We start from the raw sequence: 72,089 nt of genomic DNA, 5'->3' as shown, positions 1-72,089 counted from the left end.
TAGTTGCTTTGTTTTTGGTTTGCTTTAAGTTCAGTTTTTACTTTCTTTTCATTCAGCAGCAAGGATACTAGGCCATTGTCATTAGTTCACTGTTTGATGCATTTACTTTCTCTTAAGAATTGATTTCAGTTTAGTTGTTTTGAAGCTTTCTTCTTGAGCACTTTCAAGTTTGAGAAAATCACTGTAGAAACCACCATCACCATCCATACTCCATACTTCACTTTCATTTTCACCATCACACATTAGGGAAAGATAAATCCAAAAACAAACTAAAAAACTCAAAAACAACAAAAGATTAAGGAAATGGTTATCTAGTACATATAGTACACTTCACTTCGTCAGTTTACGAACCCCGGATTGACATTTTAAATAGCAATTTAGATCACACTAAATTGACCAAACATTTTGGCGCCGTTGCCAGGGAAGTGAAATTAGATAGCCAATTTCTAAAAAAAAAAAAACAAGAAAATTTCAAGGAAGGAAAATTGATAACCTCTCAAAGTATGCTCTCCTCTTGCACTTAGTGTGATCTGGAGGATCAGAAAAGAGAAAGTTATTGGTTTAATAGTTTCTTGAGTATGCTCTCTTCTTGCACCTAGAGTGACCTGGAAGATCAGAAAGAGAATTATTAGCCCGACTTGAAGAAAAATAAAAAATAAAATGACATGCATAGAGCAAGAGATTCTAGGGGAAGGTTTTTAGCTAGAGCCAAGAGTTCAATTTTTACAACTCCATCTACTTCAAGGAATAGACAAGAGACACCTCCGTCATCTCCAACTTACACTCGTACCCCTAGGATTCCTGGAATTCAAGAGGCAGTAGTTGACTCTCCCACACCTTCCATCGAATCTGAATTAGAAAGAGATCCTCCTTCCTTCTACAAAGAGACAAATTGTACTTGAAGAAGTAGAATCATCTGAAGAAGAAGAGGGAGAAATTCCTTCTCGTTTACCCTTAATAGAGGAACCAGAGGACTCTGAAGTCTCCAGGGAAACTACCATGACAGAGGAAGGAGCAAGTGGATTTGGTAGAGGTAGAGGAGGAGGAGGTAGAGGTAACATTGGGGGAAATAGGGATGGAGATAACTCATTCAGATTTCCTATAGTCGATGAGGACTCCCGAGCCACAATGAAAAACATCTCACCATCTGTCCTCCCAAACTTCCATGGGTTAAGAAATGAGGACCCTGAAACATTTCTATTTGAGTTTGAGGTCGTGTGTCGAACTTATGATTATCTGGAAGACTCTCAAAAACTCAAACTATTTCCTTCAACATTGAAAGGAGCAGCCTTGAAATGCTTCATGGGATTACTCACTCAATCCATTAGGACTTGGAATGATATGAAACAAACATTTTTGGATAGGTAACTGGATTATTGTATGCCCACCAATCACAAGGATGAGGTATTCAAAATGGTGCGAAGAGAAGATGAAAACCTGGAGGATTTACTTGAAAGATTCCAATACAATCTGAAAAGAGCAAAGATGAGTAACTTAGATGAGGAGACCTTGAAAGCCCTTCTATTAAAAGCCATTAGAGATGAATGGATAGATATTTTGAACATGATGGGGAAAGGAGACATATATCAACTTCCACTTCATGATATAGCAGAACTGTGTGTCCATCTCTCAAGGGGGAAATCTAAAACTCAAAAAGGGCCTAGAGATCCTTCTCTCATCAGAGCAAACAAATCTGCAACTGGATCAGTAAGTAGGGCTGAAATTGGCAACATGCTTGATGAATTCAAGACTGATATCTTAGGGAGTCTTAGTGAGCAACTAGACACTCTTCAGATTCACAATAAGCAGAAAGCAGAAGCTGAGGCTTTGGCCGTCTTTTGCCCAAAGTGTAGAAAGAAACATGCTCTAAGGCAATGTCCCTTGGATGCAAAAGTTGTAGAAACATGTGTAATTTGTTCAGAGAATCATGAGACCAAGGATTGTCCTTCAATTCCTGGGCTCAAAGCTATCTTTCAAGAAGATCCAAATACAATCGAGTCTCTCTGTTTTGTTGCAAAGAGACCTTGGCAGGGGCAACAAAATCAAGGGTTTAACAACTCTATGAACTTTCAACCCCCACCAAATTGGAGTCCTTGGCAACAACCTTGGTCCCAACCTCAAAATCCTTTTCAATCATGGGTACAAGGTACGCAAAACCCTTATGGGAGATTTGCTCAATTTTATCAATATCCTCCATCTTTTCAAAACCAACAAGCTCCACAACTTCCAAATCAAAATCCACAACTATCATTGCCATTTCCACAACAACAACAACCTTCTCAACAGAATCCAAATTCTCAACTCTTGCTTCCATTCCAACAAAAGTTAAATCAACTTCCTTCTCAACCATTGCCAAACCCCAATAACAAAAACCCTCAAAATGCTTACATGATAGAAGGTCAACAATTTCCTGCCTATATGATTGTTCCTCTCAATGATGTACAACTTAGATCTGGTAGAGTTTTAGATAAACCTTCTATAGATGTCCAAAGTCAAAGCATTTCTAAGGAAGAATCTCTTGAAGCCAATAAAGGTTCTGAAGCATCTCTTCAAAACCCAAATACTCAGAAAGAAAAAGAAAAAGAGTTAACCCCCATAACTCCTATAGTTGAGCAACCTGCATCTTCATCCACACCTCCTTTTGCTGAAAGATTACAAATTGACAAAGGGGTGGAAAAACAAATCTTGTTGCCTGACTATGATTTTCTAGATGAATTGAATAATGTCTATATCAAGATTCCCTTGTTACAAGCCAGTAAAGAGATTCCTATTCTAGCGAAAACAATAAAGGAGTTGAGTCTTAAAAGACCAGGAAGGAAACCAAGAGATACAAGAAGAATCCACCTGGTAGGAAAAATTGCAGATATCATGATGGGAAAAATTACTATGCAGAAGTATGTAGATCCCAGTAGTCCAATTGTCAAAACACATATCAATGGGGTAGAGATTCCTACTACTTTGATTGATTTAGGGGCTGCTATCAACATCATGAGTAGACAGACTATGGAACAGCTAAAACTTCCTAATCTTCTTTTTACACCTACTTTATTGCAACTTGCAGATCGATCAATTATTAAACCAGATGGTGTATTAGAAGATATTTCAGTCTCCTTAGACTCTTGGGAATATCCAGTGGATTTCATGATTTTAACTCCCAAGAGTAATTTAGGAGGACATCCTCTCATCTTAGGAAGACCTTGGCTAGCCACAACTGATGCTTTTATCAGTTGTAGGTCTGGGGATATGTATATTTCTGATGGTAATTCGACAAAGAAGTTCAATCTGTATCCTCCAGCAAAAGCAATTACAGAAATAGGAGATAATGAGTGGGTTGATGATGAAGATACTATACAACCTGTCTTTACCATTTCTGAGATCAGTGAAGATAGTCAAATTCTGAACACATTAGAAAACTTTGAAACATCTTCAGAATATGACCCCACACAATTTCAGTTGGATTCTGACATTGAATGTCTATCATCTAGAAAATGTCTATTTTCTCTATGGAAGAGTTTGGTAGTTCCGCCATTGAGATTTTTCCAGGAAAAACATTGAATATCAACAAAAACTTGGAAAAATCACAGCAGGAAGAGCTAACCAAAATCTTGCAAAAACATTCTACTGCATTTGCATGGGAGTATACTGATATGAAAGGTATTGACCCTAAGACTTGCATTCATCACATCTACGTTGAAGAAAATAGTAGACCAATCAGACAACCTCAAAGAAGGATGAATCCAAACCTTAGGGAGATAGTGAAAGAAGAGCTCCAAAAGTTACTTAATGTAAACTTCATTTGTCCAATTTTAGATAGCCGGTGGGTCTCTCCTTTGGTTATAGTACCTCAAAAGAATGGTAAATGGAGGGTTTTCATTGATTACAGAGAATTGAACAAAGAAACTTTGAAGGATCACTTTCCTTTACCATTTATTGATCAGGTATTAGATACTTTAGCAGGCAAAAAGTATTTCTCATTTTTGGATGGTTTTAGTGGTTACAATCAGATTCAGGTAGCACCTGAAGATCAGGACAAGACCACATTTACTTGTCCATGGGGAACTTTTGCTTACCGAGTACTTCCTTTTGGATTATGTAATGCACCCGCAACATTTCAAAGGGCAGTACTAGGAATCTTTTCTGATCTAATTCATGATTGTGTAGAGGTTTATATGGATGATTTTACAGTTTATGGTAATTCATTTGAAGAGGCATTAGAGAATTTGGAAAAAGTCCTTATAAGATGTAAAGAAACAAACCTTTCATTAAGTCATGAGAAATGCTTTATGATGTTTACTGAAGGGATTGTTTTAGGACGTCATATTTCAGGGGATGGGATTAAAGTTGATAGATCAAAAGTTGAAGTCATCTCCAAGTTGCCTATTCCAAATTGTCAAAAAGATGTTAGAAGTTTTCTTGGATTTACTGGATATTATAGAAGATTTATTGAAAACTTCACCAAAATAGAATCTCCACTCTTCAAATTACTTACAAAAGACTGTGAATTCAAATGGGATCCTGATTGTCAATCTGCATTTGAAACTTTGAAAACAAGAATATCTGAAGCACCCATTTTGAGAGGGCCAAATTGGAAACTTCCTTTCCATATTTCTACAGATTCTTCAGATACAGCTCTAGGAGCTCTGTTGGGTCAAAAGGATTTAGTTCCTTATGCCATTTACTACACCAGTAAAAATTTGACTCCCACTGAGTTAAATTATATTGTGACTGAGAAAGAGTTCTTAGCTGTTGTTCATGCAATCAACAAGTTTAGACATTATATAACAGGCTATGAAACTTTTGTCCATACTGATCATTCTGCAATTAGATATCTCATGAACAAACCTGTTACTAATGGCAGAGTTACAAGATGCCTTTTACTTTTACAAGAATTCAATATTACTGTGTTAGATAGACCAGGGAAACAAAATACAGTAGCTGATTTCTTGTCTAGAATCCAAAATACTAACGAAGATTCTCCTATAGAGGATAAGTTTCCAGATGAATATTTGTTTGCAGTAACTACTAAGACTCCTTGGTATGCAGATATTGCTAACTATTTGGTTACAGGGAAGCTACCTCCACACTTATTTCCTAATGAGAAAAGGAAAATTATTCAGGAGAGTTCAAATTATTCATGGATTTCTAATGAATTGTTTAAGACAGGGCTAGATTGTGTGATCAGAAGATGTGTTCGAGAAGATGAAATACCTGACATCCTCAAGGCATGTCATGATGAACCATGTGGTGGACACTTTTTTGACAAGAGGACGGCCTATAAAATCCTTTCTTTAGGATATTATTGGCCTTCTCTCTTCAAAGATGCAAAGCAATATGTCAGAAGGTGCGACAGCTGCCAGAGAATTGGGAGACCGACTCTTTCAAATGAAATGCCATTACAGCCACAGGTACTCATCGAACCCTTTGAAAAATGGGCTTTAGATTTCATTGGACCCATTAATCCACCATCTAGACAAAAGAAATATATATTCGTTTGCACTGATTATGTCACTAAATGGGTAGAAGCCAAGGCATTGCCTTCTGCCACTGAAAATTTAGTTGCTCAATTTCTTTTTGAGGATATTTTTACTCGTTTTGGTGTCCCAAGAGAAATTGTGACAGTTCAGGGAAGTCAATTCACATCTAACTTGATGGAGAAGCTGATGGAAGAATACAAAATCAAGCACAGAAAATCTACTCCTTACCATCCTCAAGCAAATGGTCAAGTGGAATCTACAAACAAAGTTTTTGAGAGCATCATCACCAAAACTGTTCATCTCCACAGAAGAGATTGGGCAGAAAGGCTCCCTGAAGCCTTATGGGCCTACAGAACTACATGGAGGAACACAACAGGACATTCTCCTTATGAACTTGTTTATGGGAAAGAAGTCCTGCTCCCCATTGAGTTTCAAGTCAAGACTTTCAAGATGGAAGTTCAGTTGGGGAGGAATCTATCAGAAGCCCAAAAGCACAGAATGGAGCAGCTGAATGAGCTAGATGAGATCAGACAAGATGCAATTTTAAGGACTGATCTAGTTCAACATCAAAGAGCTAAGTGGCATGACAGATATATTAAAGAGAGAAAGTTTCAAGAGGGAGATTGGGCTTTACTGTTTGATTCCAAGTTTAAAGACTTCAAAGGGAAGTTTCAGACTCATTGGGTTGGGCCATATAAGATTGATAAAGTCTTTAACAATGGAGCAGTAAGAATCAAGACCATTGATGAATTTCAGACTCCTCTTATTGTGAATGGCCACCGATTGAAAATTTATCATAAGCCACTTTCAAAAGAGGAGTTTGTCAAAATGTTCCAAGAGAATTCTGCAATAAGGCTGGTGGAGAAGAATCTTTCTCTCCCACCAGCCTAATCTTGTTTCTTTCAATTTTTGAAAAAGAAAAAAGAAAAAAAAAATGTGTATAAGCCTGAAAACCAATCCCAGATTGGCGGTCTTATGCAGAAAATATAGAGTGAAAATCAGGAACACCTGACACTCTATATTTTCCAAAAACAAAAAATCTCCTCTCGTCCTCTTTCCATCTTCACTTCATCTCACTTGTCATTTCACTTCACCTCCATCTCATTTTCATCTCCATTTCACCTCATTCCACTTCATTTTCACTTCATTCCACTCATTCCATTTCATTTCATCAATAAAAAACCCTTCCAGGACTATTTTCATTCAGTTAGTTCTTTTCTAACTATCTTTGTGCAGACAAGGGGGTGTTGTCTCAGTTTCCGCAGCTGGGAACTGTTTCCGCAGCCATAAGCAGTTTCTGCAGCCAGAAACGATTTCCGCAGCCAGCATCACTCTGTTTTCAAAAATACAATCAACTGTTAGTGCCATAGTCATGAAATGCAGGTGTAATTGAGCTAAAGACATGGGGCATCTCCAAGATATCAAAGAAGAGCAACTGGTTAGAAGCCTTGAGCAAAAATTGACAAAGTTTCCAAAGGTATGATCAAAAATCTTTATCAAATAACAATTCAAGTCATAATTACGTATAGTTATTAAACCATAACAGGCTCTCCTATGTGCAATGATTTGATATATTAGCCCACTATCACTCTGTTGTGCCCTACAACAACCCCCCATTTCATATCATTTATATTTACAAAATTATCATATAAAATGGGTCCCTTTAGAAGTTAATTGGTATCAATATTGCATTATTTGAAAAAGGTCTGAAAACCAAATGAAGACATTATATAAAACCTTTTGAAAAACCCATTTTGATCAAATAAAACAATCTTTTATCATTGCGATAAAGCGATCGCAAGATCGCATATCGCAATGACATAGAAAACACAAATAAGTGACATATGGGTTCCCGCCGATGCGATATCGCTATCGGCTATCGGTGATACTCTATACACAGTCTTAAAGCACCCCAAGCTTTTCACCCCGATGCGATGGGATATCGCAATCGGCAATCGGCAATATCCTATGCACAATAATAAGGCGCCCAGGTCATACCCCCGATGCGATGCGATATCGCAATCGGCAATCGGCGATACACTATCTATGCACATTGTTATGCCCATTCACCCCGATGCGATGCGATTTCGCTATCGGCGATTGGGGTTTCAAAATTATCAACATAAGGATTTAAGTGTTCCCGACGCCCAATTATGATATAGCACGGATTTCAAAAAAGTCGTAAAATGGAGGGATATTATGATCAAATCATATTTAAAGCTTAATCTGCTAAGCAATGATGCACCTGCGCCCAACCGCCAAAACATCCATAGCACGCATAAATGGGTCATTCGGCCGAATAATGCTATAATGGGCATTTAAGGGGTGGCAGGTTTTAAATGGCCATTTAATGTAATTTTAAGATCTTCCCATGGATTGTATCCGCAGCCATTTTTAGAGTTAATCTCTCAGCACGCTTTGATCAATATATCTTTCCCATATTGGGTTTAAATTGGCATATCTCTGTGTTATGTTTATTTTCGCCTCTGTGCAGAATTCATCCAAAGGAGAAAGCTCAAGCAAAATGGGGAAGAAATCCAAGAAGACCACAGGCGCTTCCGCTACACCAGCTGCAGGACAAGCTGTCGTGGAAAAAAAGAAGGGATTGATATCTGATACTACATGTTCGGGTCTCGTCAGAGTTACTTGGCAAGGTACCTACAACCTGATTGAAGCCGAAGAACTAGCAGTGACAACAGTAGAAGCTACTGTGGATTTAACTCGGAAATCTAAGGGTTCTCTTAAGGACTTAGCTTACTCCTTCCTTTACCGGATAGCAGCTAGGGAGCAAATTCTCCCATACACAGACGTAGTGCGGTGGGTGATTGAAGAAATCCCAATCCTGGATAGAACCTTCAGCACCAGAGATGGAAGAATTTTCGGGTCATTCAGGGCGGATGATCTAAGGCAAATGTATCATTTGCCCGAGCCAGAGAAGATATATAATAAGGCGTTCCTGGAGAAATTCGCAAACGAAAATGAAGTTGAATCCGAACCCATCCGGGATTGGAGACAAAATCCGGCCAAGCACAAACATGAGTCATCTGGTAAGTACTCAGTTGATTCCCTGGCCTCTCCTTATTGCTATGCTGGAATAATGATGTGTAGATTGTGGGGATTGCATGACTCTACTAATTTTACCATAGAAATGGTTCCCCTAATGGAAGCAGCATGCAACAGCGTAATTATGGATTGGGCCACTATCCTCTCAGACAAATTAGCAACAGCTGTGCTTGAGTTTAGAAGCAAGACCCCTATTTCTGAAAGGGTAATTCCCCCATTCTACTACAGTGCCTATATTCTAGATACCCTGTGTTTTAACTCTGAATTCCCCGTACTCGGCTGGAGGTGGACTGCACAAGACCCCACGCCTATTCATATATATCATCAGAAATTGTGGAAATCTTCTTATAAACATCATCTATACCAAGTCTGTAATGGCTTTATGTTGCCTATTTATTATTCCATTTTCGATAAACCTGCTCCCAAGATTTCTTATCAGGCCGGAATTGATTTAACCGCAATAGGTAGATGGTTTGGAGAGGAGAGATTTACCTACATAAGAGTTTTCGGTAGCCAAGCCAAACCTCATGTCCTCCCTTTATACATACCGGATAAACTGCTGGCAAGGGAAATTTCTTACCAAATCATTGCCGAGAGTGTTACACAAACACTCAAGAAAAATAAGAAGCAAGGCTGGCCCTCTTTTCCTTTGAGATGCGGTGTATATACCTTGCATGACCTCAAACATGCAGAAAAGGAAGCTACAAAGATTCAATCCTTAACTCTGGCGACTCTCCTAAATAGGCAGTTTGATCCAAACAAAGTTGCCTATACTGCACTAGAACAGGCCAAATTGACAAGATTTGACCATAAAGAAGATATGTTTGACGACCTGTTCTCTTCAGCTGAGACAATAAATCAGGTTAAAGCATTCGCTAAAGTGAAATATAATGATGAAGGGTTGACTGAATTTAATAAACTTAGAGAACAGAGGTTGCAAACTCTGCCTCTAGATTTACTAGCGACAACCCCAGCGACATCATCAAGCGAGCCTGATCGGCAACAGTCAAAGGAACCTCCGGTTATAACAAAAGATCATAAGAAGGAACAGGAGGAAAAGCAGAGGAGAGAACAAGAAGAAAGGCAGAGAAAAGAAAAAGAAGAAAAGCAGAAGAGAGCACAAGAGGAAAAACAGAGAAGAGAAAAAGAGGAAAAGCAAAAGAAAGAGCATGAGGAAAGGCAAAAGAAAGAACAAGAGGAACAACAGAAGAGAGAGCAGGAAAAAGTGCGGAAGGAGTCCCAAGCCGAAAAGCAAAAACAAACCACCATTGATGTCAATATAGATACTCGTATTGACCCTAAATTGCTCCAGGAATGGAAGCAATTTGATTCCATCATCAGTGGGTTGGAATGTTCAAAGGATACAGACACTTCCAAGACAACGGATACACAGGATATCACTTCACCACAGGTTCTAAGCGGAAGCAGTGGCCCACCTATTTCTAAAGAGGTAGAGGTAATACCAAAGGACCCCTCCGACCAAATCATTTTGCAGGTAGAAGATATTCCTCCTTTGGATGTCTTCTACAGCCCAAGGCATAAAGCAGTGGTTAAATGACAAAGGAAAAGAAGAAGGACTGATCAACCTTCCCTTTTCCCCGAACAAACTGTTACAGGCAATGTGGTTTGGAAGGAGGAATTTGACCCCTCCGATGACCTGACAAAAATGTCGCAGTATGCGGGAGCCTATTCGGCAGTGACAATTGATAAGGCATCGGAGGTAAGTCTTCTACTGAAAACCAAGGATCAAGAGATTTTCTCATTACAGGCAGAGTTAGCTGAAACAAAGCAGAAGGCAGAGCAAGCAGAGCAGCAATTGTTGACACAACAGCAAGTGAACAATCAACTAACTCAACAATTGCAGGCAGAAAAGCAAAGGATCGACCAAAGCGCGATCCAGAAACAGAAGGAATTATCAGAGGCATTGGCACAATTAAAGGCAGCAAATGAGCAAATGATGAAAACAAAAGATGAGCAAATTGCTCAATTTTCATCACAGCTCGAAAAAATAAAGGGCGTTCCACAAGTGGCTGAATTTAGAGCAGAAGCATTACAAATAAACACTGCATTAATATCCCAAATTAAGCTTCTGTGTCAACAAATCGCCCAGGCAGAGCCACTGTGTGAATTAACGGCATCCATAAATAAGCAGGTAGAGAAGGCCAGAACTAAATTGGATCAAGCCGAAGAAACCATAGCTGCATTTCTTGACTGGCAAGATTCTGATCAAGGACAAGCGGCGAATTTGCCCAGGATCCTAGAAACACATAAAGATATACTCTTTACGGAATGGCAGTCCCAGTTAATGAGAGCAGAGAGGGCAGCTTCAAGATGTAAATCAACTTCCAGCAATCTAATTGAACTGGTTAATAACACTCTCTATTTATCAAACATGATCTCCCAATCCACACCAGGAAAGTTGACAACAACGAACACATTGGAGCAATCATGTTATCCTGATTTAGAGGAAAAGGGGAGATTAATCGTTGGGATTAACAGTTTAACCTGGGACACATATTGGTTCTTCCTGGTAAAGCCGCATACATAAAGAGCCGCCCTTAAGTGCCTAACAGATGCAATCGGGTATATTATTCCCGATATTCAGGATGCCACCTATGCCGCCCAGCTCAGCTCGCGCCTCAACAAACCACCTGAAGTAGAGCCAATGCTTGCGATAAGTCAGCTCAGATTTAAAGGCAAGCAGCCTACTTGATGAATCATGCCGCCGATTGCCAGATCGCTGAGGAAAATAGGAGCAAAATTTATTGATACCAATTAAGTAGGATTTCTGTTTTATAGATAGGTAGATTAGTTAAGTATTTATAGACCCTTTCATTGTTTTGGAAAGGGTCGTAAATTTTTGTACCAGACTTAAAGACTGAAGTTTGCACTATTGTGCTTCAGTCAATATTCTTTTACGAAACTGGACCAGTTGTTCTTAATTCAACAAGGAAGTTTTTATGCAATTGTGCACTATTGTCTTTGTTGAGAATGTTTCTGCGTTGAAGGAAGAATTACAAGTAGCGATTGATATTGGGAGTGTCAAGCAGCTCATATGGTATTTCTATCTATGTCTGAATTCATTCCTTTCATATGAATTGTTATGTGATTATTCTTGCTATTATTGATTATATGCATGCGCTGTAACAGCAGATCTATATTCATTCCACTATTGGATGTTTTATGATGTGCCTTTCTTTTTAATCATGTATATGTCAATGATATAAATGATAAGTGTGGTAATATCGCTTTAATCGCTTTGCTTAACTATTTAAGCATAGTAATCATGAATGAAATAATGTCCATGTCTGTTAAATGGAGTCATCTATATGCCTGTTTATAGACACGGATCATCAAGAGCTGCACTTTAAAGCTCAATAAGTTCTCGGGATAGATCATAGTTTATGTGTTCTTGTTAATAGTTTTAGTTATTCGCTCACCGCTAGTTTAGTTTATAAATCATCCATTCATCCCGTTTATCCACTTTTGGGAAACTGGTCCCATTATCCCCAGTCGGAGCCACTATTCCAAACGGAAAAGGAGCTATACTAAGGTCCGGACCGGGTGGTTATCCCCAATGTTGTTGCAGCGATTTTCGAGGCTTCAACATTTTTGGCGCTAGAAGGAGGGCCTGACTGTGAATGGAAAACAAACCCAAATCTGCAAGCCATTCTAAGAGTAATTCTCCCTCTGACTCCCCTCGAACTTCTCATTTGCATGCTGGTTCTCCAGTATCCAAACAAGAAGAAGAGGAATCAACTACCATTGCTCAAACCCATCATACTCCAGAACAATTAAGTCTTGAATCACCTGAAGTCCAGTCTCTTATCCACAAACTTCAGAGCTTCTCGATTTCACCACAGAAATCTGAGGTATCACAAAGCAGTGCAACTTCGCAGTTCAATTTACCTCACCCTCTCACCAGACTTCAGAGCGAAAAGCTCGGTATTGAACCCACTGAGTTCCCTTTACCCAAAAGGAAAAAGGCGAAGAAAAATACTGAAGGATCTGACAGTGGAGAGCTTTCATCCACATCCTCCATTTCAACTTATCATCTGCAAAGTCAATCATCCACTCCCCCATTACATATTGTTGTTCACCAGGGATTAGAAGCTTTAGCATCCCAACCTGCTCATTCCTCAACATTATTTCCTTCCCAGACATCTGGAGTTCCAGCGGTAGTATCAACCACTACTGCTATTATAATGGCAGATCCATGGACCAGACCTGGTGCAGTCAATATGCCTGCACCATTGCATCCATTACCAGATGCTCCTGAAAAATGGCTACCCAATTTTAATCCAGATGATGGGACCCAGGCTGAGGAACACATTAATAATTTCATGTTAGCAGTCAACTTGAAAGGAGTAACAGAACAAGATGTTGTTGTTAGACTTTTCCCCTACACCTTGCAAGGATCAGCAGGATCCTGGTATTTCTCTTTACCCTCTGGTTCCATTACCAGTTGGAACACTTGCCAAGAGCAGTTTCTTACCAAATATGGATATGATAGGTCTTTGGCTACCCTAATAAACGATCTCTCCAATCTGAGAATAGAGCATAGGGAACCAATTAAGGAATTTAATGCCCGCTTCAATAAACTCCTGAATAAAACCCCTACAGCCTCCAAACCAAGTGAACAAATTCGAAGCGAATGGTATATCACTGCCCTACCTGCCAATATAGCCATTTTTGTAGACAGGGCTGGGAAACCTACCTTAGCTGAAAACATGAGAGAAGCACTTGCTGTGGAAAAACACATCAATGCTCTAGAGAAGAAAGCTGCTCTGGAAGACAGAAAAGCCAAAAAAGTCTCTTTTAAAGATGACTCAAGAAAGAGGACCCCAAAAGACCCATATGACATGGAAGGCTTGCAAAAAGTCCTAAAAACTTTATCAAATGAAATGGTTGAGATAAAGAAACAGGTAGCCGAAACCTCAACCAAAAGACCCTTTAGGACTTATAAGAGAAATGAATCAATGCCACCAAATGTCATATCTAATGCAGATTCGGAGCAAGAAGAAGAAGAGGAAGAGGAAACAATCTTACCAACTGATGATGAAGAAGAAGTAGTGGAATGTCATGGAATGTGGGATTTTATACTCCCCAACTCTGATACCGATAATGAAGAGGAAGCGTTCCCGGTCACTACTAGGAGTAAAAGTACTTCCGAACCTGTTCAGGTAACATCAAAGAAAAGGAGTGCTGGTGCCGCTACAACCAAAGAAAAAACACCTGCAAAGAAATCACCTGCAGCAGTTCCCCAAAACCAGCCTTCAACTTCTAAAACTCCTTCAACACCTAAAACATTAGTGGTATCCGATTCAATGGAGTATAACATTGTTGATGACATGAAGAAAACTAAAGCAAACATTACTATGTTTGAACTTAGTAAATTAAAGCATCAGCAGAAATTACTTCTTAAAGAATTGAATGTTGTTCCTTCTACACCTCTTCCCAGTGCAAAAGCTGCTAATGATTCAGGCCAACCTCCTCCAGGTATGGTTGAAGCTACCGATTCAGTTCTGATTGGAGATAGATCAAATTCTCATACTCCACCCTTCCTTCTAACCTATGAGATCTATAACAGAAACCTGCACAACTGTTTAATTGACTCAGGGGTATCGTCTAACATAATGCCAGCTTCAGTTTGTTCTAAACTGAACATTGAACCCCAGAAGTCTACTATTCATATTGTACAGTTGGACAGGACCAAAGTACAGGTTGTGGGAGAGATTAATTCCGTAACTATTAGGTTGTCTGCAGATCCCAGAGTAGTACAAAGGATTGACATCCTAATAGCCGATATACCTGAATTTTACGGTTTAATTTTGAGTAGGGATTGGTCCGAAAAATTGCATGGGTATATTTCCACTGATTGGTCACATATGTGGCTTCCCTATAAGGGTAAGCAAAATCAAATAAGGATCGATCGAGAGAAACATATGACCCATACAGTTACTGAATTTGAGCAAGAAAACCAACCCGTAGCGTTCAACAACAACATTTTGGGGAATTATTCATCAGAGTCATTCTTTGGCAACTTTGTTGCCCAATCTTCCCCTTTCTCATTCAATCATTTTACATCTCAGATTGAGAATTTTTCACAAACAGAGAGGTCTAGATGTTTCAATGATACTGAGAAAACTGTAAATACAATTGTTAATACTTCTTTATTTTGGTCATTATATTTCGATGGGTCCAAGTCTAGCGAGGGCTCAGGAGCAGGATGTATTTTGGTTAGCCCACAAGGAGAAAAGACAATGCTGTCCAGTAGACTAGAATTTGAATGCACTAACAATACAACTGAATATGAAGCCTTAGTCCAGGGACTATATAAAGCAATTGGCCTTAAAGTGCAATATCTAAAAGTATTCGGCGATTCTGAAATTATTGTTAAACAGGTGAGGAATGCAATCCATTGTCTTTCAAATCACCTCAAGCATTATCAATCGCTAGTACAAGAACTTAACTCGCACTTCTCCGCATTCAACATTTCCTCCATCCCTAGGTCTCAAAACTCGGCAGCCGATCTCCTAGCCAATGTAGCTTCCAAGCTCCTACCCTCTGAAGACTACAGCCCAGATAGATTTTCCGTAGAATTGCTTTTTAGGCCTTCAATTCCTGACAATGTCACTAATTGGAGAGTATTCAACCATGATGAGGATATTTTACAATTTCTAACTTCTGAAAAGTCCTATGATAATCAAATTATTGAGGAAAATGACCATGATCTACAAATGAAAGAAACACCTCAGGAAAATTCAATTCCTAAGCCTGTGGTAAAGCTGGAGGATCTTTATGATATTAAAGACAGGTTTAAACCTGTGACTAATGCAAAGCTCCAAAGCTCTACCCTAAGGTTTGAATTGATAAATCTAGGTACTGAGCAAGCTCCTCAAAATATTAATTTAGGATTAGGACTTTCCTTTGAAGAGAAAGAGGCATTCATTAAACTGTTAAGGAAAAATAAACAGGTTTTTTCTTGGAAATATGATGATTTGAAGACATATGATACATCTATTATCCAGCATACCATTCCGGTACTTCCCGATCAGAAACCGATTCAGCAGAAGTTAAGAAAAATACATCCAAACTTAGAGAGCCAGATAAAATCAGAACTTAACAAACTCTTGAAAGCCAAGATTATTTTTCCTGTCCGACACTCAATCTGGGTCTCTAATATGGTGCCAGTCAGAAAGAAAATGGCGACATTCGAATTTGTATTGATTTCAGAAATTTGAACAAAGCGAGCTTGAAAGACAATTTCCCATTACCTACTATGGAGCAAATACTTCAATCAGTAGCAGGCTCTGAATTGATGTCCTTTCTAGATGGTTTCTCAGGATATAACCAAGTCCTGGTTCATCCTGATGACCAGCTTAAAACTACATTCAAAACAAAATGGGGAACATATGCATATCAGAAAATGCCTTTCGGACTTACAAATGCAGGAGAGACATTCCAAAGAGCTATGGATATAGCTTTTAGAGGGTTGATTAATAGAACAGTAGTCGTCTATCTAGAAGATATTACTGTATTCTCTAAGGACAGGTATAATCATTTGCATGATCTAAATCAAATTTTTCAACGTTGCAAAAGATATGGTATTTCCCTTAACCCTAAAAAGTCTTTCTTTGCTCTTGACCAAGGAAAGCTCTTAGGCTTTATTGTGTCTAAAGATGGCATTTATATTGATCCTGATCGGATCAAAGAAATCTCTGAAATCCCTTTCCCGCACAATAAAAAATCCATGCAGTCATTTTTAGGCCAGATCAATTTTGTTAAAAGATTTGTTCCAGATTTTTCTCAAATTATTTTTCCACTTCAAACAATGATTAAGAAAAATTCAGTGTTTAAGTGGGGATCAGCAGAAAAAGAAGCTTTTGATCTAATCAAGCAATCAATAATCAATGCCCCGGCCTTAAATACTCCAAATTTTTCTAATCATTTTACATTGTATACCATCGCATCCAATTTCTCTTATGCCGTAGTACTCACGCAACTAAATGATCACAATCTGGAAGCACCCATTTCATTTTTTAGCTCAAATCTTCAGGGTGCTGAATTGAATTACTCCGATGTAGAAAAACAAGCCTTTGCTGTATTTAAAGCAGTCAAGCATTATAGACCCTTCCTTTTGAAAACCCACACAAAAGTTATAGTTCCTTTCCCTGCAGTTAGGCAACTATTAATCCAAAAAGAACTGGGTGAAAAAAGGGCAAATTGTGTCAGAGCGCTTCAAGAATACGACTTAGAAATTAAGCCAGCAAAGATTGTTAGGGGCCAAGGTTTTTGCAGGATATTGGCAGGAGCATCCAACATTCCAGAATCAAGTGATACAGATCAAACTGAAGAAATCAACCAGATAAGTGTCACTGATTCTGAATCTCAATATGAAGATTTAATCTTTTATTTAAAGAATGGTTATGCACCTCCAAACCTGTCTTACAAGAACAAAAGGGCTATTAGGTTAAAAGCAAAGAATTTTACAATTATTGATGATGTGCTTTTTAGGCAGAATTATGATTCAATCTTATTAAGATGCCTTGAGAAACCTGAAGCACAAAAAAGTTTTTGTAGGAGTTACATGATGGACCAGCAGGAGGACATTTTGGAGCTGACACAATAGCTCACAAAATTATTCATGCTGGATACTATTGGCCTACTCTGTTTAGAGATGCCCACGAATATGTAAGGAAATGCCTCAATTGTCAAACTTCTAGTGGAAGACAACGAAAATCAGCTTTCCCTCTGCAACCAGTCAACATTGAACAACCATTTGAGCAATGGGGATTGGACATCATAGGGGAAATTACTCCACCATCTTCCAAACAGCATAGATATATCCTTACTGCTACCAATTATTTTACTAAGTGGGTTGAGGCAATCCCTTTGAAGACAGCAAATTCTGAAGTAATCATTGAATTCATAGATCAATTCATCATTACCAGGTTTGGTGTCCCAAATGCTCTTGTTTTTGATAATGCATCTTATTTCTCAGGTAATGCTATGTTTGATTTCGCTATTAAAAGAGGATTTAAATTGAAATATTCTGCTAATTACTATCCCCAGGGTAATGGTTTAGCGGAATCTACTAATAAAAACCTGATCAAAATCATTAAGCGAACTATCGAACAAAATCATAAAAACTGGCATAAATCCTTAATGTTTGCATTATGGGCTGACAGGATAACACAGAAAGCTTCTATAGGATCTTCCCCATTCAACCTTGTGTATGGAAAAGAAGTAGTACTACCCACAAATCTGGTTCTTCCTTCTCTAGCCCTAGTTCAGTTCATTAAGGAAAGTCCTTCCTCTTCTATTCAGCTTAGACATGATCAAATTCTAAAATTAGAAGAAGAAAGAGAGAAAGCCAGGGTTACCCACGCCAAACATTAGCAAATCATCAAAGCAGCTTTTGATTTAGTCTCATCCGGTTCAAAACAATTCCAAGTTGGTGATTTAGTTCTGAAATGGGACAAAGCCCATGAAGACAAGGGAAAACACACCAAGTTCCAGAAGATGTGGCTTGGACCATTTCAGATCTGTGAAAAGATAGGTCATTCGACCTTTATATTGCAAGACTTATCAGGGTTGAGAGATTCTCTCCCTGTTAATGGCCTTATCTTGAAGAAATTCTTTAATTGAGGAGGTAACCCCTTCTCCTTTTAGTTCGATAGATTTTTGTAGTTTGTAGGATTCTGTTTGGAAAATAAAGTTGTAAGATATCTTCCATTGACCTTTTGCTGTGTTTGAAAAGTTATCCCACAAAAGTAGTATGAATATTTGCTTTTAAATAATAGAAGTCTTAACCAAAAGGGATAATTTCTAGGAAATTAGGTATCATTGTATTCTGAAACCACACTTCAAGTTTTGTGAACACCTCTCAAAGTTTAGAAGTATTGTAAATCATTTTTGTTTTCAAATTGGTCTCAAAAGGTTATCAATATCAAGATAGAAGCTAATCCAATTTCAGCATCTTCAACTCTTACCCTGTCATCCATTTACTCTTAAGGAGAAGATTGTTCATCCCATTCACTAAAGTTTATGATTACTCGGAGTGTAATTCTAAAATATCTGATATTAAAGATAAGGGGTCTTATTACAAGCCTGCTTACCATGTTCATATGGAAATAGTTTAACCGACATTACCAATACTGCATACCAAAACAGGGTAATGGCTTATAATTATAAGACAAGGGGTCTCATCACGAGCCAGCTTGTTCGGTTAGATTACTACCAGTGAATGGCATTGTCAATAGCTGGCCACCAAACCAGGACAATGGCTTTTTATCTTATCAATAACAGAAAAAGGAAATGAAATACAAAATATGAAAACATGTTTTGAATTCATTCTGTTAATCACACTCTTAGTTGGATGGAACAATGGACAATAGCATGGTTAAAAGGTATCCCTGTCGAAACTATAAACGTTTGCTGGCAGCAGAGGCTCTACCTATGACAGAAGAGTTCACTATAAAAACTGATTTGGAAAATTTTTCTGTTTTATCATTATAAACCAATAGAGGCCTATTTAAAACTTAGAATGTATCTATTTTCTTAAAAAAAAAGAGAGAGGAAATTAGCAAAAATAGATTCATTTTTCTTGGAATGCATATATACCTAGTTATATTAGAATTTTCCCCTTTGATTAGAACTCTATTTTGCAAAAGTTTAAGTATTTCTATGCTTTTCAGAGATAACTGGTTCTTCCAGCGAATCGCCAATTGTTGTGCCCTACAACAACCCCCCATTTCATATCATTTATATTTACAAAATTATCATATGAAATGGGTCCCTTTAGAAGTTAATTGGTATCAATATTGCATTATTTGAAAAAGGTCCGAAAACCAAATGAAGACATTATATAAAACCTTTTGAAAAACCCATTTTGATCAAATAAAACAATCTTTTATCATTGCGATAAAGCGATCGCAAGATCGCATATCGCAATGACATAGAAAACACAAATAAGTGACATATGGGTTCCCGCCGATGCGATATCGTTATCGGCTATCGGCGATACTCTATACGCAGTCTTAAAGCACCCCAAGCTTTTCACCCCGATGCGATGGGATATCGCAATCGGCAATCGGCAATATCCTATGCACAATAATAAGGCGCCTAGGTCATACCCCCGATGCGATGCGATATCGCAATCGGCAATCGGCGATACACTATCTATGCACATTGTTATGCCCATTCACCCCGATGCGATGCGATTTCGCTATCGGCGATCGGGGTTTCAAAATTATCAACATAAGGATTTAAGTGTTCCCGACGCCCGATTATGATATAGCGCGGATTTCAAAAAAGCCGTAAAATGGAGGTATATTATGATCAAATCATATTTAAAGCTTAATCTGCTAAGCAATGATGCACCTGCGCCCAACCGCCAAAACATCCATAGCACGCTTAAACGGGTCATTCGGCCGAATAATGGTATAATGGGCATTTAAGGGGTGGCAGGTTTTAAACGGCCATTTAATGTAATTGTAAGATCTTCCCATGGATTGTATCCACGGCCATTTTTAGAGTTAATCTCTCAGCACGCTTTGATCAATATATATTTCCCATATTGGGTTTTCATTGGCATATCTCTGTGTTACGTTTATTTTCACCTCTGTGCAGAATTCATCCAAAGGAGAAAGCTCAAGCAAAATGGGGAAGAAATCCAAGAAGACCACAGGCGCTTCCACTACACCAGCTGCAGGACAAGCTGTCATGGAGAAAAAGAAGGGATTGATATCGGATACTACATGTTCGGGTCTCGTCAGAGTTACTTGGCAAGGTACCTACAACCTGATTGAAGCCGAAGAACCAGCAGTGACAATAGTAGAAGCTACTGTGCATTTAACTCGGAAATCTGAGGGTACTCTTAAGGACTTAGCTGACTCCTTCCTTCACCGGATAGCAGCTAGGGAGCAAATTCTCCCATACACAGACGTAGTGCGATGGGCGATTGAAGAAATCCCAATCCTGGATAGAACCTTCAGCACCAGAGACGGAAGAATTTTCGGGTCATTCAGGGCGGATGATCTAAGGCAAATGTATCATTTTCCCGAGCCAGAGAAGATATATAATAAGGCGTTCCTGGAGAAATTCGCAAACGAAAATGAAGTTGAATCCGAACCCATCCGGGATTGGAGACAAAATCCGGCCAAGCACAAACATGAGTCGTCTGGTAAGTACTCAGTTGATTCCCTGGCCTCTCCTTATTGCTATGCTGGAATAATGATGTGTAGATTGTGGGGATTGCATGACTCTGCTAATTTTACCATAGAAATGGTTCCCCTAATGGAAGCAGCATGCAACAGCGTAATTATGGATTGGGCCACTATCCTCTCAGACAAATTAGCAACAGCTGTGCTTGAGTTTAGAAGCAAGACCCCTATTTCTGAAAGGGTAATTCCCCCATTCTACTACAGTGCCTATATTCTAGATACCCTGTGTTTTAACTCTGAATTCCCCGTACTCGGCTGGAGGTGGACTGCACAAGACCCCACGCCTATTCATATATATCATCAGAAATTGTGGAAATCTTCTTATAAACATCATCTATACCAAGTCTGTAATGGCTTTATGTTGCCTATTTATTATTCCATTTTCGATAAACCTGCTCCCAAGATTTCTTATCAGGCCGAAATTGATTTAACCGCAATAGGTAGATGGTTTGGAGAGGAGAGATTTACCTACATAAGAGTTTTCGGTAACCAAGCCAAACCTCATGTCCTCCCTTTAAACATACCGGATAAACTGCTGGCAAGGGAAATTTCTTACCAAATCATTGCCGAGAGTGTTACACAAACACTCAAGAAAAATAAGAAGCAAGGTTGGCCCTCTTTTCCTTTGAGATGCGGTGTATATACCTTGCATGACCTCAAACATGCAGAAAAGGAAGCTACAAAGATTCAATCCTTAACTCTGGCGACTCTCCCAAATAGGCAGTTTGATCCAAACAAAGTTGCCTATACTGCACTAGAACAGGCCAAATTGACAAGATTTGACCATAAAGAAGATATGTTTGACGACCTGTTCTCTTCAACTGAGACAATAAATCAGGTTAAAGCATTCGCTAAAGTGAAATATAATGATGAAGGGTTGACTGAATTTAATAAACTTAGAGAACAGAGGTTGCAAACTCTGCCTCTAGATTTACTAGCGACAACCCCAGCGACATCATCAAGCGAGCATGATCGGCAACAATCAAAGGAGCCTCCGGTTATAACAAAAGATCATAAGAAGGAACAGGAGGAAAAGCAGAGGAGAGAACAAGAAGAAAGGCAGAGAAAAGAAAAAGAAGAAAAGCAGAAGAGAGCGCAAGAGGAAAAATAGAGAAGAGAAAAAGAGGAAAAGCAAAAGAAAGAGCATGAGGAAAGGCAAAAGAAAGAACAAGAGGAACAACAGAAGAGAGAGCAGGAAAAAGTGCGGAAGGAGTCCCAAGCCGAAAAGCAAAAACAAACCACCATTGATGTCAATATAGATACTCGTATTGACCCTAAATTGCTCCAGGAACGGAAGCAATTTGATTCCATCATCAGTGGGTTGGAATGTTCAAAGGATACAGACACTTCCAAGACAACGGATACACAGGATATCACTTCACCACAGGTTCTAAGCGGAACCAGCGGCCCACCTATTTCTAAAGAGGTAGAGGTAATACCAAAGGACCCCTCCGACCAAATCATTTTGCAGGTAGAAGATATTCCTCCTTTGGATGTCTTCTACAGCCCAAGGCATAAAGCAGTGGTTAAACGACAAAGGAAAAGAAGAAGGAATGATCAACCTTCCCTTTTCCCAGAACAAACTGTTACGGGCAATGTGGTTTGGAAGGAGGAATTTGACCCCTCCGACGACCTGACAAAACTGTCGCAGTATGCGGGAGCCTATTCGGCAGCGACAATTGACAAGGCATCGGAGGTAAGTCTTCTACTGAAAACCAAGGATCAAGAGATTTTCTCATTACAGGCAGAGTTAGCTGAAACAAAGCAGAAAGCAGAGCAGGCAGAGCAGCAATTGTTGACACAACAGCAAGTGAACAGTCAACTAACTCAACAATTGCAGGCATAAAAGCAAAGGATCGACCAAAGCGCGATCCAAAAACAGAAGGAATTATCAGAGGCATTGGCACAATTAAAGGCAGCAAATGAGAAATGATGAAAACTTAAGATGAGAAAATTGCTCAATTGTCATCACAGCTCGAAAAAATAAAGGGCGTTCCACAAGTGGCTGAATTTAGAGTAGAAGCATTACAAATAAACACTGCATTAATATCCCAAATTAAGCTTTTGTGTCAACAAATCGCCCAGGCAGAGCCACTGTGTGAATTAACGACATCCATAAATAAGCAGGTAGAGAATTCCAGAACTGAATTGGATCAAGCCGAAGAAACCATAGCTGCATTTCTTGACTGGCAAGATTCTGATCAAGGACAAGCGGCGAATTTTTCTAGGATCCTAGAAACACATAAAGATATACTCTTTACGGAATGGAAGTCCCAGTTAATGAGAGCAGAGAGGGCAGCTTCAAGATGTAAATCAACTTCCAGCAATCTAATTGAACTGGTTAATAACACTCTCTATTTATCAAACATGATCTCCCAATCCACACCAGGAAAGTTGACAACAACGAACACATTAGAGCAATCATGTTATCCTGATTTAGAGGAAAAGGGGAGATTAATCGCTGGGATTAACAGTTTAACTGGGACACATATTGGTTCTTCCTGGTAAAGCCGCATACACAAAGAGCCGCCCTTAAGTGCCTAACAGATGCAATCGGGTATATTATTCCCGATATTCAGGATGCCACCTATGCCGCCCAGCTCAGCTCGCGCCTCAACAAACCACCTGAAGTAGAGCCAATGCTTGCGATAAGTCAACTCAGATTTAAAGGCAAGCAGCCTACTTGATGAATCATGCCGCCGATTGCCAGATCGCTGAGGAAAATAGGAGCAAAATTTATTGATACCAATTAAGTAGGATTTCTGTTTTATAGATAGGTAGATTAGTTAAGTATTTATAGACCCTTTTATTGTTTTGGAAAGGGTCGTAAAGTTTTGTACCAGACTTAAAGACTGAAGTTTGCACTATTGTGCTTCAGTCAATATTCTTTTATGAAACTGGACCAGTTGTTCTTAATTCAACAAGGAAGTTTTTATGCAATTGTGCACTATTGTCTTTGTTGAGAATGTTTCTGCGTTGAAGGAAGAATTACAAGTAGCGATTGATATTGGGAGTGTCAAGCAGCTCATATGGTATTTCTATCTATGTCTGAATTCATTCCTTTCATATGAATTGTTATGTGATTATTCTTGCTATTATTAATTATATGCATGCGCTGTAACAGCAGATCTATATTCATTCCACTATTGGATGTTTTATGATGTGCCTTTCTTTTTAATCATGTATATGTCAATGATATAAATGATAAGTGTGGTAATATCGCTTTAATCGCTTTGCTTAACTATTTAAGCATAGTAATCATGAATGAAATAATGTCCATGTCTGTTAAATGGAGTCATCTATATGCCTGTTTATAGACACGAATCATCAAGCGCTGCACTTTAAAGCTCAATAAGTTCCCGGGATAGATCATAGTTTATGTGTTCTTGTTAATAGTTTTAGTTATTCGCTCACCGCTAGTTTAGTTTATAAATCATCCATTCATCCCGTTTATCCACTTTTGGGAAACTGGTCCCATTATCCCCAATCAAAGCCATTATTCCAAACAGAAAAGGAGCTGTACTAAGGTCCGAACCAGGTGGTTATCCCCAATGTTGTTACAGCGATTTTCGAGGCTTCAACACACTCTTATTCCGAGATATCACTCCACACACCTTGCATTCATTTCCCTAACGGTCTCATGATTACTCCGAGTTTGAACTCAAATATGACTGCACTTCTAGTTATTACCCGTACTCTTGAGACGTGACCTATTGTGTTACGGCTCTTCCCAGCTGTAATTTCCGCAACCGTCTGTTGAGACGTGTAAAATCTCATACACAGTCATCCGACTCGAAAGAATCCTGCCGTTACTCCACTCGCTTATCACTCCACTCATACTCCACTTATATCATACTCCTTGCATGCGACCACATTTCATTTTATGAACTCGTTTTATCACTGCTCACCCACTGTTCCTCCCCTAATTCGGGTATTTCCATTCACTGTTCTCTATTTCCAACTGCGGTCACTACAGTTTGCTTTAAGCCCTGACTACTGTCATTACAGTTTATCCTAAACCCTGTAACAGAGCTATTTTTTCCCTTAACCCTCACACACAGAAGAACTCTCAGCAGAATTTAAAACAGAGGATGGGAAAATTACTGAGAGCTGAGCCGGAAGGACCAAAATACTTGGAGGGTTATCCTCAAGTTAAGGAATTGCTAAAGAAAGTCAGATGGCTACGATTTATCCAGAAGTTTAAAGGCTATAACAAGGAGGTGACCAAAGATTTTTCAAGGTCCTTTAATGGACAAACAATGGAGGTTGGAGATTTAAAATTCATAGTGACCGAGGCCACAGTAGCAGCTGCCACAAGCCTACCTCAAGAGGGTGAAAGGTGGTTTAAAAATAGAAGTGTGGAAGATCAAATATGGAGAACCATGCTACAAAACCAAGGTATGGATACCACTGTATTCACAAGAGGCATCCCTGTTAATGTATTAAAAGAGGAATGGTCTAGTCTACTGTTAGTCATCCAGAAATTTATCACGTGTGAAGGTCGTTTTGGCTCTATGTATATGTATCATGTCAGACTGATGATGAATTTCATAGACGGTCACACTCTTAATTTGCCTCATTTTCTGCTATCAAGTTTGAAAAAGATGAGTTTTACATTTCAAAAACATGTAGGCAATATTGAACCTCATCTTTACCATCATGGGCTCATCAAAATTCTTATTGAGGACCAGTTGAAGAAAACTAAAGATACTTGGGGGCAATTCTTGACAAGAAACTACTTCCAAGAGCCGTCTGAGGCCTCTGGAAGCAGTCCACCAAATATTCCAAGGAAGAGTAGGAGGAAAGAAAAGAACATTACAATCCAAGACTCCCCTACAATAGAAATTCAAGAAACTGTCCAAAAAGAAAAAGAAGATAGAGCTAGAAGTAAGAAACAGAAGAAGGAAAAAGGCAAAAGAACCATCCAAGAAGTCTATCCATCCCCTGAGCAATCCATAGAAGAGGATTATCAACCTCTGTCAGAAAGATTAATAGATCTTCAAGCCATTGCCATAGCCAAGAAAAAGCAAAAAAGGAAAACAGAGTGCACAAGAGAAGAGTACTAGTTCATACTTAAGAAGGAGCACTAGGCTAAAAGGGAAGGGGAATAAAACCAAAGAAAAATAGTCTCACTTTATTGATTTAGATGAAGAGACACTTGAGAAATCTCCAACTCAGCCAAGCATTGAGCCAAGTCCTCCACGTGAGGAAAGCCCTTTTCGGCCGGAAAGAGAGAGCAATCCTCCTCCACCAGATTTTGAGTTTAGGCCGAGAAAGACACCTGAGATAGATTCTAATTAGCAAGAGGCATACAATTACCTGGAAACCTTAGAACAATCAGCTACAGGACCAAGTACTTCTTTGCCACCTGATGCACAAGTTCAGTCTTCGAAACAGGAAATATTTGAGTTAGAAGTCCTAAATAGGCATATCATACAAGAAAATCAAGCACTCAAAGAACAGAATAAAGTAGACAAGATTGTCCATGATAATAGTATGCTCCATTTAGGACTGTGGCAAAAGAAAAATAGAAAACTGAAGAAGAAGTGCAAAAAGTTAAGCAGAGCATTGATTAACCTCAAGTTCAAATGCCTAGTCAGGAAGCCAAGGATGATGTTAGCATCAAGGAAGAAGAAAAGAGGGCTAGATGTCCTTGCAGAAGCAATAGAACATATGGATTAGAGGGAAATAACTCAATTTTGGTTGCATGAGGACATGCAACACCTTCACAGTGGGGGTATGTTGAACATCAAACCTGCACCTTCCTATACACCCTCTCAGCCTTCCTTTTCCACTTATTGCATCCACCCAGCTGTTAAATCATTGCATTGTAGTTTACAAAGAGCTCTTTACATGGTTTTCTGACTATGCTTATGACTATTTTTTGGTTTAGTTTTTTTTGTTCATGCAGCTGCGGAAACTTGTCAGTTTCCGCAGCCAGCACAGGATTCCACAGCTATTTTGTTAAAAGCTGTGCTACAGGTGTCCTATGAAGAAATGAGCCACATGGGCAAGCTCCAGGTGATGGATACATGGAACGTGTCCCTTCGAAGTAGCCAAATCATCCATGGAAGGTCACGGTCAACGAAGGTCAAAGGCAGAGCCAACTAAAGAGTTCAGCGGTGGCACGTCTCTGTTTTGAGCACGTGAACGTTACGTGGCACAGTCCTCAGCTCACGAAGACACCGGCACACCTGGAGATCACTTCTGTAACCGGAATCTAACAGCTACCACTCCAGAGATTTAATAAGACATGATGACAGTTACGCTAGATCTCGGCTGAAGGGATCTGCGTGTCTTTGGCAACACAATCAATAGCGTAGGAGTTAGTTAGCTATTTTCAGCATTTTGTCATTATAAATAACGCGTCGATGAACGCTGTAAAAGGAGTTTTTTTCTTGATATGTAAATTCTGAATTGTTGTGTTATCACCCCACTGTTTATATATGTTGTTTTTTTAATATATCAGAAGACTTTTTTGAGTTTATTCGTGTGACTACTTGTTGACCGGCTGAAGTGGCAGAGGGCCCCTGCGCGCTGAAGCCTTGTAAAGTTTTCATTTGGTTTTATTATGTTCTTGTATCATTAGCTTGTACATAACCCACTGTTTGATGTTTCTTAACTCACTGTTGTTTATATTTTCACCTCTGTTTTCTTATAACTGTCAACTGATCAGTGCTTTTCTGCAGGTTTTCTTAGGCAGCCCGGGCAAATTTTCATCTTTTTGATAACTATTGACATATGAGATCATCTTGTCCTTCCTGCTAACTTTCATTTTCTGAAGTTTTATTTCAGCACTGTCTTTTCAAGTTGTGATTTGCTTACTTATTTTTTTGTTATTTAGATATCATACTGCTCATCAATTTATTGTTTCTTTCTATAGTGAAGTGACTCTATTAGCAAGAAATCAGAATATTACTAACTGTAGTGTGATTTAGTTATCATATTGCTTAAACTTATTCATGATTGCTTCCCACAAGGTAGATTGAGCTGAAGGGTAAAGGATCAGAAGAGTTGAAGTAGTGTGATTTAATTTCTTGCAATTTAGTTATCATATTGCTTAAACTTATTCATGGTTGCTTCCCACAAGGTAGATTGAGCTGAAGGGTAAAGGACCAGAAGAGTTAAAGTAGTGTGACTAGTTTCTTTGATGCAATTTCATTTCTTGCCATTTAGATAGCATATTGCTTGACTTATTCATGATTACTTCCCACAAGGTAGATTGAGCTGAAGGGTAAAGGATCTGAAGAGTTTAAGTAGTGTGAAATAGTTTCTTTGTTTTTGGTTTGCTTTAAGTTCAGTTTTTACTTTTTTTTCATTCAGCAGCAAGGATACTGGGCCATTGTCATTAGTTCACTGTTTGATGCATTTACTTTCTCTTAAGAATTGATTTCAGTTTAGTTGTTTTGAAGCTTTCTTCTTGAGCACTTTCAAGTTTGAGAAAATCACTGTAGAAACCACCATCACCATCCATACTCCATACTTCACTTTCATTTTCGCCATCACACATTAGGGAAAGATAAATCCAAAAACAAACTAAAAAAATCAAAAACGACAAAAGATTAAGGAAATGGTTATCTAGTACATATAGTACACTTCACTTCGTCAGTTTACGAACCCCGGATTGACATTTTAAATAGCAATTTAGATCACACTAAATTGACCAAACAAATACCTGGCCCAATCTTGCTGAACACATGCAAAGCTATAAAATTACCATTGCTGAGGACCATGAAAAATGCTAGTGGGGATATCATACTAAAGGGATGTTAACTCTCAAGGAAGTGTATTCCCTGCTAGCCAGCCATAGGGATATCCATCAAGAACTTATTTGGTGCAAAATTTAAATTAATCTCCACTGGATTAACGTTGCACAATTTCTGTGGATGATAGGAAGATAGAAGATCCTCATGTGGTATCAAATTAGAAGAAAGGATTACAAGATCCTTCAATGCGCCCCTTATGTTGGAATTAGGAAGAGACTATGGAACATATTTTGAGTTATTTTCCTTTTGTTGACCATCTTTGGGTGCAAGTCTTACTCTTTTTTGGATACTTAGACCACAACTACAACATCCTAATGGAAACTTTGGAGCAATGGAGAACTAGTATAATTAGTAATCTTGTCTTGAATCAAGCAAGGATTCTTGTTCCTGAATTTTTCATGTGGGTGAATTAGAAAGAAAGAAATAAGAGGATATTTAAACAGAACATAAATGAAGAAGGGATGGTCTATCAAATTATTAAGTAAAATATCCATGAGACCATTCTCTCTTAAGCATGGAACCAGGACAATTGGAAATCAAATCAACATGAAATAGAGATTTTATCAAAACTTAAGCTCTCCTTCAATGATCTCATCTCTTCCTTCCAAGATCACCTCTCCCTAAAATTCCTCCCATTTAGTCTACATCCTACCCCCTGTTAGCCTTGGGGACACATGGTCCAAAAAAGGATCCAAGTATGCCCCAAAAGTCTTCAAAATCCTCTTAAGGATCATTCAAAGTCAAAATGGTCGAGGGAGGAAAGCCCTTGGAAGGGCGGAAATACACTATCAAGAGGCTCAAAACACTCTAAAACCATGGAAAAACCATTACCGCAGGCTTAAACTAGGCATCACACAACAACTGTTAGATCTAGCCGATCAACAACCCAGATCTAAGAGGAAAATCACATATCGGTAGGACAGAGGGGATAGTTGAAAGGTAGGCGCATGACATCGCCGATCAGTGATCGACGATGATCAGATCTGTCGGTCGCATCGGTGGGAAGCACATGTTCTGTTGTATAAAGGACCGAGGAATGAGCAACTCGCGATTTTGATTTATCTCATCACAATATCGCTATCGGCACCAACCTAGGGACGAGGCCTAGTCACAGGCATATGTGTGACCCAATGGGCCAGACCTGATGTAATTATATGCGATAAATGGATATATTTTCCAATCCGCAGAAGGTCATTTTAATGTATTTTCTGTGTATTTCGCTATGTAACGAAATACACAGGAACTTGGCAGTGCCGATAGCGATGAAGTCCGGACTCGATGTGTTTTAGAGGTGAAATATATATATATATATATATATATATATATATATATACATATATATATACATATATATATACATATATATATATATACATATACATATATATATATATACATATATATACATATACATATATATATATATATATATATATATATATATATATATATATACACACATATATATATATATATATATATATATATATATATATATATATATATATGTGTGTGTATGTTTTTAGGTCCACAAAGGCCGATTTTTCATGTTTTTTAAGGTTTTAATCATATTGCAAAAATACGAAGGGAACAAAGGGACCGGGCCATTTGCGATAGGCGACAGCAACCCAAAGGGCAAACCCGATGGGTAAATAAATCACTTTTGGGGACTTTTAAAGTCTGAAAGGAACAAACATTGGCGGGAGTTTATAGCATTACAGTAGTTTTTGTGTAAAATAGAAAACACTCATTATTAAACAGTTTGAAGAGAAACTGAGGCTGAGAGGCATCTACAGTGAAACAAAGCATGCCCAACTAGCCCGAAACAGAAATATCATGGGCATTTATAGCACAAAACAGCTGGAATCAGTTACATCATGGAGCAGCACAACGCGACACAGCCGAAATCAACAGAAGAGATTATGGGAATCTCTGTCAAGAGAGAGCTCCCTACCAACGTACCCAAAATATCTGAATGTGGTTATTCCTCTATCAGAAAGAGAAAAACCTCCAAGTCATGCCTGCCTATTGAGGGAATAAAATGGCTAGGGGATAGATTAGACAAGGTTAAGACTCTAAGCCTTCTAGAGAGCTCAGGAGCATTGTAAAGGGCCTATTAAAGGCAGAAAACTAGATGTAACAAGGGTTCAACTTTTGGAGATTATTCCTCCTCTATTTATTCAAGCTTCTCATCTTCATCCTAAGAAATATAAGCTTATTTTGCCATTAGATGTTCAATGTCCATTCCCTTTATGTTGTTCTACGCTTGCACTTGAACAGTTTGTTCAGGTTTTCTGTGTGTGTAAGGCCAGATAACTGTCATCTTATCTTTGCTATGATATATTATATTAGCAAGCTTCTTTGCTACCTATAGCTAGCCATTTATATGTGTTATTATATATGCATTTGCCAGTATAGTCAGTAAGTTCATTTGCTGCCTGTAGCTAGCCATTCATATATGTTCATGCATGAAATCTGTTGGTACTATTAGTATTCTCCATATATCCATTAAATCTACAAACTATTGGGAATTAGTGGTCTAAAGCCTTGTGTTGTTAAGGGTGTTCATGCATGTCTTGAGTAAGAATAGAGCAGAAATGGTTATCTAACTTGATCCAAACCATAATTTATTCCAATAGTTCAGAGAACAATATTGAAGATTACATGTTACCAGGCATCTCCGATTTACAACCAGGAGAGTTTCCTGGAGTGATAACATAATTGGCGCCATTTCCAGGGAAAGGAAACTAAAGCTCAACTTCCCTGGGAAACGACACAGATCCAGCTTTGATGATAGACAAAGTCTGGGCACATGTTTGGTTGTAATCATCTATCTTGTGACTCTACTAGAGGCCGAACCTCTTGGCGACTCCACTTCATAGTTCTGGCTCAGTTTGTGAGGCATACTCAGAGAAATCCTCAAAATCTACATGCTGACCTAGTACCTGATCCTGAAAAAATCATCAAAGAGAGAAAGGTATTGCAGAAAGGAGCATGAGCTTCAGGTAAACCTAAACAATCTCTTATATCTCTACAAGAAAGGCTTGTAATAGAACAAATACATGTTGAGAGTATAGCATCTAATACCAGTAGTGAAGAAAAAATCTCATAGATTCATAAATCTCCTTATTCTTTAGGTTTTCCTTTTGATTTAAGCCCAAAGGAAACCTCACCTCCTATCCATCATACTCCCTTAGTCCTGTCAGTTACTCCTTAGCCCTCTATCATTCAGACTGCTAATACTCTTTTAGCTACCACAGCTATGGCAGGTCCGCAAGCACCTACCAAAATGGAAAGAATCATAGCTGCTAGGTATGGACCTCTAATACTCCCCACCGCTTTGAATGCCATTCCTACTAGAGAATATCAGAAGTTTAAGTTCACTGGGACTGAAGGTGTTACTGCTGAAGAACATCTTGAGTCATTTTATAACTATGCTGATAATCTGGACATTAGTGAAGATGATGTGTGGATGAGAGTCTTTGTCCAAAGCCTAGACGGAGAGGCTATAAAATGGTTCAGAGAACTAACCCCTAGATCTATTGTAGATATTGAAGCTTTAGATGATGCATTCCTAAATCATTGGGGGGATAAAAAGGACCTCCTCTATTACCACACTGAGTTTGGCAACTTAAAGAGAGAAAATGGTGAGTTGTTGTTTGATTTCAATAAAAGGTTTAATTGTATGTACAACAAGATTCCAGCTGAAGTAAAACCCACTACTACCTCTGCTAAACTCACCTATGCCAGTGCTTTTGATTCTGACTTCTGCCTACTATTGAGAGAGAGGCAATGTGCTACTTTGGCTGACCTGCAGGATGTAGCCTTGGAAGTGGAATCAAACATCATGGCTGTAGAGAAACTCAAGGGAAATGTTGATAGAAGAAGACAGAGGGGCGAGTCTTCATCATCCCCTGATCCTAAGATAGATAAAATGACCAAAATGATCGATTCATTAGCCTCTGAAATCTCTAAATTGAAGGTCGAGAAACAACCAGGGAAAGGAAGAATGCCTAGTACCTTTGCCCCAAGAAATCCAAATCCAAATCCATATAGAAGAACAAATGAGCAGTTGCAGATTTTGCAAAGAAACAAAAATGAAAATGAAGACCAAAGGGTGAAGGCTCCTTTTTAGAATGCATTCATGGAAGAAGACCATTTTGAAGAAGATGATGAGGTCCATTGTTTAGAAGACAAAGGAAATTCTTCCTTTTTTACCTTAGCTGCATATGAAAAGTCATTATGCAATGACCAGATCAGCCAGGACTGGGATGTTGAAGCTATTCTACAAGTTGTAGATCAACAAAGATATAATTTAAGGTCAAAGATAAATAATGCCAAGGAAAATCCTTTTCAAAGAGATGTTGTCCCTACAGTACCACAAGCTAATAAGCAAAAACAACTAGCAGTTTATCCCATCACCCTCAAAGCTCCAGCTCATGAGGTAAGAGGCCTCAACAAGTCCCCTTCTCATTTCAGTTTTCAATCAAAAATTCAGAAGCTAAGAATACCTATGCCTTTGATTGAACTAGTGAAGAATGAGTCCTTCGAAAGATCCATCCTCGAGGTCCTTGAACCTAAAGCCATCCAAGCCTCCACTGACTATGTAAATCTGCAAGATGACAAGCCAGTTGTTATGCTCAGCCCAATGATTGAAAACTGTGAAGACAACTCCCCATTATTCTATGTCTCTCTTACTATTCATGATAAAATCCTTCACAACTGCCTTTTGGACACTGGAGCCAGCCATAATCTAATGCCCAAGGTTGTCATGGATGAGTTGGGTCTTGACATCACTAAGCCTTATCATGACCTGTTTTCTTTTGACTCTAGAAAAGTGAAATGTCTAGGGTTAATCAAGGACCTAGCCATCACTTTGTCTCAACTTCCTATGAAAAGCATGATGATGGACATTGTGGTAGCAGATGTACCTCCAAATTTTTGCATGTTACTTTCCAGAGGTTGGGTCAAGAGATTAGGTGGATCATTACAAAACGATCTGTCCTATGCTACTGTCCCAGTTTTCGGAGGTGAGAGCAAGAGATTATGCAGAGAGGCGCAGTTGGCTTATATAATCAGTGATGAAAAGAATCCCACCAATAATCCCATATATGCTATCGACACTAATTTTGGAGCTTGTATCCTTCATATTGAAGAATCTCAGTTGGCCTCCACGCAGCTCAGGAAACCAATTTGCCAGATCGCTGAGGGAGAAAGCCCATAGATTTGGGATATGTTTTTTGATGGGGCTTGCTATAAAGAAGCTACAGGAGAAGGTGTGGTCTTGTGTCCCCAACACAAGAATACATTCATCTATCTTTCAAATTAACCTTTCAGGTCACAAACAACATCACAGAATATGAAGCTCTAATTCTAGGCTTAAATGATGCTAAAGAAATGGGTATCAAAGGCCTGAAAGTGTTTGGAGATGCAGACCTCATTATTCAACAGGTAAATAAAATGTTCCAAGCTAAGCATCCAAGGCTAAAGGCATACAGAGATGAGGTATGGAGGCTCAAGGATTATTTTAATGATTTCATCATTTCTTATATTCCAAGAATGAAGAACTAGCTTTCCGACTCCCTCGCTGTCTCTGCTAGCATGTTTATTCCCCTTGGCCTCCTAAATTGGCATATGAAGTTCAAGTAAAATACAGACCGTCTCTGCTTGACAATGTCAGATATTGGAGGGTTTTTGAAGATGATGAGGAAATTAACAGATTTTTTCAAGTCGTGGGGGAATTTTCTGAAACGCACATTGATCAGGAAAATGAAGCCATGGGAGAATGTGGCCAACCCAAGCTAAAAAGAGAGATCATCCAAAGAAGCATCGTCCAGCTGCCCAGCAACTACATACCAAAAGGATTGGTGCCTCTAGAGAGGCTTTTCAATCATGATGACGTGTCCTATAATGCGGCCAAAACAGAGAATGAGTCTGTCATCCGTAAACATAATATAGGCAGCCTAGCCCATCCAAAAAACGTAAATCTATCCATGCATATGTCCTCTACCCAGAATTCTGAGTATTTCACCCTCATGAAGAAATTCACTGACAATTTTTTCCTGGGAATACAACGATATTAAAACCTATGATGCAGACATCATTCAACATAAGATCACATTGGAAAAGAACACCATACCTTTTAAGCAAAAATTAAGACTTATCAGCTCTCTCTTATTGCCTTTGATTGAGAAAGAAATCAAGAAACTATTGGATGCCAAAATCATAGTCCCCCTAAGGTATTCAAAGTGGATAGCCAACCTTGTGGTGGTAAGAAAGAAAAATGGAGAAATCAGACTTTGTGTCGACTTCAGAAATCTAATTAAGTGCTCTAAAAAAGATAACTATCCCCTACCCAAGATGGAACACTTACTGCAAAGAGTTTCAGGGGCTAGAGTCATGTCTCTCTTATATGGATTTTCAGGTTACAATCAGATTCTTTACACCCTGAAGATCAAGAAAAGACCGCCTTCACTACTCCTTAGGGCACTTTCATGTACTCAAAGATGCCTTTCAGACTGATGAATGCTGGGGCTACTTTCCAGAGGACCATGGACATAGCCTTTGTTGGAGAGAAGGAAAATTTTGTCCATATTTATCTTGATGACATAATGGTGTTCTCCAGCAGCCACAAAGACCATTTAAAACATTTGAAGAAGGTCTTTCTAAAGTGCAGACAGTTTGGAATTTCAGTCAACCCAAAGAAGTCACAGTTTTCTCTAGAAGAAGGCAAACTTCTGGGACATCTTGCTTCTGTTGAAGGTGTGAATATTGATCCATCCAGGGTTCAAGCGATTCAGACAGTGTCCATCCCAAGGTCAAAAAGGGACATTCAATCCTTCTTGGGTAAGATTAATTTCGTTAGGAAGTTCATTCCAAACTTTGCAAAGCTTGTAAATCACATCACTTCCATGCTGAAGAAAGGAGCAGAAATAAAATGGACAGATGCTTCAAGAAGCTCTTTTGAGGGCATCAAGAAAACTATCATGGAAGCTCCCACTCTAATCAACCCAGATTACACTAAGGAGTTTTGTATCTTCTCTTTTGCCTCTTATGATACACTTGCAACAGTTTTGTTGCAGAAAAATGATGAAGGCATAGAGCACCCTGTGGCCTTTTTCAGCAAAACTTTAAGGGATGTTGAACTAAGGTATGACCTTATCGAAAAACAAGCTTATGCTCTCATAAAGTATTTAAAGGCATTCAGAATTTATGTTATGCATTCCAAAGTAGTTGCATATGTACCTTCAGCCTCAGTAAAGGATGTCTTAACTCAGCCAGATATTGATGGGAAGAGAGCTAAATGGATTGCAAAATTCATAGAGTTTAACATAGAGGTGAAGCCCACTAAGCTCGTCAAAGGCCAGGGCTTGGCGAAACTTATGGTTGAGGAAAATTGCAGCTTGTTAGATATAAATTCCATGGGTCTGAATTTAGATTATGAGCAGGCGGAGGGAACAATAGAAGAGCAAAAGCAGGAACAATCTTTGGCTGAAGATCTAGTCACATGTGAATGGTATTACAGCATAGTTCATTTTTTGCAAAAGCTAGAAGTCCCTCCAAGAATTAGCTCAAGTCAAGCTCGTGCCATTAAACTCAAATTGGCCAAATTCTACATTAATAAAAATATGCTTTATTGGAAAGACCCATTAGGAATCCTCTTGAGGTGTCTAGATAAAGAACAATCTCTAGAAGTCATACACCAGTTTCATTCTAGCATCTGTGGAGGGCATCATTATTGGAAAACCACAACTCACAAAATCTTAAGGGCTGGATATTATTGATGAGCCCCAATTTTTGGTAACAATTTGGGCTCATTTGGCCTACTTACCTTGCTCAACCCTTCATTTTTTATCACTTATGCATCATTTCTTAGTATATTCGTGTTATTTGTAGGAAGAAGGGCAGTCATTATGCCTATGTGGCTAATACATGATGATTTCAGGTTTTTTGACATTAAATGGAGCAAAGACCACGCAGATGGAGACAAGGAGACAGCCAAGGTGGCATTGCGGGTTTATAGGGAGGTTGTCCACAGCCTTGAATGACCTTCCTCGTGATCTCCACCCCAACTCCGAGCTCCAACAGCTATCACCAACGAGCTAGAAGGCAGCCAACGGATTCTACAGGAACAACAGTTTACTTTTAGTTGGACAGCCAAGCCCCACTAATTGAGGAGGCCAGCTTGGCCCTCATCATGTATAAATATTGAGGCTGTAGCCTTCGATAAAGACTCTTGAACCTTTGTTGTAGATTTTGAATCACGAGCTGTAGCTCTGTTTTTTCTCTTTGTAAGCCAATTTTGGCATGTTGTTAGACTCATGATTATGATCTTTTAATAAAAGGCAGGCAGATTTGGATTCAATTCTGAGTTCTTAGAGGAGTTATAGCTCTCAGGTTAGGGCCCAACCTGAGAGCAATAGACCTCCTTTTCTTTGTATTGTTACTTGTCTTTCCTTTCAGCATTTCATTTCTTTGCCTTGACATGCATTTGGAAAACACAGTCTGCTGATTCAATTTTCTTGATGTGATTAAGTAGGATTAGTTTCTGGATAAAGTGCTTTCAGCAGCTTAGATTAGAGTAGAAGGATTAGAATTCATCAGAGCTCCAAGAAAAGGTTGATCGTGCACTCAATGCCACCTCTATTTGGAGATTGGGGGTGTAGACCGTGCCAACCACCAAAAAACGCAGTCTTATATGTTCATGCAAGCTTTAAAGTCATATTTCCATTGGTAGACGTATCCATGCAGTTAGATCTTGAGCAATAACCCCTTGTTTCAGCTCCATGCACGATTTCTCTCTTAACTTACATCGATGTTCTTTGATTTTTAATAAAACAGATAGAATAGGATGACGAATTCTCGGTTTTGTGCAAGACAGAGGTGATTTGTTTCATTTACACTGCGCAGCACCACTTCAACACTTCCTTATCCTCCTCAGTCGTCCCTAAGCCATCTCCTTACCTCGCAGCTAGATCCTTTGCCCACCAACTCTTCGATTATCCACGTTGCCTCATCTTTTCGGCCTTCCATTGCCTCTACCCTTCTATCGACCAACCAGCTTTATACACACTCTCCCCATCTCATCTCTCTGTCCCTGAGCCATCTCAAGCTCCCCTTTAATCTTACCTATCCACCCATACATCTCCTTCACTCCTCCATCACCCAAAACTCCGACTGCAGAACATCCTGTAGAAGTTAGTAGATTTCCTGTAGAAATCCCGAGCTTCCTGTAGGATCCCCTGCAGACATCCTGTAGAAGCCTGCAAACACGGTTGCCAAGCACCTGAACGTTGTGAACTTCTGTGGAATGATGTTAGGGATCCCCTGGAACCTCTCAGAGTCCTCCTAACCTTTCCCAAGCCTTCCTCCCCTTTGAACTACCCCTGCACAGTCAAGACCCAGTAAGAAGCACAATCATAATAACTCCAACCACTTGAGCAAAAATACAAAAAACGTGTTCTCTTCAATGGAAGTAGTTTAAATTCATGCATCTCATCTCACTAGAAGTAATGGCATCATTGTTAGGAGTTGCACTCCCATCATTGCATTGTAAGGATTAAGCTGGTCAGATTAGGTTTTACTAGGGTTTCCATGTTTGGTTGGCTTTCAGTTCATTCTTGCAAAGTAGGTTAATTTCCTTTGAGATAGCCTTCGTTCATCATTTAGAAAGCTTCTTCTGAGAACATATAGAAGTTGGCTTGAGCCCTAGCGGACTTGTGCCAGCTGACCAAGTGACAGCTGCGACAAGAGCTAGTACTTGTGCATACAGCACCGTCGCTTCCAAGTTTGTTACGAACTACCAGGTTGAAAAATTAGAGAAGGAAGCTCCAGGAGTTGTAGCATTATTGCTACAATACTGGAGCCCACCATCTTTTTGGCACCGTTGCTGGGGAAGCGTCAGAGTATTAGTAATTGTTGCTTTTCTTCTGTTTTCTTACTCTCGCCTTCTGCCAAGTAGTTTATTTCATTTCCATTCTGCAAAAGTAGCGTAGACATTTCCTGCTTTCATAGACTAGCATTTCAATTCCGCAATTTCAATTTTGCAAGCATAGATTAGCCTTTCAATTCTGCAAGCATAGATTAGCCTTTCAATTCTGCAAGCGTAGACTAGCATTTCCATTCCTGCAATTCCATTTGAGCAAAGTAGATTAGTTCTTTCCTGCTTTCATTTCAATTCTGCATTTTATTTCAGCAAGATAGTTAGTTGTAGATCAATCTGTTTTAGTTTTACAAGTACCAAAGAAAAACAAAAGCAATCAAAAAAAGTCTTTCCATTTCATGCCTCGTAGGAATCGAGATAAAACAGGCAAATTCCTACCCAACACCCCCACCACATCACTGAGTCACCCTTCTCTCTTCTTCGGTGACAGTGATCCAGAAGAACCTATAGGTGAACCTCCTGAGATATACGAAGATCCTATAGCAGAAGAAGAATTAGAGACCATCCCATCTGAAGCTATGGCTGACAATAGAGGAGAAGATGAGAGAATAGAAGGTGCCTTCCCCATCCGAGAAACCAATGGAGACATGAAAATGAAAAACATTAGTCCCTCCGCTCTACCTCACTTCCATGGACTGACTACTGAAGGTCCTGATACCTTCCTGTTTGAGTTTGTTGTTCTTTGTAGAACCTATGACTATACTGAAGATGAGCAGAAGCTGAAACTCTTCCCTTCAACTCTTAAGGATGCAGCATTACGCTGGTTCATGGGCTTACCTAGGAATAGTATCACCACTTGGGCTCAGATGCAGCAAGCTTTCAATACCAAGTACTGGGACTACTGTAGGTCCAAGGAAACCAAGGGAGAAATCTTTCGGATTACCATGGGAAATGATGAGTCCTTAGAGGATTATGAGGAGAGGTTCCAACTTAGCTATAAGCGGGCCAGGTGCACACTTGACCCTGAATCCCTCAAGTTGGTCCTGCTCCAAGGAGTCCCTGAAGACCTTTTAGATACCCTTCACATGTTAGCTGGGGGAGATATTTACCAACTTCCTTATGAGGACATCAAGACTGTCTTCAAAAACCACTCTAGGGCAGCCCGAAAACGAGGTAGAGGAAACCTCCTCTCAGCTGGTATCCCTTTCTCCAAGCATGAGTTTGCAAATCAATTAGAAGATCTTAAGAGTGAGGTGAGACAGACCATCGCCATGCAACTGGACACATTCAGGATCCAGCAGAAGAAGGAAGAAGCTGAGAGGGCCTTGGCTATCTTCTGCCCTAGATGTACAAGGAGACACCCTAAGAACGAATGCCCATTGCATTCGGTTGAAGTGTGCTTCGTTTGTGAGGAGGACCATCCCACAAATCAATGTCCAACCTTACCTGGGCTTAAAGATATGTACCAAGGGACAGAAGCTCCCACTGAACCTCTCTATTTCCTCAACCAAAGGAGGCCACAAGGACCTAGACCTTACCAGCAGGGGATGCAAGGGGCACCTCAAGCTTATTATAGCCCCAACCAATCGACTCCTAGGCCTTCCTGGGGTCCCCCTGCTCATCCTTCCTGGTCTATGCCTCCTCCATGGTCTTATCCACCTCAGTACCCTACTCAACCCACTACTCATTCATATCATTCACATGCCTAGCCTCAGCCTCAGTGGAATGCACCTCAGTCGGGGTGGAGGCCCCAGTACAACACTCCTCCCGCCATTTTGCCTCCACCACTAGTTCAACCTCAACCATTACCTCCTGCTCCTCCAAGGCAACCTCAAATGCCTGCTCAACCGAACCCGAACCCCAACAATAGACAGGCCCAGCAGGTATACACTGGGGAAACATCATGCCCTACCTATGCTGTGGAGATCCAGGAGATCAATCTTCGATCTGGAAAGACTCTTCCGGATCGCCAACTTCCTCCCCCAGAGGACGAGGAGGACAAACAGGAAAGTGAACCAAAGGCTATTCCACCCTTTCCTGAGAGACTAACAGCCACCACACAACCCAACCCAGAGGAGGATGAGCTTCTGGGAGAGCTCAAGCAGTTGTGTGTGAAAATACCACTTCTCCAAGCCATCAAGGATGTGACAATATACAACAAACTGGTTAAGGAAAGGTGTTTCAAACACCCAGGCAGGCGAAAGAGAGATGCTTCAACCATCAATGTCTTAGGACAACTGTCTGACCTTATGTTAGGACAAGTCATCTGCCCAAAGTATCTAGATCCTGGGAGTCCTATAGTAGATGTCCACATCAATGGCACCATCATACCTCACACCTTGATTGATTTGGGGGCTGCCATTAATGTGATGACCAGGGATACCATGCTCAAACTCAATCTTCAGGGTTCCTTAAGGAAGACCTCGACAGTCCTGCAACTAGCAGATCGCTCCACCGTGACTCCCGAAGGGATTGTGGAGGATGTCTTGGTCTCTGTCGACTCTTGGGAATACCCTGCATATTTCTTGGTTCTGCAACCCAAGGCAAAGCTTACTGGATATCCTCTTATTTTGGGAAGGCCTTGGTTAGCCACTGCAGATGCTTACATAAGTTGTCGTGCAGGAAACATGACCATCAAAAACGGTCCTATGTCCAAGCAGCTAGTCCTATACCCTCCTGCCCAACCCTCCTTAGAACATGACTTACCACTGTGGTTGGAGGAAGGAGAAGAGGATGAGGTGTACTCAACACCTTTGTGCACCCTAGATACCACTAGAAGAGACCCCCCAACCGAGGATGACTTGATTGAGACTTTGATCCAGAATCCACCTTCCAGTGCACTATCCTTAGAGAAATTGGTCGAGGACGCCCAAGCCAGCACCTTAGTGGACCTTTGTGCCACCAACCCTATCACTCCCAGAGTCAAGAATGTGGAGTTCGGCCCTGAGAGAACGTTAAAGATCAGCTCCTCCCCATCTCCTTCCCAGGAAAAGGAGCTGTGTAGCCTGTTGGCCAGCCATCTAGATGCTTTTGCTTGGAGCTATAAGGAGATGAAAGGAGTCCATCCTTCGGTCTGTACCCATCACATATACATCAAAGAGGATTGTAAGCCGGTTAGGCAACCTCAGAGGAGAATGAATCCAGCCCTTAAGGACATTGTCAAGGAAGAATTGCAAAAACTGCTGGACGTCGGATTCATTTACCCCATCTCAGATAGTGAACGGGTGTCCCCTCTGGTGTTGGTTCCCAAGAAAAATGGGAAATGGAGAATCTGTGTGGACTACCGAGAACTGAACAAAGCTACCAAGAAAGACCATTTCCCTCTACCTTTCATAGATCAAGTGTTGGATGGACTGGCAGGAAAGAAGTTCTTCTCTTTCCTGGACGGGTTTAGCGGGTACAACCAAATCCAAATCAGCCCGGAAGACCAATATAAAACCACCTTCACTTGTCCTTGGGGTACCTTTGCCTACCGAGTTCTTCCCTTTGGGCTATGCAATGCTCTTGCTACCTTCCAGAGAGCTGTCTTGAGCATCTTCTCGGATCTGGTCCATGATGTGGTAGAAATCTATATGGATGACTTCACTCCTTATGGGTCCAACTTCCAGGAAGCATTGTCCAATCTAGGAAAGGTCCTAACCAAATGCATTGAGATGAACCTGTCCCTTAGTCCTGAAAAATGTGAATTCCTGATGACTGAAGGGACCGTGCTAGGCCATACCATTTCTTGCCAAGGGTTACAAGTGGATCCTAACAAAATTTCTCTCATCAAGAAGGTTCCACCTCCCCAAAAGGTAAGGGATGTTTGGAGTTTCTTAGGATTAGCAGGGTATTATAGGAGATTCATTAAAGACTTCAGCAAGCTAGCCTCGCCATTGTTTGGCCTGTTGGCAAAAGATGTGGAGTTTAAATGGACTGACGATTGTCAGAGGGCGTTGAATGAATTAAAGGACAAGTTGGTGTCAGCCCCAATCTTGAGAGGTCCAAACTGGGCCCTACCTTTCCACATCCACACTGATGCCTCGAACAAAGCCATAGGGGCAGCTTTAGGACAAGTTGAACAAAAACATCCATATGCCATTTACTTTGTTAGCAAAAACTTGTCCAAAGCCGAACTGAATTACACTGTAACCGAGAAAGAATTCTTGGCTGTGGTCCATGCACTGAACAAGTTCCGACATTATATTACTGGCTATCAAACCTTTGTACATACGGATCATGCTGCAATTAGATATTTAATGAATAAACCAGATGTGAATGCTCGTATTATTAGATGGTTACTTTTGTTGCAGCAGTTTGATTTGACCATTGTTGACAAACCAGGTAAAGAAAATGTTGTTGCTGACTTTTTATCTAGATTGGATTTGTCTGCAGATGAGGATGGAACAGTGGATGACCAGATGCCCGATGAACATCTTTTTGCTATCTCAGTACTCTCTCCATGGTTTGCTGATATAGCAAACTACCTTGTTTCAGCACAGTTCCCTCCGCACCTATCTTCAAGAGAGAAGAGCAGAATCATCAGAAAAAGTTCCTCATTTACTTGGATCGGGGGCAATCTCTTCAAGCTTGGCCCTGATCAGATCTTAAGGCGTTGTGTAAGGGAGGAGGAAGTCTTTGATATCCTCCTCACCTGTCATGATGGGCCTTGTGGAGGACATTTTGCAGCAAAGAGGACTGCCTTCAAAATCCTGCAGGTGGGCTACTAATGGCCCACACTTCATCAAGATGTCAGAAGATATATCAGCCGATGTGACCAATGCCAAAGAATGGGGAAACCGACTCAAAGGGATGAGATGCCTCTCCAACCTCAAGTGACTCTTGAGCCATTTGAGAAGTGGGGTATGGATTTTGTGGGTCCAATCAACCCTCCTTCGAGGCAAAGGTCTTACATCATTGTGTGCACTGACTACCTGACAAAGTGGGCAGAGACTAAAGCAATCAAAGCAGCAACAGAAGAGAAGGTGGCCGAGTTCTTAAGAGAAAACATCTTCTACAAGTTTGGCTACCCAAGAGAGCTGGTCACCGATCAAGGGAGCCAGTTCACATCGAACCTAATTGAAGACCTACTAGCTCATCACAAAATCAAGCATAGGACTTCCACCCCCTATCATCCACAGGCAAATGGGCAAGTGGAAGTCACCAACAGAGCATTGGAAGGGATTTTGACTAAGGTGGTGAGCAGCACTAGGAAAGATTGGGCGGATCGCCTGATTGAGGCCACATGGGCTTACAACACCACCTGGAAGACCACCACCGGCTTCACACCTTATGAGCTGGTCTATGGGAAGAAAACTTTGTTGTCCATTGAATTTGAATACAACACTTTGAGGATGGCAACTCAGCTGGACCTAGATCTCAGCCATGCACAACAAGAAAGGTTATTGCAGCTGAATGGACTGGACGAGCACCGAATGCAGGCCCTCCTTCACTCGGAAGTGGTTCAACTTCAGAGAAAGGTGTGGCATGACCAACGCCTCAATGACAAGCAATTCCAGCCAGGAGATTGGGCCTTGTAGTATGACTCCAGGTACAAAGATTTCAAGGGGAAGCTGAGAACCAGATGGCTAGGACCATATGCAGTGGAAAAATGTCATGACAATGGATCTGTTCTTATTCGGACCATTGATGAGGAAGTCATCCCCATGCTTGTCAATGGGCATCGATTGAAGATCTACAGGAAACCTCTCTCCAGGCAAGAGTTCATCAAAACTATGGAGAAGTCAGTGTTGGTCATAGAGAAGGTTTCTGCCTCTGCTTTGGGCATACCCTGAAAGATCAAAAATAATAATAATAATAATAATAATAATAAATAATAAAGATCCTTGGGTGAAAACCTTTCTGAGGCTCCCAAGGCAGGTGGTAGGGGTGAAAACCTCATTGAGGCGCCCCTATTGTCTTTCAAAAAAAAAAAAAGAGATTTAAAAAAGATCCTTGAGTGAAAACCTCTCTGAGGCGCTTAAGGCAGATGGCAAGGGTGAAAACCTCATTGAGGCGCCCCTGTTATCTTTCAAAAAAAAAAAGAGAGAAAAAAGAAAAGAAAAAAACAATAAGCAAAAAAGGCGAGGACAGCAAGTTTATAATGTGAAAATGCATGCAGGTTGCAGGTGTTCTATGAAGGAGAGGAGGTCTTTTAACGCAAAGCCAGAGATCCTTATCATGCTGCCAGGAGACCTCACCAGCACCTCCTCCAAGAATACTCATTTTCTCCAAGGTATGTGCACAATTTCATCACGGCTTGAGTCTTCTACAGGAAGATGCAGACTTTCTACAGGAAGGTGCGGACTTTCTACAGGAAACGCAAACTTTCTACAGGAAGTTCTGTATTTCTACAGGAAACTTCCTGTAGAAGTTCGGGATGGCCCAGAATTCATTTTATGAGGAGATCTAACGACCAAGGATCGGTTTGGACGCATGCAAGCTACTGTTGTCACCCTTATACACTGTTGTCACCTCTTTCTACCATCCCTGTCGACATGCAATGAAGTTACCTGCACCATCAAAGCAGATCATTGAGTTATCAAGAGAAAAGCAATTTTTGAGATGGAAAAACGCTGAGATGTCATACCATGTCCATCCCAGCCATCCATGAGCTCTGTGAGCGTGATCGTGGGGCCATTGCCTTCGTCGTGCAGCATGCACCCGAGGAGGAAAAAACTGTTACAGGACATCCTGCAGGAGTCCCGTAACAGTTAAACCCGCTAGAGTGCACACCATTCACAGCGCTTGCCATATACAATGAAAACGCAGGCGCATGCAGCCGAAGCATCAAATCCATCGTCAGCGGCCTGTGAATATGAACCTCCGGGCCTGTGCAAATCCACCAGCAGCAAATAAATCCACTCATCATCGTCCAAGAACCGAAAAATCGCGTTGCAGCCGCACAATTAAGTGTCTCGACCCTTTCTTCTGTCGAATTGCATGAATTTTACTTTGAAAATGTTTGCAAGTGTGAAGTGAATGGGTTGAGCGGTTGTATGGCCATTCGACTGGCCACGTCGATCAGTTAATGGTCTAGTCAGATGTTTGGGTGGCGGTTGTGGCAAAAGAAACGGGCAGTACACACATGAGAGCAATCCCGTCGAAAAAAACGAGTTTAACAGAAGAGACGGCGGCGGATCTGCGGGGAATGATGCGGCAATAAGGGAACTCACAGGAAAATGATGGGATGACGTCGTCCAACGATCCGGCAGGGACAGCTCACCCCCGCGCCACGGATTCCACCGATTCAAATCTAATCAGCTAGATTGCCACCCCATGCATTTATCATTCACCGTTTGAGACTCGAGTGATCATCCGGATCCCTCTGCAGCTCGATACTCCGAGTCTTTGGCCATCAGAATGCCTGTGAAGCAACACCAAGAGTGCAGACCCACTGCAGTATCCCCCAGAGATCGCGCGCTACTCCTACAAGAAAGCTGTTTCTACAGGAAATCGGGTTCCTCACGTCAAAAGGTGGCGGATTAAAAAGGTAAGCCTGAACTCTCCATGCAATTGGTTTTTGAGGATGGCAGAATCGTCGTCTACAGTCTGGTCGTAGAAAATTGTTGCAAATGTTGTCTGCCGTGCATGAACTGTCGTCCTACAGGATGTCAGTGTAATTAAGCTGTGTTAAGGTCCTCAGGAGATAAGCTCCGTGGATTATATGCATGACAGAAGCGTAATTCTACGCTCTGTCCCAGTAGGCCAAATTTCTTCCGCATTCGCCACCTCCAGCTGACGCAGCAGTTTTTCACCATGCCGGGTGGGTTCATCAGAAGGGAACCCACTGATTCAACGAAGTTAAGAGAAAATCCTGAGGTGGTGGAGCTCTTCACACGAGCTCAATGGATATCCTTCTGTGACAAATTGCAGGGCTATGACGACGAAGTGGCAAAGAGTTTTTGCAAGCTCTGAGGCCGAAAACATTGGCCACCGTTAACTTCAGGGGTTTAAGCCTCAAACTCACCCCACAATTCATCAGCCGAGTTACGGAGCTCCCAATGGGATTACCATGGGATAAAGAGGAAAGGAAATTGGGCCAACAGGCTAAGAAAGAATTCTTTCCACCAGAGGAGGAATTCTCAGAAGACAAAAAAGGGGTTCGTAGAACCAGTTTACTGCCACCGTGGAATGAATTTAGCCTATAGATAATGAAGTACATCACCTGCGAAGGCCGTTTTAGCATTGTATATGGGTATCATTTTCGGTTACTCACTGAATTACGGCACCAGATGGATCTACCTGTAGAAAACAAACTCAGTCTCCCTTACTTTTTACTACAGTCTCTGATTGAGTGTGCAACCAAGTTAAAAGAAGGCACACCAGACCAGGTAGCCCACCATGGACTCATCAAACTCCTCGTGGAGGATGTGCTCCACACATACAAGGTTCCTCTCTCATGGGAAGCCTTCAGGAATTTGACCAAGGATGGTGATATAAAGATGCTGACCGAAGAACTCGGTTCATCTAGCAGTGAGGAGAAAGAGTCAGTGCCCGCGGGAAAGAAAGAAACAGGCCAGAAGACCACGACCACGGAGCAGAAGAAAAAGCAAGAGAAGAAACGAGAGACAAAGGGTGCCGAAGAGAAAGATGACACACCCATCTTGACAGCAAGAGAGAAAAGGTTGCAAGGCAGAGTGGACAAGGCTGAGAAGGTCCACATCAGCAAAAGTGCCTCGACAGCGACCGCAACCAAGTCAAAAAGCAAAACTCATGCAGCAAAGAAAACCAAGGCGGTGACACCTGTTTCTACAGGAAAGCCGAAACCGGCTTCTACAGGAAACCCAAATTAACTGAACAAGGGTCTTCTACAGGAAGCTCGAAATCGACTAAAACAGTGTCTTCTACAGGAAGCCCCGAAAAAGTGAAACCCAAGGAGAAGAAAGCTGACATTCGTGAAAGGGAGACAGCAGCTGTGCTGGCCGCCCTCAGCACACCTCCTAAGCCAAAGGAGAAGAGAAAGAGGGAGACCCCTCTATATTTTAAAGCTCTAAGAAGTGTGAGAATAAAGACGGGCAAGCCACAGCCTCCGTCCAGCAGCCCGATCATCATTGAAGATGCCCCTACTTCGCCCAAGGAAAGGTCCCCTTCGAGGATATCAGTCACCTATGAGAGGGGGAGCCCGAAGAAAACTACGTGGCAAGAAAAGTTAGACCAATTGACTAAAAAAGCTCGGCTACAGGATGCTGAAGATTCTCTACAGGAAACCTTAGCCAGGCTTAAAGAAACTGAGAGAATGGAAGGAGAAGCACCCTTATCACCACCAAGGGAGGGTGAAGTAGAGCCACCAAAGGAAGTGGAGAAAGAGCATATACCAGAGCCCAGCCCTCAGCCAAGTCTGAGTTCATATTACAACTTTTTAGAGGCTGGCAAAATTATACCTCAGAAATTTACTGTGCCACTGTTTTTTGCATTAGAAGAAGAAAGAGTCCATACACACACGTGGATGAAAATAGCCAAGTCAAAGAGTGTGGCGGACATAGGTCCCTTACAGGAGCAGCTCAAGGAGGCCAGAAGTGAATTGTCCATGGCTAAACACGTGGCAAATTGCCAACGCGTGTTCCTACAGGAAGAAAACCAGAAGCTGAGATTGCAGCTACAGGAGCTGAGGGCAGGGACAGGTACATCCTCCAAGGACACCACATAGGAAAAGCAAGGCAAAAAGGAACTGAACACCGGTCTTGGGGAGCCGACCACACTTCTACAGGAAGCAGAACAGCAAGCACAAATTGAGGTGCAAGCTCTCAGAGAACAGCTGCAGCAGAAAGAAGCACAATTGGCCTGCATGGCCAGCTAGGCCATGGATGCTATCCAATGCAGGCAGCCGGCCAAATCCTATGGCTTCTACTTGAAAGACCAATGGCTGCAATTCCAAATCAATACCTTGGCGCAAAGAGGTATCTCTCAGCTCCAAGACCCGCAGCAATTCACTGAAGTTTGCAGTACTAGCTCATCATAGGATAGGGCCAAATTAGCGGAGTTCTACCTCCATAATCTGGCCCTGCCTAATGTAGTTTCATGGGATCCCAATACGGCCTTGGGAGATATGCAATTAATGGCATTTGCCTCATGGCTGAACCATGAGGACAAAAGAGCAGCAGAAGCCAAAGCAATCATGAACCGAGAGCTGAACGAGCCATTGCTCATCAGACCAAAACCAGGGGATCCAGTTGCACTAATCTCGGCACACCAACATTTGTCCACTGACCCTCAAGCTTCATTAAGATATATGGATCAACAGGCCCAAGCCATAGCTCATTTTGAGGACATGGAGAGACTGTTAGGAGACAACGCTATCAAAGCATGCACACGCAGATGGAATACATTGGCACACAGTCTGAAAATCCGAGAGTACCATACCCCAACTCGGATGAGGGAAGCTCTGGTACGGGTAGCCCTCTATAAGAAATCCATGCAAAACCTCCAGGCCAGCTGGATTGGCCTTAAACTCAGCCCACCACTGCTGCTAGGATTGATGGAAGGCAGCACAGAGAAAGATGATAATGAACAGCGGGAAGAGGTAAACAGAAGGGCTGGGTTTCATATCAGCAAGGAGGACACTACTACAGAGGCTTGGGATGTGAGGGTAGCAGTAAAGGCAATGAAGGATGAAGAGTTGGACTAGTTGCTCAAGGATGAGCAAATATTTTAGCTGGGGGGTGATGATGAGCCCCAATTTTTGGTAACAATTTGGGCTCATTTGGCCTACTTACCTTGCTCAACCCTTCATTTTTTATCACTTATGCATCATTTCTTAGTATATTCGTGTTATTTGTAGGAAGAAGGGCAGTCATTATGCCTATGTGGCTAATACATGATGATTTCAGGTTTTTTGACATTAAATGGAGCAAAGACCATGCAGATGGAGACAAGGAGACAGCCAAGGTGGCATTGCGGGTTTATAGGGAGGTTGTCCACAACCTTGAATGACCTTCCTCGTGATCTCCACCCCAACTCCGAGCCCCAACAGCTATCACCACCGAGCTAGAAGGCAACCAACGGATTCTACAGGAACAACAGTTTACTTTTAGTTGGACAGCCAAGCCCCACTAATTGAGGAGGCCAGCTTGGCCCTCATCATGTATAAATATTGAGGTTGTAGCCTTCGATAAAGACTCTTGAACCTTTGTTGTAGATTTTGAATCACGAGCTGTAGCTCTGTTTTTGCTCTTTGTAAGCCAATTTTGGCATGTTGTTAGACTCATGATTATGATCTTTTAATAAAAGGCAGGCAGATTTGGATTCAATTCTGAGTTCTTAGAGGAGCTATAGCTCTCAGGTTAGGGCCCAACCTGAGAGCAATAGACCTCCTTTTCTTTGTATTGTTACTTGTCTTTCCTTTCAGCATTTCATTTCTTTGCCTCGACATGCATTTGGAAAACACAGTCTGCTGATTCAATTTTCTTGATGTGATTAAGTAGGATTAGTTTCTCGATAAAGTGCTTTCAGCAGCTTAGATTAGAGTAGAAGGATTAGAATTCATCAGAGCTCCAAGAAAAGGTTGATCGTGCACTCACTGCCACCTCTGTTTAGAGATTGGGGGTGTAGACCGTGCCAACCACCAAAAAACGCAGTCTTATATGTTCATGCAAGCTTTAAAGTCATATTTCCATTGGTAGACGTATCCATGCAGTTAGATCTTGAGCAATAACCCCTTGTTTCAGCTCCATGCACGATTTCTCTCTTAACTTACATTGTTGTTCTTTGATTTTTAATAAAACAGATAGAATAGGATGATGAATTCTCGGTTTTGTGCAAGACAGAGGTGATTTGTTTCATTTACACTGTGCAGCACCACTTCAACACTTCCTTATCCTCCTCAGTCATCCCTAAGCCATCTCCTTACCTCGCAGCTAGATCCTTTGCCCACCAACTCTTCGATTATCCACGTTGCCTCATCTTTTCGGCCTTCCATTGCCTCTACCCTTCTATCGACCAACCAGCTTTATACACTCTCTCCCCATCTCATCTCTCTGTCCTTGAGCCATCTCAAGCTCCCCTTTCATCTTACCTATCCACCCATACAGCTCCTTCACTCCTCCATCACCCAAAACTCTGACTGCAAAACATCCTGTAGAAGTTAGCAGACTTCCTGTAGAAATCCCGAGCTTCCTGTAGGATCCCCTGCAGACATCCTGTAGAAGCCTGCAAACACGGTTTCCAAGCACCTGAACGTTGTGAACTTCTGTGGAATGATGTTAGGGATCCCCTGGAACCTCTCAGAGTCCTCCTGACCTTTCCCAAGCCTTCCTCCCCTTTGAACTACCCCTGCACGGTCAAGACCCAGTAAGAAGCACAATCATAATAACTCCAACCACTTGAGAAAAAATACAAAAAACGTGTTCTCTTCAATGGAAGTAGTTTAAATTCATGCATCTCATCTCACTAGAAGTAATGGCATCATTGTTAGGAGTTGCACTCCCATCATTGCATTGTAAGGATTAAGCTGGTCAGATTAGGGTTTACTAGGGTTTCCATGTTTGGTTGGCTTTCAGTTCATTCTTGCAAAGTAGGTTAATTTCCTTTGAGATAGCCTTCGTTCATCATTTAGAAAGCTTCTTCTGAGAACATATAGAAGTTGTCTTGAGCCCTAGTGGACTTGTGCCAGCTGACCAAGTGACAGCTGCGACAAGAGCTAGTACTTGTGCATACAGCACCGTCGCTTCCAAGTTTGTTACGAACTACCGGGTTGATAAAATTAGAGAAGGAAGCTCCAAGAGTTGTAGCATTATTGCTACAATAATGGAGCCCACCAATTATTGGCCTACTTTGTTCCCTGATGTGTTTTCTTTTGTAAAAGCTTGTGACAAATGTCATAGGTTTGCAGGAAGACAGCAACTAAAATCTCTGCCCTTAAAGCCAATACATGTCAATGGTCCCTTCCAGTAGTGCAGCTTGGACTTTATAGGTGAGATCAACTCACATTCTAGTGGCCAACACAAATGGATATTAGTAGCCACTGATTATTTTACCAAGTGGATTGAGGCTATAGCCACTAAGAATGCTAGTCATCAAGTTGTCATAAAGTTCTTGAATGAGAATATTTTCGCTAGATTTGTTTGCCCAACCAAACTAGTCATTGATAATGTAGCAGCGTTCAAGGCAAAAGAATTGATGGACATGAATGAATCCATGGGCATTAAAGTGGTTCATTCTACCTCATATGATGCTCAAGACAATGGCCTAGCAGAATCATCTAACAAGAGCCTGGTAAGGGTAATCAAAAAGCTGTAAGAGGACAACAAAAAGAGTTGGGATTCCAAGCTGAAGTTTGCTCTATGGGCTGACCGAGTTACCATTAAAAAATCCATAGGGGATTCTCCATTCAAACTGGTTTATGATGTTGATGTTTTTTTCCTCATCCAGCTACTTCTCCCTGTGGCTAAGTTCTTGCAAGAAGAACAAGATGAAGAAAATGACATGGTAAGAAGAATGAATAACCTGGTTGAACTACAAAAGATCAAAGAGTAGTTGATTGAGAAGTCAAGGGCTCATCGGAAGAAAATCAAAGAAACCTTTGACATGAAACCAAAAGTAGACAATTTCCAAGTTGGTGATTGGGTTCTTAAATGGGATGCATTTAAGGAAAAGAGAGGAAATCATGGCAAGTTTGACTCCTTATGGATAGGTCCTTTTATCATCACTCAAGCTCGGCAGAACAATACATTCATTCTGCACAGCCTGGAAGGAGAAGATACTTTTGGCAGCCCAGTAAATGGGTGATTCTTGGCACTTTATTTCATTTAAGGTTTTAAGGCCTTGTTATTGTAAATATGTTTTTCCAAGTTTTTATTTCATTACAAAATATACTCCATGCCCAATGGAACACTAGAAGGAAGATTTAATTTTTGGTTTTTACAAGAAAGGCATTGATCTGCAGTTCTTGAAACCTCACAGGGAGGCTTTCATCCCCAAAGGGAGACAGTGTTAGCCTTGTAGACAAACGGTCCAAAAAAGGATCCAAGTATGCCCCAAAAGTCTTCAAAATCCTCTCAAGGATCATTCAAAGTGGAAATGGTCACAGGAGTAAAGCCCTTGGAAGGGCAGAAATACACTATCGGGAGGCTCAAAACACTCTAAAACCATGGAAAAACCATTACCGCGGGCTTAAACTAGGCATCCCACAGCAACCGTTAGATCTGGCTGATCAACAGCCCAAATCTAAGCGGCAAATCACATATCAGCAGGACAAAGGGGATAGTCGAAAGGCAGATGCATGACACCGCCGATCAGCGATCGCCGATGATTGGATCGGTGGGTCGCATCGACGGGAAGCACATGTTCTATTGTATAAAGGACCAAGGAACGAGCGACTCGTGATTGTGATTTATCGCATCACAATATCGCTATCAGTACCAACCTAGGGATGAGGCCTAGTCACCGGCATATGTGCGACCCGGTGGGCCAGACCTGATGTAATTATATGCGATAAATGGATATATTTTCAAATTCGCAGAAGGCCATTTTAATTTATTTTCTGTGTATTTTGCTATGTAACAAAATACACAGGAACCTTGATAGCGCCGACAGCAATGAAGTCCGGACCTGATGTGTTTTAGAGGTGAAATATATATATGTTTTTAGGTCCACAAAGGCCGATTTTTCATGTTTTTTAAGGTTTTCGCCATATTGCAAAAATACGAAGGGAACAAAGGGACTGGGCCATCTACGATAGGCAAAAGCGACCCAAAGGGTAGACTCGATGGGTAAATAAATCATTTTTGGGGACTTTTAAAATCCGAAAGGAACAAACATTAGTGGGAATTTACAGCATTACAGTAGTTTCTGTGTAAAATAGAAAACACTCATTATTAAGCAGTTTAAAGAGAAACTGAGGCTGAGAGGCATCTATAGTGCAACAAAGCATGCCCAACTGGTCCGAAACAGAAATATCATGGGAATCTATTGCACAACACAACCCAAATCAGATACATCATGGAGTAGCATAGCATGACACATCCGAAATCAACAGAAGAGATTGTGGGCATATCTGTCAAGAGAGACCTCCCTGCCAGTGCACCCAAAATATCTGAATGCGGTTATTCCTCTGTCAGAAAGAGAAAAACCTCCAAGCCATGCCTGCCTATTGAGGGAATAAAATGGTTAGGGGACAGATCAGACAAAGTTAAGACTTCGAGCCTTCTAGAGAGCTCAAGAGCATTGTAAAGGGCCTATAAAAGGCAGAAAACTAGATGTAACAAGGGTTCAACTTTTGGAGATTATTCCTCCTCTATTTATTCAAGCTTCTCATCTTCATCCTAATAAATATAAGCTTCTTTTTCCATTAGATGTTCAATGTCCATTCCCTCTATGCTGTACGACACTTTCACTTGAATAGTTTATTCAGGTTTTCTGTGTGTGTAAGACTAGATAATTGTCATCTTATCTCTGCTTTGATATATTGGATTAGAAAGCTTCTTTGCTGCCTGTAGCTAGCCATTTATATGTGTTATTATATATGAATCTTCCAGTATAGTCAGTAAGTTCATTTGCTGCCTGTAGCTAGCCATTCATATATGTTCATGTATGCAATCTACTGGTATTGTCAGTATTCTTCGTCTATCCATTAAATCTACAAACTATTGGGCATTAGTGGTCTAAATCCTTGTGTTGTTAAGGGTGTTCATGCATGTCTTGAGTAAGAATAGAGCTGAAATGGTTATCTAACTTGATCCAAACCATCATTTCTTCCAATAGTTCAGAGAACAATATTGAAGATTACATGTTACCAGGCATCTCCGAATTATAACCTAGGAGAGTTTCCTGGAGTGATAACACTCCCCTTACAATGGATTTTCTGAAGTTAAATTTTGGTGGCACTTCTAAAGGAAATCTAGTTCAAGATGGTTATGGAGGGATTTTTTGAGACTGGGAAGGGCGAGCCTTGAATTTGTATGTTGTAAGTTGTTGGATCAAAAGTAATAATGTGGTGGAATTCCTTGTCTTAGAGAGAGGTCTGGTATTATCGATTAATGAAGGATATTCAGCGTTATAGATTGATGGTGATTCCTAGCTGGTTTTGTCAATTGTCAAGAAAATAATCAATGAGAAACCTATAAAAAAACTATCAAAGAGATGACATTTGGAACACAATCTCTCACATTAAAAGTTGCTCCCTTCTATTCCTTATGTCACAGCTTCACATTCTTAATGAATGGGAAACAAAGCGACTGACTTCTTGTCTAAGTTGGGGTGCCAGGATTGATACATTTGTCTAACAAAATTGTTGTCTAAAGAGGTTTCATCAAGGTATAAGGAACCTCTGCAAGTCATACTAGATGTAGATAGAAAGCCCCATATTAGGGTTTTGGAAGTTAGGACATTGGAGATTGGGGGGGGGGGGGGGGCCTCTTACCACTATACTACCTCCCATAACATTTAAGAGGGGGCTTAGTGTGGCCAACCCTCCCCATGAAACACACATGAAAACTACATACACTACTCTTCATTCCAATGCTATTCTTAGATTACACTCGATCGTTCTTAGAGGAGAGACCATTTGGTTTGGTTGGAAATGGAGGGTCCACTAGCTTCCATGTTCCATTATTTATGAGTGTCATACTCTTTTTCCATTTATTCTTTCCATTCATCTTGAGAAGAAACTTATTTAAAGGAAGTTGGTTCAAAATTAATAGACAAATTTAATTCACAATCATAAGAAAATTCCATATCATTCACTGAATCTAAATCATCTACATCACCTCCATTTTGTCTGGTGGAACTTTTCGTTCATGTCTTCCTAACCTCAGCAAAATGAAAACTTTTAAGTGTTTTAGTGAGCCATTTTAGAGTACCTTTCAGAGATGTTTTGGGCTTCTTTGTTAATTGATATGAGGCCACATCAAGATTTAGCCTTCCAATCCTCTCAATCACATCACTTAAAGTGTCTTGTTGATCTGAAGAAGTGGTTGGGACTTCATGAGAGGTAGAGAGTGCTTCAAAAGAAGATTCCATATATTTATATAGGATAGATATCCCCCCTTCAAGATGTGGAGTCTCATTATCAAATTCATGAAAGTTTTTCCATGACTGAATTTGTCAAAATGATTAAGCTATCACTCAATAGTATTGTTAATATTGGAAGATGATATGATTTTTTGGTATCTGAGTACCCTAAGAAGATACACTTTCAACTACTTGCACCAAGTTTGTTTCTTTTTTCCTTAGGAATCAAGGCATAACTAGTGGAATCAAAGATCTTGAGATGTCTTATTGAAGGAATGTGGCCGTACCACATTGCATAAGGAGTACTTTTCTCTAGAGCATGAAATGGACATCTATTTTTTATATATACTGCACATAGAATTGTATCAACCCATAAAAATTGCTTTACATTTTTGAGAAACATCACTGAATGGACCATATTTAAGATATTCATGTTCATTCTTTCAACTACAACATTTTGTCGAGGATTGTATGGCATTGTTATTTGATAATGAAACTCATGTTGGCAAAGATATTTTTCAAAATCATTTGAAGTATATTGTTTTCCATTATCAATATGAATACTGATCCATGCATGAATTTTTTTGGAAGTTTCAAAAGCTTATTATTTACCTTTTAACAAATATACCCTACAAATCCTAGTGCAGTCATTGATAAAATTCATCATATATTTATTTCCATTTGTAGAATGAATAGGCATAGAGACACACAAATCAAAATGACTTAGTGCAAGATTTCTATGTGATCTAGTAATAAAATCATGAAATGGTTATTTGTTATGTTATCCTAGGATATAAGCATCACATTGCTTCAGTTTCTTTGGAATGATTAGTAAACTAGAAACACTATTTATTTTCAATAAATGAAGATTGTCGTAATTAAGATTTTCAAATCTTGCATGCCATTGAAGGCTCCATGACAATGTACCTTTATTGTACTAAGAAATGTATGCATAGTTCTTAGCAATGTTCATTGTACGGTCTTTCCACCTATTTTCTAGTCATGAAAGTTGTGTTTTATCATGCTTTTGTCACCTCAACTTTGCCATCAAATATGTGAATGGAGTTTCCTTTTTCGGGAATGTGAACCAGGGACAACAAGTTTCTCCATGGATCTAGAAGGCAGAGAACATCATGCAGAAGAAAGTCAGGATGACGCAGCCCTGCCTCTCCAGGCCGCTCCTACCAGGATCTCCAATTCACTTATCTCAAAAGTTATCACTCGGCGTTTATTCTTCTGGTACAGAGTTACCATAGACAGCTTTCATATATATATTCCCCGCCATATGTTCCCTGCGCAATTAGTTTTCTATATATATATGTGGCAGACATATACATATTTATGAACGGTTTCATAATACCCACAAGCAAACGCATACAGCAATTAGGCAACCAACGAATATCCAAAAGGAATTTAACTCAGAGAATGTATACATTCACTTACGCCATGCGCTCCTCCATTCTGATATCGCCGCTTGGCTCTTACTCTATACAAAGGCTCACATATATATAAAGTCGCAATTGCTATGCCGTTCGGTTGATGTATATATATTGTCAGAATTGCTCAATCGACCAACAGCCTGTCTCAATACGCTCCTGTACGCAAGTTTATAGATATGAGGTGTCGCCAGTCCTGCTGTGCGATGTCTCAGACTATGAGCAGCGCTCCTTCTTCAACCAATATACTACTACATACAGCATGACATTCTATGCATACAACGCCAGTAATTTATTAACGCAGAACATTTACCGATCAATAGCTATGGGACAACACCAATACATACGGGACAGTTTCAAACACTGGTAATGCAGAAACTTATCCTTCGATTTCTAGCAATTTCACAAGTTATTACTTGAAAGCGGAGACAATTCACTCCTATGGTTCCAACCAAAACTTTTACACACAGATTCAAGTCCATCCATTCCATACTTCGGACATTCCCTAAACAACCTCTAAATATATTGGCTACATTCAATTAATGAGTGCGCCTTACCTTTAACTTAATCTGCTGTTGATAAAATCTTGACAGCGACCCACAATATAGATATATAACTAAGTTATATATGCACACGCAACATATATATATCTTGTTATACGGGATTTCTTACCTCCTCTTCCACCGTTGATATCGCGCTGGTTAAATTCTGGACTCTCTGCTCGTCCATACAAATTCGGTCAACATATCCATAACTAAAGGCGTCCACACATTAATTCTGCGTCCACACATCAAACTGCGCCTTTGGTATCAGCAACGGTTAAGAGCTGGCATTGTAATGTACGAATACTCGTTTATGTGTGGATCGCACTGGCTCACAACTATAAACAAGGCTTGTATATATGTCCTCAGGTTCTGGTTACCCGCTGAATCATCATGGATTGACTGCACCTACAGGTTGTAACTTGTATTAATCGCTCCCCAAACTCTGGTCCTCGTTCTATTGCAATATGGTTCGCGCTGTTGGCAACAAACAAATGTCAATATCGTTTTAACCTCTGATAAACTCCAGGCTCATTCTAAATAATACGTTGCTCCCTCTTATGCAACCGAAGCCCATTCGCAGGCTGCCTCGTCGAAAACCATGGACCGGCGTTACCATATAAAAGGCACGGCTCTTCAATAGAGTAACAGCTATACACGTTCGCCTTTTGTTCTGGTTAAGTGCATATATATGTGGATAAGCCGAATCACAATAAAAACGCCGAGCGCCTCAATTCATTATTCAACACCCACCAGTTCATTAAGCGTGGGAAAACAACATCCGCAGTTCAGTAAAAACAAAGGATTGTCCTCTGATTTTAATGGAATCAAATTTGAAGGCACAGTCAATTAGTAGACGGAGGAATAAAAGACCATTCACGCTATCTCAGAATTCATTAACGCAAACATGTTCATACACGATTGAATTCCACATATTCATATTTACATAAAAACAAGCATTGATACAGAACCTTACATTCATGACCAGATATACAATCTATGCCCTTTTACAAACTGCCCGAAGACTCCCAAAGAGAACTTCTCACACTCACGCTCACTCTCCTATTCTCAATGTTGTTTTTCTCACAAATCCCCTTCCTATTTAAAAAATCATTAAATTAAATGCTCAATCCCTTCAATTCCTCAAAAAACCCCTAAGTCTCTCAACATCCCTAAAGGATAGCTCTTTATCCCTAAAATCCTTCCACTAATTAAATTCCCTCATATCCTTTAAATAAAAAGATATTTACAAAAATCCTCACCTTCTCCTATTTTATGCAAATTAATTAATAAAATATTAAAAATCATCACACCCCCTTTTAAGATATTTACAAAATAAAAAAAACCCTTGATGCTCCTGCATCAGACTCCCCATGTAAAAAATTCATGACCACCTGGTCATAAGTCTGGATATTTCCTCCTGGATCACAAATTTTATTTTGTAATCTTCCCACGCTTGTCAATTGCTTCACTGCTGTTGTCATCTGCTGTTGTCTTCCAGGTTTCCATATTTTGTGTTGTAGTGCTCCACTTGCTCTGCTCTTGCAATCTTTCGCTGTCTTTCTCTTGTTGTCTTTCCTTTTCTTTTTCCCTGCTGCTGGTCTCTTCCGGGATTCTTTTGTCATCAGTCTTCTGATACTTTCAATCTCTCGATCCAAATAATCTCCCGGCTACTGATTTCCAGCTGTCTGCTGAGCTAAGACGGCTTGCTCAATTTGTACTGTCACTCGCTGACTTCTTGTTTCTATGCTTGTTTCTATTCTGACTTTCTCATTTCTTACCGCCACCCAATCATCCATACCCTCTTGTCTTCTGGAACAGAAAACTTCTTCTTCCTTCATTTGACTGCTCAACTGAGTCAAATGTTCTGCAACAATACCTGCATTCACAAAACACTTGTTAGAATAAAAATCAGAAGGCATCAGTGCCTTGTCCTCCTTTGCCAGCACTTCAGTATGCTGTTCTGAATTCTCCTCCACCATCAGCACATCACTATGCTGATTCTCTTTGCCCAAAGAATCCTCTGAAGAATTCTCAAGACTGTCAACCAGTCTTTCTCCCACATCATCTGCTTCCATGATATCTTTCTGCACTCGTTCACTGTACTGAACTCTTTCTTCTGCCATCTCCCTGTCATACTCCGAATTCTTCAACAAATATTCTAGCAATGCAATTTCTCTGTGACATTGCTGAAGCATAACATCACCATCACTTACAGTCCCTGCATTCATACACAACTTGTCAGTTTGAAAACTACAAGTTTCAACAACCTTAACCATTGGTTCATATAACAGCTCTTCCAGCTGATCCTCTTCTTCATTCACATGAACTTCCTCTTCAACAAAACCTGTAATCACATCACAACTGTCAGCTATAAAAACACAAGAGTTCACATTATCCAGCTGATCTGGATCTGCCCAATAATTCAAGAAATCATCAATGATCTCCTCCTCTGTTTCATCAATGGAAACCTCCTTTTCCAACTCAGCTGCTCTGAGTTGTGTACACTTCAACTGTACATCCATCATCTGCTCGAGCTTCTTCAGCTCTTCCATTAACTGCATGTTTATCTGTCAATCTCTTTTCTGTTGAAGCTTCTGCCACTTCACTTTCTTTCCCTTCAGTGGAAAGCTCCATCCTCTATTCTGGTTTTCCTGCTCTTGCAGCCATTCCTCTAGTACCTGCAATTGCACTTTCATTACTGCAATCTTTCTTTCTCTGACTTCTGCAGTCATCTCATCGCTGTGGCATTCCTCTGAACCTCTTCTTTGATCCTCCATGATCACTTTCTCCATGAGTTGTTCACTCACTATGAGTTGTACTAGCCTCTACGACAGCAATCTCTTCTGCTGCCACTTACCTCACCAAGCTCTCCTCACTCAGCCTTTTGGTAAGTACTTGGTTCACTGCCTCTGCAACCTTTTGAGCACTTTCCTCTGCTCTCTCTATGGGCTATCTCTTCAACTCACCTTCTTCTTCAGGACACTACAATTGTCCTCCTTATTCAGCCTTTAGCTGAATGCCAGGTTCAATGCCATCGTCTTCTCTGCAACCATAAACCTCAATCATAAATTTCAAATCAAAAAACATCTCACCTTTAAGATCTTGCACGATCTTATCTCCATTTACTTCTGCCATCCTGTTCACTGCATTTGTGTAGCTTGCATATCAAATTTAAAACTCTGATCTTCATCATCATTCATCATACAGTCAAAAATACACTTCAGTTCTCATTCAGAAAATAAATATTTCAACAGAGCCAAGCTCTGATACCAAAATGACGCAGCCCTGCCCCTCCAGGCCGCTCCTACCAGGATCTCCAATTCACTTATCTCAAAAGTTATCACTCGGCGTTTATTCTTCTGGTACAGAGTTACCATAGACAGCTTTCATATACATATTCCCCGCCATATGTTCCCTGTGCAATTAGTTTTCTATATATATATGTGACAGACATATACATATTTATGAACAGTTTCATAATACCCACAAGCAAACGCATACAGCAATTAGGCAACCAACGAATATCCAAAAGGAATTTAACTCAGAGAATGTATACATTCACTTACGCCATGCGCTCCTCCATTCTGATATCGCCGCTTGGCTCTTACTCTATACAAAGGCTCACATATATATAAAGTCGCAATTGCTATGCCATTCGGTTGATGTATATATATTGTCAGAATTGCTCAATCGACCAACAGCCTGTCTCAATACACTCCTGTACGCAAGTTTATAGATATGAGGTGTCGCCAGTCCCGCTGTGTGATGTCTCAGACTATGAGCAGCGCTCCTTCTTCAACCAATATACTACTACATACAGCATGACATTCTATGTATACAACGCCAGTAATTTATTAACGCAGAACATTTACCGATCAATAGCTATGGGACAACACCAATACATATGGGACAGTTTCAAATACTGGTAATGCAGAAACTTATCCTTCGATTTCTGGCAATTTCACAAGTTATTACTTGAAAGCGGAGACAATTCGCTCCTATGGTTCCAACCAAAACTTTTACACACAGATTCAAGTCCATCCATTCCCATACTTCGGACATTCCCTAAACAACCTCTAAATATATTGGCTGCATTCAATTAATGAGTGCGCCTTACCTTTAACTTAATCTGCTGTTGATAAAATCTTGACAGCGACCCACAATATAGATATATAACTAAGTTATATATGCACACGCAACATATATATATCTTGTTATACGGGATTTCTTACCTCCTCTTCCACCGTTTATATCGCGCTGGTTAAAGTCTGGACTCTCTGCTCGTCCATACAAATTCGGTCAACATATCCATAACTAAAGGCGTCCACACATTAATTCTGCGTCCACACATCAAACTGCGCCTTTGGTATCAGCAACGGTTAAGAGCTGGCGTTGTAATGTACGAAGACTCGTTTATGTGTGGATCGCACCGGCTCACAGCTATAAACAAGGCTTGTATATATGTCCTCAGGTTCTGGTTACCCGCTGAATCATCATGGATTGACTGCACCTACAGGTTGTAACTTGTATTAATCGCTCCCCAAACTCTGGTCCTTGTTCTATTGCAATATGGTTCGCGTTGTTGGCAACAAACAAATGTCAATATCGTTTTAACCTCTGATAAACTCCAGGCTCATTCTAAATAATACGTTGCTCCCTCTTATGCAACCGAAGCCCATTCGCAGGCTGCCTCGTCGAAAACCATGGACCGGCGTTACCATATAAAAGGCACAGCTTCTTCAATAGAGTAACAGCTATACACGTTTGCCTTTTGTTCTGGTTAAGTGCATATATATGTGAATAAGCCGAATCACAATAAAAACGCCGAGCGCCTCAATTCATTATTCAACACCCACCAGTTCATTAAGCGTGGGAAAACAACATCCGCAGTTCAGTAAAAACAAAGGATTGTCGTCTGATTTTAATGGAATCAAATTTGAAGGCACAGTCAATTAGTAGACGGAGGAATAAAAGACCATTCACGCTATCTCAGAATTCATTAACGCAAACATGTTCATACACGACTGAATTCCACATATTCATATTTACATAAAAACAAGCATTGATACAGAACCTTAGATTCATGACCAGATATACAATCTATGCCCTTTTACAAACTGCCCGAAGACTCCCAAAGAGAACTTCTCACACTCACTCCCTCACGCTCACTCTCCTATTCTCAATGTTGTTTTTCTCACAAATCCCCTTCCTATTTAAAAAATCATTAAATTAAATGCTCAATCCCTTCAATTCCTCAACAAACCCCTAAGTCTCTCAACATCCCTAAAGGATAGCTCTTTATCCCTAAAATCCTTCCACTAATTAAATTCCCTCATATCCTTTAAATAAAAAGATATTTACAAAAATCCTCACCTTCTCCTATTTTATGAAAATTAATTAATAAAATATTAAAAATCATCACACCCCCTTTTAACATATTTACAAAATAAAAAAAAACCCTTGATGCTCCTGCATCACAGGAAGTCCAAACAATTTAATCTTGATGGTGCTAAGTCCGAGTGGCTTGAGACTTAACTTGCTTATGAAAGTAAATTTCTCCATCTACATTGTCACTAAAGTCTTCACAAGCCTTTCTGGAAGGGAATGTGGCAGGTTGCACCTATATGAAGCATCCATGCATCTTTCTAAAGAGAAAATGAAGTATGAAACAAGTGTTAAATTACTCCAATATTTCAATTTGCAACAATATAATGAGCAGATTCACATGCTTTACCTTTCCCTGGATCTAGTTGTTATAGATCCATTTGGGCACATCAACCCAGACTTACAAATCAATACTATTAGGGCCCATCAAACCCTAATTCAGTTGTTACATAACCTAATGAAGTCAACCATCATAATGCCTCCTTCCCAAGAGATTCCATGATTGAAATCATCCAAAAACTGCCTCTTTGAACATCAACGCAAGTAGGCCTTTATTAGGGTTCACTGCAGTGCAGCCTAGTACATAGCCAAGGTGCATTGCAACACACTTGAGCCCTCTTTGCCCTGCACTGGGTGAATTTGAGCAAAATATGCATTGGGGTTTGGAATATTCTTATCCATAGGATGCTTCTAGAAGTTTCCCAAGGCTATCCACTCCTTTGAGCTCGAAATTGGATGAGGGAGGAAGTCGAAGAACATCAATCCCTTTATCCCTTCCTCCATGGAACTAAATCCTAAGTTTTGGAGGGCATTCATTGTTACCATTTATGGCATAACTTCCTTCATTCACCTATAAAAATACCACTCATCTAAGTGATTAGGGGATGGAAATCATTGAATTATAGGGAGATGTTGTTAGTATGAGACTTGAGTTGGTTTCAAGTATTTTAATGATGTCAAAATGTCTTGCTTCTTATGAGGAGAGGATGGGATTGAACTGGAGGAGTGGCACTGAATCAAGCAAATTGGGTTGTAACTCTTCCTTTCACTAATAAAGTGTTCAAAGATTTTTCCATATGTTTGTATTGTTTATTGATGCTTTCGTATGTGTATTATGCACTTAATTCCATTTTATGTTTAATCAATAGATCATTATCATATGCTTTGATTGGCTTTTTTCTTCTGTCTATGTGCAAGTACTTTTCAAGTGGATTAAGTATGGAAAGGAGTGACAGAATATGTCAAGGGAGACAAGGAGTAAGCGAAAGCTTCAAGTAGGCTTCTTTATTGTCTTATTTAATCTATTGGTTATAGAAAAAGTAGAGAATGTTTTGCATTGTTGTTCTAGACTTAGCTACTAGTCTAGAGGTTTAGGCATTTATCCATAGGCACTAAAACTTCCCAAAACAAATTGGCGACCATACTGGCAAGCCAATGGTAAGTCCTGCACCTAATGGTAAAGTTAAGTTTCCTTGTAGGTTATGTGAAGGGAATCACCCCATTCACATTTGTCCCTATCTGGACGAAGCCAAAAAGGTGTTGGATAACCATCCTACTTCACTACAGTGACTTCCATCTGGTTACAAGAGACTCTCCTTTTTATCATACTAGGGGCATGTATACCAATTCAAAGCATAGTTTTTTGTTCCAAGCTTGTGTAAATATGAAACTGAACCCAAGCATAGTTCCATATGGTTGAAGCTTGTCTAAAAATGAATCCATTTCCAGCTTAACCCTCATTATTGCCATTCTATCAGCCTCTTTCATCAGATGAGCCTTGGTTTTTTTCATCCCATTGCCACCATCCCTTTGGCCTATCATACGCTTTCACTTGGTTTTTTTACCCTTTTTCAGGAATAGTTGCAATGAGTGGTCTTATTAGCCAGCCTCTTCACATAAATCAACATGTTTTGAGAAGTTACAACATCACCAGAACTAGTTGCTACCCTAGACACCACTTGTTCCTCAAAATGGAGTCCTCTTTAAGCTCTTTTAAGACTCTCTAAACATGAAAATATTGTCGATCACTTGTCCTTTCCAACTCGTTAACGGATTGGAAATGATATCTCTCTTGTATTGTTTTATGCTTTTTCGAACTTGAGAGACAAATCTACGAAAAAGAACTTTTGGAGTTTCCTCTTCATCCCTTTTCAAACTCTCTAAACATGAAAAGGACCAACTTATCTTTGTCGTTAAACTTGTTAAAAACATCAAATAGCAACAAACTTGTCCATCTAGACAGGACTGAGTTTCACCTTCGCTAAACTTGTTAAAGCATCAAATAGCGATGGATTCACCCGAAGGGTAGAATTATACAAAAAGCATATTTTATCCTCCTCAAGCTTGATAAAAATAAAGAGGTACTAGTCAACAATGATTGGGGAAAATTGGAAAAGGGGAGAACACTTTATGGTGGCAAGTCACTCTTGAACATGACACTTTCACCTCATCATCATGACTATGTGCGTTGGGTCATTCAGCTTGATGGTTATCACACCGTTGGTCTATCATACCATCCATTACTTTGTTTTGGGTCAATGCTACCAATTCATTTTAGTGTCGCCGACATGTTCAAGAGAAGTCATTCAATTCAAACTTCATCCTTTACAATACCGCAAACCTTCATTTTCATGACCACCATTCCTGAACTTTCTGTTGTCAGTCGATTTTCATCTCCAAAATAATTTACCTTGTTTTGTGTCATTGACGTGGGATACATCAAGACACTTCTACGATGAGTCGCTTCTTGTCGAAATCAGCACATTATCCAATAAGTTGACTTAGAAACACCCGTTCAGTACCTTGAGGCTTGCATACATCAATGGCAAGTTTCTCGCTTCCGGCGATAGGTTGACATCACTGGCCTTCGACCGAAAGACTTTGTATGGTGTTCAACATCAAATCATTTATTCCCACCATGCAAAATGTACTATAGTACCTTGAGGGTCATTATCATTATCGGTGATTCCTCTCACGTCTGTTAACAACTTACATCATTGGCTGGTAATCAGACGATGTCTTCCCATGTTTGACTTTAGATCATCTATTCACATGGTTAGACTTGTACTTGATCGAAAGATTGAACGAGATTGAAGACCCCGGATCTAGTTTCATCCATCCAAGCTGTGATATTTTCAGGAGTACTAAATCAAATATACAATGGCCTTACATTCATGGTCATCTATTCATGGGTCTATATCTGTAGATGAATACATTTGTACATGTAATGAAAGTTTATAAGCTGAGAATGGGTATGCCTTCCCTCAGCAAGTTCATGAGAAAAAATCAAATTATCATGATATATGTATTGTAATTGATGCAGGTCACCTTCCACTTCGAAACCTCCTCTCCACATAGTAAAGTATTTCACTCGACATACATATTTACAACTTCATGCTTTAAGGGGAAACTATTACAGATCCATTTGGGCACATCAACCCCGACTTACAGATCAGTACTATTAGGGCCCATCAAACCCTAATTCAGTTGTTACATGCCCTAATGAAGTCAACCATCAAAATGCCTCCTTCCCAAGAGATTCCATGATTGAAATCATCCAAAAACTACCTCTAGGAAGATCAATGCAAGAAGGCCTTTATCAGGGTGCGCTGCAGTGCAGCCCAATACACTGTCAGGGCGCATTGCAGCGCACTTGAGCCCTATTTGGCCTGCGTTGGGCGAATTTGAGTGAAATATGCATTGGGGTTTGGAATATTCTTATCCATAGGATGCTTCTTGAAGTTTCCCAAGGCTATCCACTCCTTTTATCTCGAAATTGGATGCGGGAGAAAGTTGAGGAACACCAATCCCTTTATCCCTTCCTCCATGGAACTAAATCCAAATTTTGGGAGGGCATTCATTGTTACCATTTATGGCATAACTTCCTTCGTTCACCTATAAAAATACCACTCATCTAAGTGATCAAGGGCTGGAAATCATTGAATTATAGGGAGATGTTGTTAGTATGAGACTTGAGTTAGTTTTAAGTATTGTAATGATGTCAAAATGTATTGCTTGTTATGAGGAGAGGATGGGATTGAACTGGAGGAGTGGCATTGAATCAAGAAAATTGGGTTGTAACTCTTCCTTTCACTAATAAAGTGTTCAAAGATTTTTCCATATGTTTGTATTTTTTGTTGATGCTTTCATATGCGTATTATGCACTTGATTCCATTTTATGTTTAATCAATAGATCATTATCATATGCTTTGATTGGTTTTTGTCTTATGTCTGTGTGTAGGTAATTTTCAAGTGGATTAAGTACGGAAAGGAGCAACAGAATTGGTCAAGGGAGAGAAGGAGTAAGCGAAAGCTTCAGGTAGGCTTTTTTACTATCTTATTTAATCTATTGGTTATAGAAAAAGTAGAAAATCCTTTGCACTATTGTTCTAGACTTAGCTACTACCCTAGGGGTTTAGACGTTTATCCATAGACACTAAAACTTCCCAAAACACTAGTGTTTTACCTTTCTCTTCTTTCGTTCTTGCTGGATTCTTTCCCAAGAGAGTTTGCATGTGGATGCATCATGTCCATATCTATCACAATGAATATAGTGGGGCTTACATTACCCACTTTGACGATGTTTATCCCATCTACCTCTATTATTCTTCCTTCCATATCCTCTTCTTCCACCTCTTCCCCTAGAATAATCTTGTGTCAAATTCTTCTACTTATGTGCAAGGCACACAACTTCTTTAGTAAATTGAGAAGTTGTATTCCCCTTCCCAAAATATCTCTCCCATCCCACAAACATCTCCACAAAACTATCAAAAGTGATGTCTTTGACTTGGGAAGTAGCTTGTATGGATTCAAGATTGTGAGAATATGTAGGATAGAGGGACTTGAAAAAAGAGAGGGATGTCCATTTTGATCCCTGTGGCTTCTACATCATGCATAATAGCTCTACTTTCTTAAGCTAGGGCTAGGGAGTCATCATTCTTCAATTCTATATCGAAGAGTTTGATCGTCAATTGAACTACCTCCAGTTTTGAGTGTGAGTCAAATAAATCTTTCTTCTTTAATGCATCATAAGAATTTGTAATTGGAATAATATGATGACTTACCTCTTTACTTAGAAAATAAATCATCAGGGCATAGGCCTTATTATTCATGTTCTCCCAAATGGCGAGCTCTTTTTTGATGTGGGTTTGGCAGACACATTTGCACCTCTTTCACAGACACCTCTCCACTTGTCACTGAAGACGTGGGTGTGCCTAATATTTTTGTACCATTCATGGTAGTTCTCCTTGCAATTAAGAACTACACCAACAATGGAGATGAAAAGTGCATCTTTTATAAGCAATTTCACTGCAAAATATTCAAGCAACTAATAAGAATCCATAACTAATAACAAAAAAACTCCACGCTTTTTATTCCACCAAGCTTCAAGAAGTGCATGATAAATGGAACAATTTGGAAAGAATAATACAAAACTTTACAATAATCATTAGAGAATTAACAAGCGATCATTTACATTATTCCATGGACAATCAGAAAGAGCTTTACGGTGGAAAATTCTCTTGTGAATCACATTTCATTCGAGATTACATGGACAAATAATTCAAATCCAAGAAGTAACAATTATCACAGAGTCCACATGAGGCGTGAAATTTTTCTTGTTACAAGGACCACATGATGTTGGCTTTACAAAATTTTTGTAGGTCAAATGAGTATACATGCATTATGGCTGATAAGGATGGCAGGGAATTGGCAGCATATTAGTGGCAGAAAAATCCAATGCATCATTATCATAGTAGGAGAGAAAAACAAAGATGTAAGGGCACTTCTGCCAGGGTAGGAAAATGACATAGGCGTCAGGAAGAGTGACAAAATGGAGTTACAAGGGGCAGAGGAATGCCTAAATTTGAGACTTGCACTTTGATAACATGTCAGGCTAGGAAGGTGAATTCCAATTGTGATGCATTCCATTAAGATGAATATCATTATATACAATAAGAATGGTGATCTTTGGGATTCAAATTCCAAGTTCTTTTCCTATTCTAACATATGGAATTTCTCTATTTACATATTTACATAATTTTGCCCAATTCTGGAGGATTATGTGTCTAATAATATGGAATGCTAAAGTACCTCCAAATTGCACTTTTTTTCTTTGAATCACTCTTAGAAAAAAGGTTTTAACTTTATATAGGCTTCAAAAGCTAAATAAAGTAAGTCCAAGCATTTGCATCCTATAACAATAATAATGAAAGTTTCGTCATTTATTTTTCGAACTCCCTCACTTAAGAACATCATATATTACTTCTCGGTGATAAGCTCGAATACCACCTATATTAGATAGTTGTGAAGATCACTTCAATATCGTTCTACTTTGATATCAGTTTAGAGGTAATCAAATTTGATATGAACTATGATGCCTCTAGATAATTCACATAGCTTTAGGTGCCTCATGATCTCTAGTCTTGTGGTGTCATTATGTTTCTCACCGATGTCTTGACCACCTCAACAATACTTCACCTAAACTACACCTCAAAAATCAACATTTTGTTCAAAACATCTTAGAAAAGTTATCCAATGGTAGATAACTCTTTGAGAGAATTTAAATACCCGAGAGATCTAATGGTAGAGAAAACTTTGAGATCAATCTGTTGGTAAGGAATACTTCAAAATATCTCCAGCAAGCTAGAAATTTTCATGTTTCGATCTCATAATTTGGAGAGTTGGTTATCCTTTCTTAAATATGCCCTTCAAGCTCTTCTAGTTTACCAAATGTAGCCTTAGCTTCTCCCAAATTCATCTTCAAATCCATCACTACCTTCTATAGAGGTTTTATTTAGAGAGGAGCAAAGAAAGAAAAAAATGGTCATTAGTTTCCTCGGAAAATCTTTGCATACCCAAGTTGGCCAGGGGTATGGGCTGGAGACTTAGAAATCGTGAACAAGGCAATGAGAGCTAAACTATGTGGAGATGGATTCAATTATAAAATGAACTTCAGAAACAAATATAGGATAAGGAATATTTACACACCTCTTCTCAGTTGAAAAATTTAAGAGTTGCAGAGTATCCCTTAGGATCCTCTATATGGAATTTGGCATAGTCCAACTAGATTCTAATCCAAACTCACACCTTTTGAGAGACTAGGAATGGATGCACTACCATCTTCTAGAAACGTGCTTGGAACCAAATTCCATGGTTGTGGGACTACGAGGAACTTAGTGTGTTAGAGGCATTTACTTTTAAGAAATATTGCACTACAATAGAATATTTTTGGAAACTTATGCATTATTTTATGCTTTAGAGAGGATGGAAAACAATCGAGGATTATCCGACATGACCAACCTTAGCTTCCTGGCGCTTTCTTGTTGAGTAACTGCAAAGCTGTAAAGTTATCGCTACTCAGGACCATGAAGCAATTTGGAGATATCATACTAAAGTTATGTTCACTCTTAATGAAGCATATTCCCCGCTAGTTGGTCACAAGGATATCCATCAAGAACCTCTTTGGTGGAAAATTTAAATGAATGGCTATTGGGAAAACATTGCACAATTCTTGTGGTTGAGGAAGAAAAAATATATTCTCGTAGGATCAAAGCAGACAAAAAGGATTTTAGGGTCCTTTCATATGCCCCTGATGTTGGAATCGGGAAGAGACTATGGAACATATTATGAATTCCTTTCCTTTTGTTTTTTGTCTTTGGGTGCAAGTATTACTCCTTTTTGATACTGAAACCACAATCAACATCCTGGTAGACACTTTTGAGTAATTAGAACTAGCATATTCAGTAACCTTTTCTTGAATCAAGCATGGATTCTTGTTCCTCGAATTTTCATATAGGTGAATTGGAAAGAACGAAATAAGAGGATATTAAAACAAAAGAAAAATGAATGAGGTACAATCTATCAAATTATTAAGAAAAGTATCTGTTAGACCATCCTCTCTAAAGCATGGAACGAGGAATACTAGAAAGTGAATTAACATGAAATAAATATTTTATCAAAACTTGAGCTATCCTTTAATGACCTCATCTCCTCCTTCCAAGATCCCCTCTCCCCAAAATTCCTCTCCCAAAATCTACATTCCGCCCCATAATGGATTTTGTGAATTTAAATTTTGATGGTGTTTCGAGATTGGGAAGGTCGAGCCTTGAAGTTGTATGTTTGAATTTTTTTTATCATAAGTAATAATGTGGTAGAATTCCTCGCCTTGGCGAGAGTTTTAGGACTTTCAATTAATGAAGGATATTCAAAATTGTAGATTGATTGTGATTCCTAGTTGGTTATCTAAATTTTCATGAAAATATTCAATAGGAAACCTACAAAAAAACTATCCAAAAGTTGCTCCATTCAAAAGTTGCTCCATTCTATTCCTTTTGTCACAGCTTCGGATTCTCGATGAATGGTAAACAAAGCGGTTGACATCTTGTATAACTTGGGGTGTCAGGATCGAGACATTTGTCTAACATAATCATTGTCTAAAGAGGTGCTTTCCAGCTAGAAGGAACCTCTGCAAGTAAAACTAAACGCTGACAAAAAGCCCCCAATTAGGGTGTTGGAATTCAGGACGTTCAAGGTCAGGGGGCACCCAGGGGGGTGCCACCACCCTTCTACTCCCACAACATTTTTAAGAGGGGTATTAACATAGCCAACCCTCCCCATGCAACGCACATATGAACTACATACACTACTCTTCATTCAAATGATAGTCTTTACTACACTCGATTGTTCTAAGAGGAGAGACTATTTGGTTTGGTTCCAAATAAATGGTCCACTAGCTTCAATGCTCCATTATTTATGAGAAAAACATACTCTTTTTGCATTGATTCTTTCCATTCATCATGAGAAGAAACTTATTTAAAGAAATTTGGTTCAAAATTAGTAGATAAATTTAATTCATGATCATAAAAACATCCATATCATCAGTTGAATCTAAATCATTTACATCACCTCCAATTTGTCTGGTGGCACTTCTCATTCCTTTCTTTCCAACCTCATTAGGATGAACACTTTCAATTGTTTTAGTGAGACATTTTGGAGGACCATTTTGAGATGGTCCAAGCTTCTCTATTAACTGAGATGGGGTCACATCAATATTTATCCTTCCAATCCTCTCAATCACTTCACTCAAAGTGTCTTCTTGATATGGAGAAGTGGTTTGAACTTCATGAGGGGTAGAGAGTGCATCAGAAGGAGATTCCATAGATTTATCTAGGATAGGGATCCCCCCTTCAAGATGTGGAATATCATTATCAAATTCATGAAAAGTTTTTACATGATTGAATTTGCCCAAACAATCAAGTCATCAATCAACAATATTGTCAATCTTGGAAGATTCAAGAAAAATCACATCTCTAGACAATATTAATTATTTTTTTACCTTATCATATATATGATATGATTTGGTGATATCTAATTACCCCAAGAAGA

This window comes from Pinus tabuliformis, chromosome 8 (assembly GCF_031772625.1).
Source record: "Pinus tabuliformis cultivar Carrire ecotype Pingquan chromosome 8, CPIR1, whole genome shotgun sequence".
NCBI classification, from domain to species: Eukaryota; Viridiplantae; Streptophyta; class Pinopsida; order Pinales; family Pinaceae; genus Pinus; species Pinus tabuliformis.
This window is presented reverse-complemented; position numbering follows the sequence as displayed.